The sequence below is a fragment of the Trichosurus vulpecula genome, chromosome 6 (assembly GCF_011100635.1).
Source record: "Trichosurus vulpecula isolate mTriVul1 chromosome 6, mTriVul1.pri, whole genome shotgun sequence".
Classification (NCBI taxonomy): Eukaryota; Metazoa; Chordata; class Mammalia; order Diprotodontia; family Phalangeridae; genus Trichosurus; species Trichosurus vulpecula.
The window spans coordinates 262,998,048-263,070,136 of NC_050578.1; the positions used below are offsets into that span (position 1 = coordinate 262,998,048).

Here is a 72,089-nt window from a genome sequence, read left to right on the forward strand (position 1 = left end):
TGTCTCAGTGCTGAAAAGTACAAAAATATCCCACTTTATCTGCCCCATTCAAACAAAGGCCAGAATCATTAAAGGTCAACAGTGAAAAGTCATACCTTAATTACTATTACATGGACACATGGTAGACCATTAATAAATATTTATTGACTCACCAATTGTCCAGTGGTAACCTTCAATGTCTGAACTAAGCTAAGTTGGCCTTTAGGCATCACACAAGCACCTAGTCCATTCCCAGGAACTACTTTAAGCCTTTATAGCTTAGAAGGACCTGACACAGTTTTGAATCACTCACTTAGTCTTAGAGTACTTCATTTCACCTCTCCCTCCATGAGTTATGAGAAGTTTTCATAGAAGTTATAAATAGGTTGCCACATGCTATCTATAACAATTTGTATATATGCATGAATATATATATATACTATATATGTATATATGTGCATATATTTACTTAATATTATATAAATATATACATATATACATATATATATATATATATATATATACACTATTTTATAAGTATAGTAAATAGAAGCAGGGAATTTTAAGTCAATGTGTTTCCTCTCAGAGGTCATTGACTTCAACTCACATGTGATCAGGAGTCACCTCTATCAAAGCCTACGAAAGGGCATGAAAAGTGGAAAAGGAGGAGAGGTGGTTAAGGAGAAAAATGAGAGATAAGATAGATAGATAGATAGATAGATAGATAGATAAATAGAGATAGATAGATTGATCTAGAAGCACATCGGGGTCCCCAAGGAATTATGCCTCACATTCAACATGAATTAGAATTTCTAATACATGAAAACAAATCTGGCTGCCAAAGTACCAATTAGACTTTAAGGATGGAACTCATAGCTAGTATCTGGTTCTCAAAAGGTTTTTTTTTCCCTTATTTGAATGAAATAGGATAGCTTACAGCAGGCTATTATAATATTTTTTAACTAAAAAAATAGTCATAAAAGGAAATCCAAGAATCACAGAGGGAAAAAAGTGGTAGAGTGCATTTATATTGTTATCAATATATTACTAATGAGAGTCTTCATTTATGTAGGCATCTGCCAGAATGGTCTCTATTATTTTGTCTCTCTGTCAATGCTCTTCTCTGTCACTCTCTCTCTCTGTCTCTATCTCTGCATCTTTGTATTTAGGGTTAGAGCACATTTAGGGTTAGGGTTAGTCCTAACCCTAAATGTGTCTCTGTCTCTCCATGTCTGTTTTCCTTCTTTTCTTTGTCTGCCTGTTTCTCCCTGTCTGGGTTTATCTGCACCGCCCCTCCTCGACATGGGAGTTGAGTAGGATTCAACCTCGAATACATCAGTGAAAAGAGTTGTCACTGGGATGTCTATATGTATTTGATTCAATAGTATCAATTACAAAAATGTCACACTGCCATGTATCCAACCAACATGACAATAATTCTTGACTCTGAGTGGGTTGTGTGTGTGTTCTATTTCATATTTTTTCCTTTTACAATAAAGAAAATCTTTGTAGTTAGTTGAAAAATAATTTTTTTCCACTTCTTTAAAAGGCTATGTGATAAAGTTTTATTCATTTACTCTTTCCTTTCCTGTCAGTCTCACATTAACCACATTGGAATAAAAGTTCTTTCACATGTGTATTATGAAGACAAATGGATATCTTTGAAATTAATTCAGGTTAAAAGTGTCATATGATCATCTATTCAGAGATGGAAAAGACCACAGAAACCATCTACTTCAACATCTTTTCTTTATCAGTGAGCAAACTGAGGTCCATGAAATCCTAGGAATAAAAGATCCTAAGGGATTTGTGAATGATCACACACAAAGTAGCTGTAGTATTAATTTAAATAATAGTAAGTAACTCTTTTATTAAGCTTTAAGATTTTCAAAGCATTTGACAGAATTATTTGCTTCTGTACACAGAATACTCAATGATGTAAGTGCCATTACTTTTATCATTTCCTAACTTAGGTGCCAACTAAGGTTTGAAAGTGAGCTAAGAATGAGAAAATCGAGGAGTCAAATTTTTCCATAAAATAAGAAATAGCCTTTTCTGTCTCTATCTGTACTCCTCTCATGTGTGGGTGTGGGTGTATGGATACACACACATGTACAAACATATGCATATTCATACACACAAGCATACACACATGGATAAGCAGGTGCTCTCAGAAACACAAAGACATAGAGAAACAAGGATAGAGGTGCTACTATACCACAGAGCGCTAAAGTGGCAATGTGGTATAGTAGAAAGAGCTTTGATCTTTGAGTCAAGAAGATAGGGATTTAAATCTCACCTCAGACCATTATAAATTTATACATGTGGATAAATCATGTAAGCCAATCAGCCTCAGAATACTTATCTGTAAAAGGAGGAGGGATATAACAATAATGGTATTTATCTCAAAAAGTTGTTGGGAGATTCTAATGAGAAATCCCATATAAAGCTCTTTCTACACGTTATATGAATGTGAGCTATTACATTCTGGGGAAGGATTCCATCTCAGCTAAATTTTCTTATCCAACCCCTCCCTAAAGTTTTTACTGCAGTGCCTTGCACAGAGTATGCCCTTAATTAACATTATTAACTTAAGTGTTCCTTTGGACTACAGAGTCACTCATCGCTCAAATGGCTCCTTCAGATCCTGAAGGAGGGTGAGGTTGAAAAGATGCAAGTAGTAGATATTAACAGATGTTTATAGAGCTACTGGATATTTACACACAGTTTCCATCCATAATCTCATTTGAGCCCTATGAAATAAGTATCACAAGTATAATTATGCACAGTTTATGGATAAGGAAATGGAAGTCAAGTGACTTACCCATGGGGAAAGTGAGTCACTGTCTGAGATACACGGGGTTTAAAAGTCTTCCTGCCTCCATGTCCAGAAATGTTTCTGCTATTTTTGGTGTCTACATAAGAACTGCAGTCTTGAGACTGGAGATCCTAGAACCCAGCTGGCTTGATGTGGAGAAAGGTGGCCAAGACTACATAAAGGAAAGTTAGGCAAGAACTTTCTATTCAAGGGTTGACCTTGAAGCCCCAAGCCTGAGAAACATAGAGTCATTTTGGAGAAACTCTTCAGTAGTCACTGGGGCAAAGAATTCAAAGGTAGGAACCATGGCAGAGAGGTCACACCTGGCCATTAGTAATGCCAACCACTACCCTCCATTTAGTTCCTTGTCAAGAAGCACAAAAGAAACTAGAGGAGTATGTGAATGACTCTGAAAATTTCATCCACCAGCTCATTCCTCACACTGAGCCCTATAGTGGAATGTTTTGATGCTGATAGTTGAAATCATCTAAAAGGCAGGGACTTTATGCAAACTTAGAAGCCTTGCAGCTCTTGGGAGATGGTGACACCTTGGAGATATCTGCCAGCACTACTGCCAACTCATTAACAAAACAAACCATTAAATTCTGCTCAGACCATGGGGAAAAACATTTTTCTCATGGGTTTTTTATCATTCTTAGCTTTTTGTTAGCAAAGTGAGATAGAAAGGGACCTAGATAAGGCCATTGGCAAAAGCTGGCTTCCAGTCCTACTTCTACAATTTCTTAGCTAAGTGACATTGGACATGTCATTGAACATCTCCAAGTCTCAATTCATTCTTCTTTGAAATGGGTGTATTAATCTCAGACCTGAAAACAATCAAAAGGTTTTGGTGAAGATCAAATGTGGTACTGAACATGAAAGAGATTTGGATTATTGAAAAGTTCTCCACAAAATGAGGCAGTGAAAAAACGTCACTGAACTTGGTGCTAGAAGATCTAGGATGGAATCTGAGGTCACTGTGAGATATTAGGTAACTCTCTTTTCCCAGATGAACCTTGATTTCCTCAATTGTAACATGCAAATAAACATATTTGCATGCTCTAATTCTCAAGACCATTGTCAGGATAGTAATTTATAAATCATAAATGATGTTCTTATTTTGCTGAGTATTATTGCCTTTGTTTCTTGAAAATCTACTCAGAGCTCCTAATTTACCTAATATCCCAAACTCCATCTCATCCTAGGTTCTAGTTCAATGGTAACTAGGGGAATCCTGTAGTACTCATTTGTTGAAATTTAAGTACAGCCTTTGATAAGCTACCTCCTGCTCTTCTTGAGGACATGATGAAGAGAAAGACAGTAAAGTACACAGTGTGGCAGATGCAGAAATTTTGAATACTTAAATTCAAGAAATATTCAGTAATGGCTCATCATTAACTTGGCAGCTAGTCTGTCCTAAGCCCCAGCTGCTGTGTCTCCCCTGAAATAGAAAACCAGCTCTTATTTTCTGTCTATATATTTTATGTTCACTTAGGTGTGTATATTCATTTTTACCCAACAAAATTTGTTTCCTCATGGACAGACACTACAATCTTTTTGTCTTGGTAACTCAAGAACTTACACAAAGCCTTAATAAAAATAGTGGCAAAACAAATTGTTGTGGAATTCAGTTGATCAATCACTTAGTTGGATGAACCAACACTGGCATCCTTATCAAATTCCCAGATGGCAAAAATCCAGGAGGGACAACTATCACACAGTCCATATTCCAAAGAGTGATCTATTCACGATTCAAAAATATATCAGCCTGACAGAACTTCTAATTAAATCTAAGATGAAATTCTTCAAGGAAATGTGCAAAATTTTGCACTTGTGTGACTTGCTGTCCAATGTGTTCCCTCCCAGAAATTGCACCTCATGTTATAACTCACACAACCAGGTTCAGGATCTATTTGTAAATGTGTGTGCTTGTGCATGTGTGTGTACATCTTTGCATCACTGTAATAGCTATTAATGGTAAGTTTTGCTCAAAAAAAATCTCACGTAAATGTGTATTATTCAATTATGATGATAAAATTGATAATTTTATTCTACTTTTAATTCTGAATAAAACCCTAGTTAACATTTACAAAAGTTCAATTAATTATTGCAGATATTTTATGAGGCACATTCTGGAAGCATTAAAAGAAGTAATCCAAGAAGAACTCAAATACTTACTCTTATCTGTCCAATTTCATTAGGAATTTATTTTTTTCTATTCATTTTGTTGAATTGGAATAGCATTTTAATAAATTAATTGTCAATTAAGAATTTGTTATCATGATACAGCATATATACAAATACATGTGTGTATATATATATATATATATATATACATGCATCTTTATCTCTATCTAATCTATCTATCTATCTAATTTGTGGGTGTGTTGTTAAGGGCGCGTTAGGAATACAGTCTCCCACCCCTCAAATTTCCCATTCAGTATCTAAAGGACAATGAATTTGAATAACTACAAATAGAGAATAACTGGTGTTTACAGAGCACTTTCATATATGCAAAGCACTTTATATAAATTATCTCAATTAGTCCTGAGGACAAGCCTGTGAGATAAGTCCATAGGTGTTATTACACACATATTCTGGGGCTCAGAGAGATGAGGTGACTTACCTATGGGAAAACAGCTAGTAAGTTTGAGAGGTAAAGATGTTAGTCAATAAGCATTTATTAATCACTACTGGGTGACAGGCACTATGCTCAGTGTTGGGGATAAAAAGAGGCAAAAAGCAAGGTCCTTGCCCTCCAGAACTTCACATTCTAAATAGGAGATAAGCAAATAACCATGTACTCAAAAGCTGAATAGAGTATTAATGGAGGGAAATCCCAGAAGCAAGGGTTTCTTTTAATTTTTAACTTATGGAATAAACAAACATTTACATAACATAGTATAACAAAAAATGTTGATAGCTCATGCAACTGCAAATGCATTATGTATAACTTGTTATTCCTTTTAAATATACAATAAACTTATGCTGTAACTTTTTTCTTTTTTTCCTTCCCCCCACCCCGAGATAGGAACCATAAGATATATACACACACACACACACACACACACACACACACACATATATATGTTTCTTTAATCAGTTCTTTCTCTGAATGCACATAGCATCTTTTTTCATATGTCCTTTTTAGTCAATTTGGATATTTATAACAGTCAATGTAACTTAGTTGCTCAGTCATTCTTAAAACAATATTGCTATTACTGTACACAGTGTTCTTCTGGTTCTGTTCATTTCACTCTTTATTTTTTTGTGCCTTTCCATGTTTTTGTAAGATCATGGAGCTCATCATTTCTTATAGCACGGTAGTATTACATCATAATCATATACTAGAACATGTTTGGGCAGGGTTTTTATCCAGATCTTTCTGGTTCCATGTTCATTACTTTTATGACTTTGCAATGCTTTTCTCTACATGAGTCCCTTAGCCTTCCATTACACAGCAAAGTGGAGAGCTGGCCAAGCACCTTCACATGAGCATCTTGGATTTGAAGTCCCAACCTTACTATGTACTTGATGCTTTCCAAGAACCTCTTCCCTAGTCCTAGCTATTCCAAATATTTTAAATCAGGAGAGGCCATCCCTGGTCACTGCTGCAGCAAGGTTGGAGACAGAGTTAATGACCTTCCTTCCTTCTCAGTCTCAGGATGAACAAGGAAAAGCAGATGAATGAGTGAGTGACTGTAGGGATTCATGTCAATGAACCCTAGCAATGAACTACTTGGAAGTCAATAGATGAAGTCCTAAATTAAGCAGGATCTTTATACAAACCTTGGAGCACAGCTGCTCTTAAGAGACTGTTTTCCTAAAGGACAACTGGCTGCTCTACAGTCACCATAAACAGAACATGCCATTAAACTTTGCTCTGACCACAGTGACCAAACTCTAAGTCCCCCAGGAGACCATTTTCTTGGCTTTGTTCTTCTGTTAATCTGCCTCATTGTTAGGAGAAATAGTAAGGGCCCTTGATTGAAAGGAAAGGCCTAGTTTGTAGTCAGGGCATTTCCTCCATTGTGAGGCCTGAGGAAAGAAATTGAACTTTCCAAAGTTTTAGTCTATTCACTTGTAAAATAAGGATAAAAATCCCAGCTCTATATATATTGCAGGAATGTTGTGAGGATCAATGTATCATTGGACATAAAAGATGTAGTGTGGGGTACAGAAAGATTCTTGGATTTCGATACAAATGCAGGTTTGGAATCTATGCTGTGACCCTTTTTAGTAGAGACCAAATGCATATGGATAAAATTGAATTGAAGCAAACCATCAATAATATGGACAAAGGTGTCAGGATTAATACATTTTAAGATTACTCATGTCTAAGAAAATTGGCTGACATTAGAGTGTTGAATTTTTTCACTCTTTGCAATCTATGTTCATGATGACATGTGAAGATTTAGACAGACAAAGTGTAGGGTACATGTTTGATATATCCCAATGGGGTTACAGCAGTGACATTATGTGAACACAAAGCCAGGGACAAAAATGATTGTTCTCTCCCTCTATTGTGAGCTTATTACCCCTGAATAGAGTTGTTCCTGAAAAATAAACCTACAAGCTGGGATTATAGAATGTTCCTAAGTTTTTTTTTGTTTTTTTGTTTTTTGTTTTTTTTTTTGTTTTTTCCCAATGTGATCAATATGGTTCTCCAGGTCTTACAAAATCATTCAAGTTACTAAATCCTGGCCAGCCTTTATTTCATCCCATGGAAAAATCAAAAGAGGTAAAAAAAAAAAAAAAAAAAACCTCACAAGAACCCATATTCAGAAACAGAAATAGATAAAGAACCAAAAGAATCAATTAGATAGAATGGAATTGATATTGAAGTTGATGTCAGTCTATTGCCCTGACATTACAATGAAATATGCCTTTCCCACAGGATTAAAGGTCTTTCTAGGTTTTTAGGACCATCCTGTGGTTTATATTCCCTACAAAACATAGCCATACTATAGTGGCTCCAAGTTATTCACAAAGAGATAATTATAGTTTGAATGTGAGCACCTGGACTGTAGAAATCAGGAAATGCTACTAATCAGGACTTAGTTTATTGCTTAGTTGGTGATCCAGATTTCAGAAAGTGATACAGAAGATCATAATGCGAATTAAATTTCAAAGCATGTCACAAATACAGTTTTTTGTTTTTCTTTTTTTTTAGGAGAGCACTTTCTCAAGCATTTCCCAGCTCATCTCTGCTTTCGGGGATACTGAATAAGCAATGCTATTAACATCAAAGCTACACCTTCCAAGCAACTCAAGGATTTTCCTCCTGAAGCTATTCAAAAATTATATAGCTGATCTTCCCATTTCTAGGGATATAGCAACAATTGCTATACTGCACTTAAATATGTATGGGAGGGGGGCAGAGCCAAGATGGCGGCTGGAAAGCAAGGACTTGTGTGAGCTCCCTGCCAAGTCCCTCCAAAAACCTATAAAAAATGTCTCCGAACAAATTCTAGAACTGCAGAACCCATGAAATAACAGAGAGAAGCAAGGCTCCAGCCCAGGACAGCCTGGATGGTCACTAGGTGAGGTCTATCACACAAACAGAGCTGGGAGCAGAGGGGAGCAGAGCCCAGCGTGTGTGGTGGCAAGATCAACCAGACCAGGAGCCAGGCAGAACAGGCTCTAGCACCCTGAATCAGTGAGCTGTGGCAGTTACTAGACTTCTCAACCCATAAACACCAAAGACAACAGAGAAAGTTGGTGGGAAAAGCTGCGGGGAGTGAGAGGACTTCTCAGTTCGGCCACCGCCCCAGGGGAAGCAGAGGTGGTGCAGCTACAGAACTACAGCGGCAGTTGCTTCCAGCCCCAGGCCCACCTGGTGGGAGGAATTAAGTGGTGGATCAGAGCGGGAGTGCAGAGCCTCCTTAAGATTTGAGTCAGGTGCGGGTTGGCGGTTTTTGGGGAAGGAGGAGTGCTGGTGCGACAGAGCTGGCTGTATAGAAATAGCTCTGAAAACAACAGCGCATCCCCTCGAGCTTGGAACAAAGTACTCATTACTCTACAAGCAGTCAAACCCTGAAGAAAAGCTCAAGGGTCAAGTAAGTTGGCTGGGAACATGGCCAGGCAGCAAAACACAGATTCAGTCTCATACTTTGGAATATTTCTTTGGTGACAAAGAAGGCAAAAACATACAGCCAGAAGAAGTCAACAAAGTCAAAAAGCATACATCAAAAGCCTCCAAGAAAAACATGAACTGGTCTCAGGCCATGGAAGAGCGCAAAAAGGATTTGGAAAAGCAAGTTAGAGAAGTAGAGGAAAAAATGGGAAGAGAAATGAGAGGGATGCGAGAAAACCATGAAAAACAAGTCAATGACTTGCTAAAGGAGACCCAAAAAAATATGGAAAAAATACTGAAGAAAACACCACCTTAAAAAATAGACTAACTCAAATGGCAAAAGAGCTCCAGAAAGCCAATGAGGAGAAGAATGCCTTGAAAGGCAGAATTAGGCAAATGGAAAAGGAGGTCCAAAAGACCACTGAAGAAAATACTTCCTTAAAAATTAGATTGGAGCAAGTGTAAGCTAGTGACTTCATGAGAAATCATGATATTATAAAACAGAACGTAAGGAATGAAAAAGTGGAAGACAATGTGAAATATCTGATTGGAAAAACCACTGACCTGGAAAATACATCCAGGAGAGATAATTTAAAAATTATTGGACTACCTGAAAGATCAAAAAAAGAGCCTAGACATCATCTTTCAAGAAATGAACAAGGAGAACTACCCTGATATTCTAGAGCAAGAGTGTAAAATAGAAATTGAAAGAATCCACAGGCCACCTCCTTGAAAAGATCCCAAAAAGAAAAGTCCTAGGAATATTGTCACCAAATTCCAGAGCTCCCGTTCCAGGAGAAAATACTGTAAGCAGCCAGAAAGAAACAATGTGAGTATTGTGGAAACATAATCAGAATAATCCAAGATCTGGCAGCTTCTATATTAAGAGATCGAAAGACTTGGAATACCATATTCCAGAGGTCAATGGAGATAGGATTAAAACCAAGAATCACCTACCCAGCAAAACTGAGTATCATGCTCCAAGGGAAAATATGGATTTTCAATAAATAGAGGACTTTCAAGCTTTCTCAGTGAAAAGACCAGAGCTGAATAGAAAATTTGACTTTTAAACACAAGAATCAAGAGAAGTATGAAAAGGTAAACAAGAAAAAGAAATCACAAGGGACTTACCAAAGTTGAACTGTTTTGTTTATATTCCTACATGGAAAGACGATGTATATGATTCATGAGACCTCAGTATTAGGGTAGCTGAAGGGAATATGCATATATATATATATATGTGTGTGTGTATATATATATATATATATATATATATATATATATGTGTGTGTTTGTGTGTGTGTGTGTTTCTGTGTGTGTGTATATGTGTGTATATATATATGTATGCATGTATATATATGGGTGTGTATGTATGTATATATACATATATATATATACACATATACATATATGGAGAGAGAGAGAGAGAGAGAGAGAGAGAGAGAGAGAGAAAGAGAGAGAAGGCACAGGGTGAGTTGAATATGAAGGGATGATATCTAAAAAAAATAAAATCAAATTAGGGGATGAGAGAGGAATATATTGAGAGAGGGAGAAAGTGAGAGATATAATGGGATAAATTATCTTGCATAAAAGTGGCAAGATACAGTAGTTCTGTAGGAAGGGAAGAGAGGGTAGGTGAAGGGGAATGAGTGAATCTTGCTCTCATCCGATCCGACCTGAGGAGGGAATACCATACACATTCAGTGGGGTATCTTACCCCACAGGAAAGAAGGAGGAAGAAGTCAAAAAGGGGGGATGATAGAAGGGAGGGCAGATTGGGGGAGGAGGTAATCAAAAACAAACGCTTTCAAAAAGGGACAGGGTAAAGGGAGAAAATTCGATAAAGGGGAATAGGTTAGGAAGGAACAAAATATAATTAGTCTTTCACAACATAAGTATTGTGGAAGGGTTTTACATAACGATACGTATGTGGCCTATGTTGAATTGCTTGCCTTCTTAGGGAGGGTGGGTGCGGAGGGAAGAGGGGAGAGAATTTGGAACTCAAAATTTTAAAAAAACAAATGTTCTAAAACAACAAAAAAAAGTTTTTTGCATGCAACTAGGAAATAAGATACACAGGCAGTGGGGCGTAGAAATTTATCTTGCCCTACAAGAAAGTAAGGGAAAAGGGAATGGGATGGGAGTGGGGTGGCAGAAGGGAGGGCTGACTGGGGAATGGGGCAACCAGAATATATGCCATCTTGGAGTGGGCGGGAGGGTAGAAATGGGGATAAAATTCATAATTCAAACTTTTGTGAAAATCAATGCTGAAAACTAAATATATTAAATAAATTTATAAAAAAGAGATATGTATGGGAGAAGGCATTAAGGTGGCATGCTGGATAGAGCATTGGGCTTGGAATCAAGAGAAGTCATCTTCATGACTCAAATAGAGCCTCAGTCACTCACTAGCTATGTGACTCTGGACCAGTCTCTTCACCATCTTTGTTCACTTTTCTCAATGGTGAAATGAGCTAGAGAAGGAAACAGGAAACATTTCCAGTATCTTTGTCAAGAAAACCCCAAAATGAGGTCACAAAGAATCAGACAAAACTGAACAACCACAAGAAGACAACACACACATGTTATTCATTCCCCATAACAATCTTATAAGATAGAGGACATTATTAAGGCCTCTTAATCATAAGGAAATTGAGATTGTTACTTGCCTCCATTTATACAACATGAAAGTATCTAAGACAATATAAATTCAGTTCTCTCCTAACCCCCAGTCTATGACACTTACAACATGACGTTGTCTTTGTAATGGTTTGGATTACACTTCTGTATGCATAAGAAAAAAATAGCCTGATTGAGGGGCTGGAGCCCAGAGTGGGGAAGGTACAGATTGTGTTTTCTCTCTAGGGAAAAAAATGATCTAATTGAAGTCGTTGTCCCTTTACAGCTTTTCTAAAAGCATTCTTGACCTCTTTGTTCCTAAGACTATAAACCAGAGGGTTCAACATAGGGATGACTATGGTGTAGAACACTGAAGCTATTTTGGCTGTGTCCATGGAATGGCTTGAGCTGGGTTGTAAGTACATGAAGATGATTGTCCCATAGAATATGGACACTGCTATGAGGTGTGAAGCACAAGTGGAAAAGGCTTTCTGGCGGCCTTCTGCAGAATGGATCTTCAAGATGGTGATGAAGATTAACAAGTAAGAGGTAAAGATGACAAGAAATGGGCAAAATGTATTGAGTGACCCTAAGATAAATACTAGTGACTCAGTGATGTGAATATCAGAGCAGGAGAGAACAAGAAGAGGGAGAATATCACAGAAAAAGTGATGGACCACATTGGACTTACAAAAGGAAAGGCTTAACATGCTTCCTATGACTATGCAGGAGGTCAGAAAGCCACAGATGTAAGCACCACTGGCCAGATGTGCACATACAGTTGGTGTCATGGTGGTGGTGTAATGTAGGGGCTTACAAATAGCTGCATGGCGATCATAGGCCATGGAAGCTAAAAGGAAACTTTCAGTAGTAACAAAAGCCACAAAGAAGAAAAATTGTGCAGTACATGAATTATATGTCATGACCTTGTCACCTGTGAGGAGCCCTGCCATCACCTTGGGAGTCACAGCTGAAGAGTAGCCAAAATCCACCAGAGAGAGGTTACTGAGGAAAAAGTACATGGGGGTGTGGAGGCGAGAATCCCAGGAGCTCAGAACTACTATCCCCAGGTTCCCTATCAGGGTGATGAGGTAGATGAAGGTGAACATTATGAAGAGAGGAAGCTGAAGCTCTGGGACATCTGTTAATCCTGTTAGGATGAACTCATTCGCTTCAGATCTGTTCTCCATAGATGTCATCTGAGAGTGATGTCAGGATGAACTCATTCACTTCAGATCTGTTCTCCATAGATGTCATTTGAAAGTGTTGTCATTCACCTGCAACAAAAGGGTAATCATCAGAAAAAATCCCCTTTGTGTGATGAAAGACCCCATTTCATAAAACATGGTCAGTGGCCTGTGAAGGTTTGAAATAAGCATTTAAGGTACCAAGAACATCTAGATAGTTGTTATAGCAATTGCTCTATGTCCCCAACTTATCACAAGAATAATACACAATGAAAAGGTAGGATTTATTCCAGGAATGCAAGACTCGTTCAATATTTGGAAAACTATCAGAATAATTGATCATATCAACAATAAAGCTAGCCGAAACCATATAATCATCACAATAGATGCAGAAAAAGCCTTTGACAAAATACAAAACCCATTCCTATTAAAAACACTGGAAAGCATAGGAATAAATGGAGCCTTCCTCAAAATTATAAATAGCGTCTACCTAAAGCTGTCATCAACCACAACTTGTAATGGGGATAAGCTAGATGTATTCCCAATGAGATCAGGGGTGAAACAAGGATGTCCATTATTACCCCTACTATTCAATTTGGTACTAGAAATGTTAGCTGTAGCAATAAGAGAAGAAAAAGAAATTGAAGGAATTAGAATAAGCAAAGAAGAAACTAAATTATCACTTTTTGCAGATGATATGATGATTTACTTAGAGAATAAAGTAAACAACAACTTGAAATGATAAACAACTTTAGCAAAGTTGCAGGATATAAAATAAACCCACATAAATCCTTGGCATTCCTATACATTACTAACAAAGCCCGACAGTAAGAGATAGAAAGGGAAATTCCAGTCAAAGTTACTGTAGATACTATAAAATGTTTTATAAAATAAAAAAAAAAATGTCTGCCACACAAACCCAGGGACTACATGAACATAATTATGAAACACTTTTCCCATGGGTAAAGTCATATCTAAATGAATGGAAAAATATCATTTGCTCATGTTTAGGCTGAGCTAGTATAATAAAAATGACAATTTCACCTAAATTAATCTATCTCTTCAGTGCCATACCAATTGAACTACCAAAAAATTATTTTACAAAGTTGAACAAAATACTAACAAAAAACATCTAGAAGAAGAAGAGGTCTAGAATATCTAGGGAATTAATGAAAAGAAATGCTAGGGAAGTTGCCTATCCATACCAGGTCTTAAACTGTACTATAAAGCAGCAGTCATCAAAAGTACATGATACTGGCTAAGAAAGAGAGTAGTGGATCAGTGGAACAGTAGTCAACAACCATAGCAATCTACTCTTTGATAAACCCAAAGAATCCAGCTTCTGGGCTAAGAATTCACTATATCACAAAACTGCTGAGAAAACTAGAAAATGCTAGGGCAGAAGCTAGGCATAGACCAATGTCTTGCACCATATACCAAAATAAAGTCAAAATGAGTTCATGATTTAGGAATAAAGGCTGATACTATAAGCAATTTGGGAGAGCAAGGAATAATTTACCTAACAGATTTATGAGAAAGGAAAGAATTCATGACACAACAAGAGATAGAGAGCACTACAAAATGCAAAATGGATAATTTTGATTATGTTAAATTGAAATGTTTTTGTATAAAAACAGCCATTGCAACAAATATTAGGAGGGAAGCAGAAAATTGGGAGAAAATGTTTACAACTAATTTATAGGAATTTATAGGAAAACAAGTCATCCCCCAATTGAGAAATGGTCAAAGGATATGAACAGGCAGTTTTTAGAGGAAGAAATTAAAGACATCTATAGGCATATGAAAAAATGCTCAAAATCACTACTGGTTAGAGAAATGCAAATTAAAACAACTCTTAGGTACCACATCTCTCGTCACATTGGCTAAAGTGACAAAACAGGAAATGACAAATGTTGGAGAGGATGTAAGAACATTTCCCTCCAAATTCTAACAATCTTTATTCTTATTCTGACTCATTCTTTTAATTATGTTGTACATCCTAATAAAAAATTATGAATTGAATTTAAGGTTGAAGTACTTTTAAAAATCATATGATCAGTGACATTGGAAGACACAACAATAAATAAAGAAGCTTTCCCAATAGTATAATATTCTGATCATCAGTCTCACACTTTTTAATGATTATCATGAAATTGAAATACCATAATTCTAACATGCAATTAGTGTAATCTTTGAATTTTCCCCCCTAAACAATACTTCAAAAGATTATCAATGTTAAATATACTGGCAAGTGTTTTCTTCACCAATTTTTTATTCTATTTTTTCCCACTCTCTGTTCCTTTTCTTATCTCTTTCTCTTTCTTCTCCTTTCCCTCTCACTTTCTCTCCCTTCCTGTCTTCCACCCTCCCTTTCTTTCTTGATTCCTTCTCCCATTACAGTTTTCCACTCTTTTTGGGTGTGCACATCCGAAATAAAAGTGCATTTTTGAGATAACTTCCATCAAGCCCTGTCTGAGCTTCTTATTGGTCTAAGAGGATACAGGACACAGATCACAAAGAATGGGAAGTGGGTATTGATTAGTTATTTACAAAGAATTTTATACAGAAGGGAAAAAAAAATATCACCCAGCTTTAGATTTTGCAGGGCCATTCTAGAAATTGGCTGAAAACTAAAGATTAGTGTAAAGATTAGTGTGTTGTTTAGCCATCTATGAGTTAGATTGGCAGTATCACTAAAACAACCTGTGAAAAAAAATTTGGGCTCTTTTTCTACTTTGATAGGATACTATACAAGAGAAGAAGAAATTCTGCCTTTATTTCTATGGTAGATTATTTCTTCATTTTTTTAAAATTGTATACCTTTCCCATCCTTCTAAACAAGACAAGAATAATTTAAATATTTTTGCATTTTAGATGCTTCTCATTACTTATGACTTTCTTTAAAAAATAATCTCTTACAATGACTAAATGCAATTTAAGATAATCTGAACATTAACACAATGGCAATTTGTATTACTAAATAGTGTATATTTTTTATCCAAACATATTCATCTCATTTATATTTGATTTCAGTATGATGCAATTTTAAAAGGTATACATTATAGTGTAGTAAAGATTTTCTTTCTTTCTTCCTACCTTCCTTCCTTCCTTCCTTTCTTCCTTCCTTCCTTCCTTATTTTTCTCTCTTCCTTCCTTGTCCCATTTCCTTCTTTCCCTTTCTCTCTTTTGCTTAGTTTAGGCAATTTCTATCAAAAGTTCATGCTTCTGTTTACTTTCCTATATCTTCATCCCTAAGGATTTAGTTACTAAACTTCATAAATGTGTAATAATATTTACAGATTACCTAGATATAGATATATTCCTCAAGACAAAGAACCTGGAGTTTTGACAAAGAAAGAACTCAAACATACCTTTCGTGATTGGCATAAAACAATAATCTTCCACTTCTTTTGTTGAAGACCACAGAGGATCTAGAATATACTAACTTAAAGATATGCAATTAACTAAATGCATACAACATTTGATCATTAAATCTTTTATCCTGCATGTGAAACAATAAATGGGGACTTACGTTCTTCTAAAAATGCAACTTTATTTAAAGCCCTGAGACCAGTTAAGTGGAAATGATTCCTCCTCTTCTGTTATCTAATGGGAAAAGGCCTTTCATACACTACTTTTCACTTTTTAATGAGAAGCCCAATCTTTTACTTTTAAAACCAAGTCCAGCATTCTGAATATCATTGAAAAGATGATACACTGGAGAGAACCCTGGGATTAGAGTTAAGAGACCATGGTTCCAGACTTGTTTGTGCTGATTACTGACTATAAAACTGGTGAGAAGTAGTTTCACATAATTAGTCCCTAGGTTCTTCCCCTGCAACATAGTGGTGGATGAGATGACTCCTGAAGTCCTTTAAAATTGTTGATCTTTGATCATAAATCATAGGATTACTTATGATACTAAAACTCACTGATTAATGGGGTCCTGGTAAGGAAATAGTTCTGTTAGCAGGAATTTTCCTAAAAAAGTGAGATATGTCCTTGAATAATAGAAGTGCAAATTGTCATCACATTTGATCATTTAGAAGAAAAAATATCAGGGATATCTTTAACCAAAGCTTTTGTCCTCATATGTGGCAGCTCATTGTGTAGTACATAAATAGGCATGATGTTTGCTTTTGACCTTCATAGGATGCACAAGTGAATCTATATTCTAGTAGAGAAGAGGAGAGTTGTGATAAAAGAACTGTAATTAAATTGAGTTATTCAAATATATTTTTAAACAAAAAATCTTCTTCTCTTTCCCATCCATCCACAAATGAAAAAGGAAAGGAACAAAAAAGACAAGAAAAAAAAGAACTTTTAATAAAAATGTAAGAGTCAAATAAAACAAATTCCTGTATCTGCTCTGTCATTGATGTATGTGTATGTGTGTGAAGCTTAATATAAAAACAAATAGAAAAGAAAAAAAATAAAAATAAAAAACCCTAAGTCCTGAGCACCTGGTCCCATCACTTCTTGGAAAATAGAGGGATAATAAATGGAAGCAGTGTCAGATTTTATATTCTTGGGTTCAAAGATCATTGCAAATTGCAACTGTGTCCATGAAATTAAAAGAAACTTTCTCCTTGGAAGGAAAGCTATGAAAAATATGGACTATATGCTAAGAAGCAGAGACATTATCTTGGCAACAAAGGTTCTTAGAGTCCAAGCTCTGCTTTTGATTTGGTTTTTGTATTTTTCTGGCAGCAATGCATGTCTCTGAGACATGGATTAAAAGGAAAGCTGCACGGAGAAATTTTCAGTTCTGAATTTTGTCTATGAGGCTTCAGAGAGTTTTTATGTCTGAATTTCTTTACCCCCCTGCTTTTCCTTTAGATGACTGCACATATTTAATTTGTAATTTCATGGAATATTTTGTCCAGTTGATGTTTTTTGCAATACTTTTTACATTTAAATAATACCTGTAATACCTAACCTTGACTTCTTTTCAGATGGTTATTAAAATATTATATTTCTGTTTTTCCAGTTATTTGACTTTGTTTCCGTATTACTTTTTTATGGATTTCATTTCTAATTAGCACATTCTAATTTTCAGAGTATTTGCTTCTTAGATAAGGTTTTGCAGCTCCTAAGATCACTGGACACAAGCACTCCTGAGCTCATAATGCTGTTCCCACTCTTAGATATACTTTCTACATGGAATGTATTGGATATTTATTTCATTTCCTAGAACTTTAAAACTGATAATGACCCCAATGCCAAACCACTTTTAGGATTAGAGAAATCTCCTCCCCATTTCACATTCCCCCAGTAATACAATAAGCAAGTTGTAGGAGACATTTCTAGTCCCTTTACTAGGCAGTAAACATTTAATAACCATTTGCAGTGTTCTAAGCACTTCACTTAATATTAGGGATAGACAGAGGACTTCGGATTTTAATAGAGGAGACAATAAGCAGACAATAATATATGTATACTATATATCCATAATAAACAGATTTCCAGATGTGATGTAACCTCTTTCTTATTTTTAATATTTTTTTCAATATTACATGTTAAAACAATTACATGTTAAAACAATTTTAACATTTTTAAAATTTTTTTGCGTTCCAAATTCTATCCATCCCTCCCTTCATCATCATGCAATTATTTGCATAGAAGTAACTTTGTATGAGAAGGCTCAAATGCAGGAGGGAGAGGGAGAGGGAGAGGAGAGGGAGAGTGAGAGAGAGAGAGAGAGAGAGAGAGAGAGAGAGAGAGAGAGAGAGAAAGAGAAAGAAAGAAAGAAAGAAAGAAAGAAAGAAAGAAAGAAAGAAACAAAGAAACAAAGAAACAAAGAAGGAAGGAAGGAAAAGAAAGAAAGGGAGGAAGGAAAAGAAAGAAAGAAAGAAAGGAAGGAAGGAAGAAGGAAAGGAAGAAAGAAAGCAGGAAGAAAGAAAGAAGGAAAGGAAGGGAGGGAGGTTGGAAGGAGGAAAGGATTGAAAGAGGAAAGGAAGGAAGAAAGGAAGTAAAGAAAGAATAGAATAAAAAAGAAAGAAAAAGAAAAGAGAGAAAAAAAGCATGTTTCAGTCTGTATTCAGACTGTTCAATGATATCAGTTTTCTCTGGAGGCATATAACATGGTTCATCATGTGTCCTTTGGGATTGGCTTAGATCATTGTATTGCTGGGCATAGCTAAGGTTGTTGTTACTGTGTCCAGTGTTCTCTTAGTTCTTGACACTTCCCTTTGCATTGGTTCATGCAAGTTTTTACAGGTTTGTTCTGGTATCATTCTGCTTGTCAGTTCTTATAGTACATTAGTGTTCCATCACACCCATATACTACAGCTTGTTCAGCCATTCCCCAACCGATGGGCATCCCCTCAATTTCCAATTCTTAGGCACCACAAAAAGAGCTGCTTCAAATATTTTTTGTATGACTAGGTCCTTTCTCTCCTTTTTAAAAAAAGCTCTGAGCTAGAGATCTAGCTGTGGTATTGCTGGATCAAAAGTTATGTACAGTTTTAAAGCCCTTTGAGTATTGTAACAAATTGCTCTCCAGAATGATTGGATCATGGAGGATTAATGTTGCAATTTTCCCACATCCCTGCCAACAGGGATTTTCTTTTCCTAATCTGATAAGTACGAGATGGTACCTCAAAAGTGCTTTAATTTGCATTTCTGTAATCAGTAGTCATTTAGAACATTTTATATGACTTTGATCTTATATTAACTTTGATTTCTTCACCAAAAACTGCTGCTCATATCCTTTGACAACTTATGAATTGGGGAATCATATGTATCCTTATTGATTTGACTCAGTTCTCTATATCTTTGAGAAATGAGGCCTTTATCAGATACTTGTTCCAAAAATTTCCTCCAGGTTTCTGCTTTCCTTTAAAATTTGTTTGCCTTTGTTTTTTTTTTGTGACAACTAAAAAAATATACATATATGTATATATATATGTATATATATGTAAACAAAATGATCTCTTATGTTTTGTAAAGCTCTCTCTATATCTTGTTTGATCCTAAATTTTTCCTTATCCAAAGATCTGACAGATAAACTCTCCCATGCTCCCCTAATTTGCTTATGGTACCACATTTCATGTTTAAATAAGGTATACCTCAACCAAATCTTGGGTCTCCCCCAAATTCAGGATAGACTGCTCTTATAATATGGACAGCTATGTAGAAAGGGAGAGATGCAGTAGTGAAAAGCTCATCACAGTATTTTCTAGAAAAGAAATCAGGGAAAGGACTCTGAAGGGAAGAATTGGTGGAATATGATATAGAAACCCTACACCCAATCAACAGCACCAGGCAACTAACATGACACTAAATAAGCAATCATATTCATAATCTTATAATCACACATATGTGGGGGATTTCCAGAAAGAAGGAATAATGAACCACCAAGGCTAAACCCAGCCTCTTTGCATAATCATAATTCAGCAAGAGAAGCAATAATTAGTTTAAAGGAATAAAAGCAAATCATGAAAATGTGTAACTGATCAAACTTTCTATAATTATGCCAAAATAAACAGTAAATTTCTGAATTAAATAAAACAGCCATTAAATTTACTGAAATTTTCAGATAAGTCAATTAGAATGTTAGTAGCCTACTTTCTTGGGTTTCTCACCAAGGAGGACCTCCACAAGAAAGCATTTACTAAATATGTGAAACTTACCCAATTTTTTATAGGAAATGTTCCAAAATGTAGGACGCATGATAGAAAAAGGTTATCCCTGTGGTGAGGGATATGTCCATGTATCCAAAGCCCTGAATCCAAGGTTCAAGTTGAAGTGCAAAAACAAGAGAAAGTCTTTTATTCTACAAATATTACACAAAGTTGCAGGAATTCTATATACCTTCAACACTGAAAAGGAATGAAAAAAAAGACCATCTTAATCTGTTCAGTTGAGTGTACGTGTGTGTGTGGGCGTGTTTCCCATGCTCTTCTGCTCATGCCATTGCTGTTATTTTGCTTTTATATGATTGATTGCCTAAGACAAAGCCTTGAATAGTTCAGGTAGTTAATATACATTTTCTTAATTAAATTGCTTTCCCCCTTGTCTCCTTCTTGTGTGTTCTTTCATTGTCTGGAGCAAAAAAATATGATCTGAATTGTTATGCACGTGTTGTTCTATATCATTGATATTCTGTTAATATTACTATTGTTTATAATTGTTTATTGAGGAGGTAGATATCTCAGTGGATAGAGTTGAGACTTCAAGTCAGGAAAACTTAAGTTTAAATCTGGCCTCAGATAATCCCTAGCTGTGAGACCCTGGTGTAATGATAATACAGTTTGAAGATCTTCTCATCAATTGATAGGTGCTTGTGACCTGCTTGAGTCACATGGAAGCCTGAGTCACATGAGCCTGTTGTGTGAGGAGGTTGCTGAAAGGGTGGAGCAGGAAGGGGTGGAGCAGGAAGGGTGGAGCAGAACTGAGAGACAGTGAGACAGACCAGTCAGAGCTGGGAGATAGAGACACACAGAGTAGCACCTGGTGTGAGTAAGAGCCAGGGACTGATTTTGCTTGAGGTGTTCATTTGTGGGAAGGCCACAACAGAGGGAAGCCTTGGGGTGCCCCCTGCATTGATAATGTTTATATATTTCTTTGTTGCTATAATGGATTTGGCTTTCTGGCATTTGATTAAATGTTTTAGTTCTGCCTTCCATGGAGAGAGTCTGTTCTATTTTTCAATTCAGAACTATCCCAGGATTTTCATAGCATTCACTGTGGGTATTGCATGAGAGCTATACCTGGGTAGGTCATTTAACTATGTTTGCCTCATCCATAAGATTGTCTGGAGGAGGAAATGTAAAAGCACTCCAGCATCTTCCAAGGAAACTTCAAATAGGGCTACAAAGAGTCAGACACAACTGAAAACACCAAACTACAGCAACAATTGTTTAATCTAAAAGGACAGACTACAAATTGCAGCAAGTTCTTTTTTCAGACATGGACTATCAGCCTGTCCTACAGGAGCTGAAACACTGAAATAGATGCAGATAATCCTAATGTCAAAGGGAGATACATGTGATGCTTTAGTTCAGAAAAAAAAGTGATAAAGTGGAATTTATCAGTGAAGAAGCACAAATAAAGGGGAAATGAAGAATGCCACATAGGGGATTCACTGACCTTCCTTTTCACTCCCATCAACAAACCTGAGAGCAAGGTAGTATACCCAGGGTCTGAAATGTTGAACCTGGGGCAACATAAGAATATCTTTATTTGTTCATTAGGTTTTGTAGGCATATGGAAATTCATTTCTCATTAAATATTAGATATTGTTGTTCTTCTTTAGTTGTTGCTGTTGCAGTTTTTGTTGATAGTGGGAGTGGGGTGAGGGTGATGGTGATGAGGAGGAGGAGAAGAGCAAGAGGAGAAGCAGGAGGAGGAGGAGAATCAGGATGATAGTAATAATTTAATGAGAAATTATTTTGTCCATTAACATCCTGAGTGTTTCCTTCACGTCATTGTTCCTCAGGCTGTGTTCAGCATAGGGTTTCTGGGACATGATAACCATATATTAAAAGGGATTGCAAATGGCCACAAAGTGGTTCTATGTCTTCACTGCTGACATGAATGTGTCAGTCAATGTACAGTGAGCAGTAAAGAAACATTGTGTGATGCAAGTAGGGACGGACGTTGTCCCTTCTTCTAAAACTAAGTTTTCCAACAGGTTTGGTTTAACAGTGGAAGAGTAACAGAAATCCAGAAAGGACAAGTGTTTAGGGGAAAAATAATATATTGTAGTGTGTAATTTGGGGTTCACAATAATGATTGTGACCATTCCAAGAAATCCCATCACAGTGATCATATAGATGTCCATGAAAACCAGAAAGAAAAGAATCTGAAATTCTAGGTATTCAGAGAATCCCAAGAGAATGAATATGATTGCAGCTCTTGACTTCTGTCATAGATCATCATGACTAAAGTTAAAAAAAAAACTTTAAAAGTAAATCTTGAAAAATAGAATAGTAAACTGAGAAAGGCATAGGTAATGCTATGGAAGTAGGTTTAAAGAAAGGATGACAATTAAAGGTCATTTAAAGGAACTGAACATTCCCTTGATGATGGGAAATGTTTCTTACCAGATAAAAGTTTGGCCTTGAAGTCAGAAATTATATCTTGTCTCTAACACATACACATTGTGTCCATGAATTAACCACTGAACTTCTTGGTGGCTTAGGAAACTCCCTAATACTTTGAGTTACAGGTCAGAGAACATGGCATCAAGGTCAGCTACTGAACTGATGGTCAGTTCTTCAACATGAAAAGACTACAAGCCAAGACCAAAGTAGAGGGAATGTTAGTGCATGATTTTTTTTTTGTTTTGAAATGATTGTCCACTCATTGCAAACTCTGAAGCTGAGATGCAACAAAGTATGGATCAATTCTCTGCTGCTTGTGCTAATTTTGGCCTAATGAATAAAACCAAAGAAACTCAAGTGTGCTCCATGACCCACCCCCACATCATCCATACACAGAACCATCTGTTACCGGAAATAAAGAAGTTTTAAATGCTGTGGATAAGTTCACTTACCTTGGTAGTATACTTTCCAGGAATGCACACATTGATAATGAGTTTGATGCATGCATTGCCAGAACTAGCTCAGTGCTTGGGAGGCTCCAAAAGAAAGTATGGGAGAGAAGATGTGTTATACTGACTACCAAACTGAAAGTATACAGAGCCATGGTGCTGTCCTCATTGTTGTATTGTCTGTGAAACATTTAGAGCTGCGGTGAAAAACCAACACAAGCCCAACAACAAGAATGCTGCCAGCACAGCATCTTTGATCTGCTTTACTAAGGAAAGTCGTGTTAGTGGGTTAACAATCCTCTTTCAAACCAACATACAAATGTCATTCATTTAGTTCAAGAGAAAAAGTCAGCACAATGAACTTCAGAGCAAATACAAACAAATTGTAAATATACATTATAAACAGACGAAACACCATTCATAGTTACCAAGAAACCATCAACATCTGGGTGAGGAAGGAAGCTCATAACAATGACTGGCCCAAAGTCACATCCCACTCTTCCTGTGGCTCAGACACCCAAGCAAATAGTTCTGTTCTCTCTTTATATACAGTCTCTGGACATCATCAGATGTCATCAGAGCTAACAGAACTCAGGTGCATACTATGGGCTCTAATCTTAGCAACTCCCCTTAGGGCCCTGGGGGCTTCATTTCCACATAGGCTTAGTACCTAGTAGATAGAGGTTTGGGCCTGGGGTTTTGCACCTGGTAAGGCTCAATCAAAGACACTTAATTAATTTATCATTCTAAAACAGCAAAAAAGTGCCAACTTAATTAGTATTACAACAGTCTACGAGTGCCATGCCAGGAAACTGAATCACTTCCATTTGAATTGTCTTAGGAAGATTGTGAATATAACCTGGCAGGATAAGGCACTAGACAGTGAGGTCCTTACTAGAACTAAACTGTCAAGCATTCAAACTCTGCTCCAGAGAGTGCAACTCAAATGGGTTATAGAAGAATTGATTTCTCAGTGAAAGTCATTTATAGGGAAGAAGTTAGAGATCTAGATAAAATAATAATAATAATAATTTGTATGTGAAATTAGTATTTATTTAAACTACAAATCAAGGTTTGTGAAAAATTAATAAAGAATGAATGAGGAAGAAAGGGAAATAAGAGGGACTTATTCTGGGGAGGAGAGAATAGGAGAGAGGAAAGGAGAAGAGAGGAGAGGAGAGAAGAGGAGAGGAGAGGAGAGGAGAGGAGAGGAGAGGAGAGGAGAGGAGAGGAGAGGAGATGAGAGGGGAGGGGAGGAGAGGAGAGGAGAGGAGAGGAGGGGAGAAGAAGGGAGATGAGGGGAGTGGAGGGGAGGGTGGAAGGGGAGTGCATGGGAAGGGAGGGGAGCAGAGGGAAGGGGAGGTCAGGGGTGGAGAGGGGAGTTAAGTTATTGTCCATCCACAAGTATTTATTAAACTCTTACAATGAAAGGTTCTGAGATTGATGTTACATCATGGAATATACTGTAATGATTCTCTGGCACTGATTTTTCTCATTAAAAATATTCTTGTATCATTTGCATAAGACTTATCTGAATACCTTTCAGATGTTTGTAGACACTGAAAGTGTGACCACAAGAGAAGGGAGTAACTGAATAGGGCTCACAGAATTAATTAAAAATCACCATAATTTCCATCAGAACAGTTTAGACAGAAGTCATAGAATCCATGTAAATGATATTATTGAGAAATGATTTTGAGATCTCTTATTTTCTTGAAAGTTTCCTTCACGTCATTGTTCCTTAGACTATATATGAAGGGATTTAGAACAGGAATCACTACAATATAAAAAACAGATCCTACTTTGACTACAAGCCCTGGGTTTTTAGAATTGGGAATAAAATAAAGGAAGATAATGGTCCCATAGAAGATGGTAACAGCTGTCAAGTGGGAGGCACAAGTGGAGAAAGCTTTATATCTCCCAGTGGCTGAATGCATTTTGAGGATAGTGACAAAAATAAAAAGATAGGATGTAAGGATAATGATGAGGGTGCAAAATGCACTGAAATTTGCAAAGATAAAAAGCATTATCTCACTGAAGTATTTATCAGAACAGGAAGCAGATAGGAAGACAGAATATTCACATACAAAGTTATTAATGATTTTGGTCTCACAAAATGACAATACAAGAAGTGAGTAGGTGAGTACAATAGAAGAAATTATGCCCCAAGAATATGCCACAGTCACAAGCAGGGCACAGCATCTCGGGGACATGGAAATTGTATATAGCAAGGGGTAACATATAGCGACAAAGCGGTCATAGGCCATCACTGCCAACATGCCCATCTCTGTTATCACACAGATGATTCCAATGGAAAACTGTGTGATGCAGCCTTTGATAGAGATGCTTTTGTCTTCTACAACTAAGTTTTCTAGTAGTTTTGGTGTTGCTATAGTGGAGTAACAGAAATCCACAAAGGACAAGTGCTTCAGGAAAAAGTACATTGGGGTGTGGAGTTTGGGATTGATGTTGATGACCACAATCATGCCCACATTCCCCACCACAGCAACTGCATAGACAATGAAGAACAATAGAAAGAGGGGCACCTGGAGCTCTGGATAATCAGAGAATCCTAAGAGGATGAACAGGACCACACTACTCTGATTTTTGTCAGGGGTCACCATGATTCCTGTTGGAGAAAATTAGAGATGGATTATGAAAAACAAAAAATAAATGAAATAGAGGAACAGAAGATAGTGACAGAGTATGAATTAGAAATTATTATTGTTATGTTTTTATAATAGGGGTAGATTCAAAGTTTACACTTTTTTCAAGTCCTATACACTTAGATTAAGAAAAAATCAAGGAGAATGAAAGAAGCTGAAGAGTGAAATAGAGAATGGTCTGAACATATGAATGTGTATTGATTCACCCCATCTCAACCTGTCCTATAACAAATGTTCCTTTTAGCAAATAGAGCTCATTAAAAACCCTTATATGAAGGAGAACCCACCAACTCCTGTGGCTGCCTGTTTCATTTGCTCAAACAAAATATTAGGACAAAGGTGGTTCATGTCCCCTCCACTTTGTGTATTTATTTTGTCATCTTGAATATGTCATTTCTACCCTTCTGATGTAGTCCAGTTCATTTTTCTGGAACCCAGTAGAAGAAGTGTCACCTATCTTTCCCATAGCAAATACATACAATCACATATGTATGTGTCTCTGTGTATACATATACATACATACATATATACATACACTCACATATACATATATGTATATGTGTGTATACACACATATATGTGTATACATACATGTAATATGTATATATATGTAAAACAATTTGAGGTCATGTGCCTATTGTCATAAAAATTCACATTTAGCATTAGTATTCTATAGAGACAGCCAAGTGACAGAGTGCTAACTGCGGACTCAGGAAAATCTGTGTTCAAAACTATCTTTGTGACCCTAAAGAAAAAAAAAAACCTCTGTTTGCTTATTCAAAAATATCACTTAATTTCATCATAACTGAAGGTGCACTATTAGCAATTACATTTGGATTAATTTTCCTTCTTTTTGCCCCATAGAGTATTTAAGTGAGAGTGTTTGTCATTTGGGAAAGCCCAAATTGGGCTGCCAAATCTAACTGGGAGAATGGGACACTAAGTGGGTAGGTTCTGATAAGCAGTAATTTGGATGGTGAGGGTAATAGCTGGAATATTTTTCTGTGAAGGAAATCATTTATATATGCTGTCAGTGAAATGACCCAAGAAGTTCGAGTGGCAGGAGGGACTCCTAAGTACCTGAATGCATGACAAAGCAACAAAGGAAAGAAAATGAGGCAAAAAATCATATATAAATTTTTTGTTTTCATAAAGAATTGTTTTCTTGTCTTCAACCTAATATTTCCATACCATCTTTTCCCCCTTCTTTCTTTTAGTCCATTAAAAGGAAAATTCTATGTTCAGGACTTCACCCTCATTTAAGAGGCAAAACTCAGGGAAAGTTATTCAAAGAAGTTATTTTTAAAATGCCAATGTAAAAACACATTGTTCGGATGATTACTGATGATCAGCACAGGATTCAAAATGCAGAAAGTTTCATTGGCATTTTTGTAATAACAGAAAGACCATCCCAACAGGTATTTGCAAAGGGAGAGCAACATTGTTGACTCCCCTCCTCCCTAAGTATTGTGATTGGTTCACAGTTCAGATAAGGCAACAGGTAAGTGAGCATGCCTGGTAGCTATTATCAGGCACTCCATGTACCCATCATGAAGACATGGAATTAGTGCTAAGGAGATATGATGAAAGCACATGCAGATTCCTGCAGGATGCCTTTCCTTGAGTACTTCCCTGAAAGCTAGCTGCTCAAAGCAAAAGTCAAGCAAGGTCAAAACGTAGATTCTTTTAAGCATGATTTTGCACTAATGACTGATTTTACAGAAGTGTTTTTCTTATGCTCACCATCATCTATCCCCAACCACCTCTATGTATACAAAGTTCCCTGTACTGTGGATGGAACACTGAACTGCTGACCCAGGAAACAGTAGACCTGAGTTCTAATACTATCACTGTAACAATCTATGAAATGTAGACTTTATTTCATAACTTCTCTGTGCCACAGTTTCCTCATTCATGAAATTGGGGGGAGGGAGTCCCCTGTCCTAATTTTCTCAGATCAAGTTAAGAGCATGTCAATATATTTTTAAAAAGTATTAAGAGTAAACTTTTATACTCATTTTTATCCAAAATATATTTGTTTTTAAGTCTCAGCTTTTCCAACCTCTGAAATCTGTGTCTGTTTCTACTTTCAAAAAAATTAAGTCATTGGAGCTAATAATCTCTAAATTCCCATCTAGTTTTAATATTCTATGTTCTATGGTCCCCTGTAGATCGGATATAGCATCTATCTATCTATCTATCTATCTATCTATCTATCTATCTATCTATCTATCTATCTATCTATCAATTGATCTGTCTGTCTGACTATTGCCTTATCTACTTGGATAGATAGATGGATGGATAGATAGATAGATAGATAGATAGATAGATAGACAGACAGACAGACAGACAGACAGACAGATAGACAGACAGATGGAGATATTGCATGTTGGCAAGAGATTCATAATCAAAAGGAACTGGGCTGTGGAATTGAATCAATAAGAACTCTTTGGTCTTATTGCTTTGAAGTTTTTGAGGGTTAATGTAGAGCAGTCTAATTCCATAGGAATAGGCTCTTAGGACACAAATTTATATGTGAGACTTAAACAGCCAATCTCTTAGAATTTAATTATATTAGAAAAAAAACATTAAAACCAAAATGGAAAATAATTAGCAATGTGATCTTCTCTACCAGAAAGCTATAAATGTAAAGAAAGTGTGTTTCTAAGTTTCCATAGCAAACAGTGATTTCATTTCCTTCATTAATTTTGCATTTAAACATTTTCCTATGGACTCAGTAAGATAAGAATGGTTAAAATAAAGTCCCAATTATTAACTGTGAACTTTAATCAATAGGCATATCAATATAATAATCCCAGACAAGCGTAAAGGACTTTCCACTTTTCAGAGAGTTTTGTAAATATGTTAATATATGTATGACAAGGATTCAACTTTGCAATCTACAAGAGCGACTTAAGAAAGGTATTTTTTTTTTCATATAAAGGAGATTGAAGTCATGGTGCGTGATTGCTTGTCTTCTCTTTTATGAATTTTCAACTCTTGAGAGAATCATAGTTTTGAGAAATGCTGAAAATCTGAGAGATCAATTGGATCTCCAACAAACATTCTCTATGTCAGAGAATTTCAGATTGTAACAGTAAAATATTTCATGCTTACCTTTCTCAGGTGGGAGGAAATAAATTAGTCACATTTCTTTGTGAAGATTGTTGAAACAACAAATCAAAATGAATATGTATATGCACTTATAAAAGTAACCTCTGCACAATAACCTGACCCTGGTAATAATGTCAGCTTCTGTCTACAATGCTGACTCTTTTCAAATCCACTAGAACTCTTTAGGTACAAATGATTCCTGATCTGTTCTGATCTGAAAGAACAGCTGTCCTCCAGGCCACTTTTCATTTTTAATGAGAAAATAGTTCATCTGTTTCCAAGAATGAGTTCAAGAGTCAAAGATCATTACATTATGTAGTCATTTAGAGTCCTGGGACTCACTGATGATGTTATTAGAACTCCAGGAATAAAATCAAGGGACTTCTTTCCCAGATGCATCTCTACTGAATAGCACCTTGGGGAGTACTCGAAAATTTTATTGTAAGTCTAAGAGACTGGATGATTCAGCAAATCGAAGTTAACGGTGCTTACATTTCCTGTATCATGTGACCATTATAGAAAAGTTACATAACAGATAAAGGTTTTGGCTAAGTGGGATATTATCCAGAGTGCCAATGACCATAACATACAAAGAGGATTTGAAGTAGAAGTCCCAGGAATCTAAACAAGCAAGAAGGATAACACAGACTGAAAGTAATTGATAAGCATGTAGAGCCAAACATAAGAATAAACACATTTTAATGATAATACCCATGCTTTTTTGTGCAAATGTTCATCCTGACTTTTAAATTTTCAGTGCATAATCCGTTACTGAGATAACTTTCTCAAGGTATATCAACAATCGAAACTTTGTTGCATTAATTCAAAATGTTTCACAGAAGGGATGAAAAATTTCACAGCTAAATCAATGCATTTTCCTTCCTGCAATGCCTCCAGCTTTAAATTTCCACATCCTATGAAATCTTTAATGTTTTGGTAAGCATAAAGAGATTCTATATATTTCATTTCCTTTTTACTTATTTCCTTTTTTCTATTCTTAAAAACACTTCACACACCTTTGCTTCTTGTCTATTTAGGGATTTCTCAATTGTTGGTTTGTTTTTGGATATCATACTTTTATGATAGATTATTAAAGAAAATATTATATTTTCCAGTAATAAAATTTCTTTTTCTTTGAGCAAGCTTTGTTCAAAGTGACAATCTTTCTACTTTGCCTATCTGCTGAATTTTTCCTTGTAGCATGTAAAAATATTGAAAAAAATCCAAAAAACACAGTCACATTATCTTTTTGTATTCTGCAATCATATCACAAATGTCTTAAGTGAGGAATTTGTTTGATCCTAAGAATAATAGAGAGTGGCTAATGCCACAATGATGTCCTTATCCTTCAGAAATTATATCAGATGGTTAAATATTGGGGTTACAGCACAATAAACAAGGGACAGAATTTTGCCTACACCATGATTTTTTGGGGGAGAGATTAGCAGCAAATATGAAATACAGGACCCAAAAAATAAGCCAACCACCACAAGGTGCGAAGAACAAGTGGAGAAAGTTTTTCGTCTCCCCATGGCCGGTGGAAGCTTCTGGATTGGTCACAATTATCATTAGAAAAAACTATCATAGCAAATAATATAGTGCCAGCATAGGAATACAATTTATTTACAAAAAAATGTCCCCACAGGCCAGTTTTAGTAATGGAAGGATGTGACAAAAACATGATTGCCATTGTTAGAATGATAGAAATACAGGAAAAAAATGGTATGTTTCTGCTATCTCAAGTGGCATAACAGTGATCCAGGAGCCAACTACCAACTTGATACAAGCCTTGTGATTCATGATAAGAGGATAGTTCCAAGGATTTCAAATGGCTATATTACAGTCATAAAACATCATGGCTAGAAGCAAACATTCAATGTTTCCCAGAATAAGAAAGAAGCAAAGTTGTACAGCAAAAGCCAGAAAATAACTTTCTTTTCTGGGTTAGAAGGTTTCTCAGCTTTCTGGGGAGAGTCACTGATGTGCAACAGATGTCTAGGAAGGAAAGGTGAATGAGGAAAAAAAATACATGGGGATTTTGAGAGATTGATTTATTTTGATAATTACAGTGATGGAGCCATTTCCTGTAAAATATTTCTGTATGACCAAGAAAACACCAAATAGAAATCCATGATGGTCAGAAAAGTCAGCAAATCCCAAAATAATGAATTCAACCAAAACACTGACATTTCTTTTTACCATGTTTTACTTTCATCTGTTGGAACAATAAATTCAGAATGGTCATCATTTCTTCAATTCATGTAACTCAGTTTACTTTCATTTAAAAGAAAGAGATCTTAGAGATCTAACTGATCTCTGAGTTCCCTTCTAGCTACAACATTCTCTCATTTATGTTCTAGTTTTCTTAATTAAATGATTTCACCAACATTTATTAAGTGGCTACTATTTAATTCAAAGATAGGGAAAAAAGTACCATTATATCGTTGATATTTAGAAGTTCTACATGAAGGCTTTCTCTGTTCCAATGTAAGTTGGAAATTTTAAAAATATTATAATCTTAGAAAATTTTTGGAGACTTGAAAGGTTATCAGTCTACACACATATAAACATATACAGGTAGATATATATATATATATATATATATATATATATATATATATATATATATGTACACATATCTACATATATCCATACACACATATATACATATACATATGCTTACACATATACCCATTTTCTACATATTTGTATCTATTTATCTATCTAGATATACATACACATATATATCACCTGTTATTCATCCTTCATTTTTGAAGAGGGCCAGTGGCATCATTGCCTGATATCTTGATTTGTGTGTGAATTGGACTTAATTGAGGTAGAGTTGCACAAAGTCATCTGCCTCACTCTCTCTCTTCCAGAGTCATTGAAGTCACTGAATACAAGAACCAGGCCTATACTTTCATCTATCTTGATTGAAGTCAGTGTTCAATATTTGTTTCTCGATTATTAACAATTTTACTTCATGCCTTTGATAGTACAATTTCAGCTGCAGTCAAAGCACATCAAATTTAGAGTAAAGGCAAGTGGATCTGAACCAGGTCTGTGTCACTTACTATCTATTAGACCAAAGCAAGTCACTTATCCACTCTGAGTTTGTTTCCTCATTTGAAAGATAAGCTAGCTGTATGAGATGTCTTTAGTGTATGTTCCCTTTATTGTCATTCCAGCTCTCAGACTCTGATCTTATAATTGAAAGCCCTTCCTTCCTAAAGTCTTTCCCTATTTCATCTTGACTAAAATTCCATGATTAGTGATCACATCTACTTTAACGTTTTTTCATTTTTGTCACTAAGTGCACCAAGAAGAGATATGTTCAGGAGAGAATGAGGCATTTTGTAGTTCTGACAGGCTTTGAAGTAAAAGGAGAGAGCTTGCTTTGCCAGGAATGTGCAAAACACTTTACAATTATTATCTATTTGATCCTTATCAAAACCCTGGGAGATAAGTGCTATTATTGTCTCCATCTTTCAGCAGAGGAAACTGAGGTAAATGGAGACAAAGTGACTTGCCCAAGGTCACACAGTTAGTAAGTGTCTGAGGGCACATTTGAATACAGGTCTTCCTGAATCTAGCCCTGGTGCTCTACCTGCTGTGCCACCAGACTGATTCAGGAAGAATTCCTTTTTTTTTTTTTTTTTTTTACCATCGGTTAAGAGATCATACAGTTGGGGTGATATTTTTAACCTAAACTGAAAGGAAAAAATCATCTTCTTGTTGTGGAATTTGTATAAATGGAGAAAAATTAATGACAGAAATTTTTGCATGTTTTTTTTTCATATAAAAGAAAATAAATAAATGGACCGCATCATGCATAAACATGTTTCAGCACCAAAGAGAATTTCAAAGCAATTTGCAACTGCATTAGAACATGCTGTGAATATCATTAATTATATGAAATTAAGACCAATTATCTTTTCATTGTTTCCCTTTTTATGCAGAGGGTCAGTAAGTGTGTCATCTTGCTAACCCACATAGATGTTAGGAGGTTTTCTTAAAGCACAATTATTACAAGTAATACTTAAATCTTCTTTAATTAGACTTTTCCTTCTTTTATTCTTTCACCCTGAGTGAATGTATAAGGGTTATGATATGGTTAGAAAGATTGGTCTACTTAGCAGATATTCACATAAATTAATGAATTGACTACATCATTGAGGGATATATATTCCTTTAATACAAATACATTCCAAGTTTACAAAGTAAAGAGTGACTAAGATGCTAAAATTGTAAATTACACAATTGAGAAAAAACTATTAAGTGCTTCATGACATTGCATATTTTATTAGAAAATAAATTATCATTGGATCATGCCATCAAAAAAGACATGAATAAATAACTAAAATTGTAGAAGTGATTTCCAATAAATATTTTCTGGAAATTTTCAAGAAAAAAATGGATTCTCATCCAATTTATATCAGATATTTGGTGTCTTTTTTATCACTTGCAAATAACTAGACAATGAAGCAAAAAGGAAATGCAATCTATGTGAATAAATTTTGGACTGCAAACATGACTCAGATGAAAATTTCATAAATGTTAGACTAAAAGTTTTATTCATTCATTCACTTGCTCATTTGCTGATTGAATATTCTTTCATTTAGCTATTTCCTTCTTTAACAAAGATAGCTCATAATATTTTTCTACAATTTTCCATCACATATTTGCATAAGCAACCATTTTCATTTTATACATACTTTAAATCAAAATTCAAAAATAAACTTGATATGGAAGCACATTGAAGACTATGTTTGTCAGATGCCAAATGACATATGGCAAACTTTTTTATATTCAAAATACAGTTTATATGTAGTTATTACATGAAACATTTTTTTATTCGAAAAATATTTTCAAATTCCAGGTTACACTTGAGGATCTAGAGGACCACATGTGGTCTCAAGGCTGCAGGTTCCTCACCTCTGCCCTAGACCAACAGGAGGGGGCAAAGGTCACAGGCAAAAATTATACAGTTACAATGTGAGATGGATTTTTATGATGCATGACTGCAGCAAGTGCAGGGGTGCTAAAAACTGGATATTGATGTAAATCAAATACTACATGTGAAAACATCACTTGGTACTATATGGTCCCATCTTGGAGAAACAGGTGTTAAAGCTTATGATAGGACACTGTTTAAATGGTCAAATTTGAATATTGACCCTTAAGGACTTAATGATTCTAGTGACTTTCTTTATGAGATTTCTTCACTTCTACCCTTTGTATGTTCCTAGTGTGAAAAATGATTTTTCTAAGTAATTGGTACCTTGGATATTCATAGCTCCTCCCCTCCTTCAGCCCCCTTCTCTAAATTTCTTCAGAAGGACATTACTGAAAATGAGATTTTGTTGAGTCTTATCCTGATCAAACTCCAACCCAAGCCTGACATGATTTAATTAAAGGTATGGGAGCTCCATTGTGTACTGCTCAAGCTTAGGTGGAGACAGATTCTTCTGCCTAGATACCCCAAGCCCTGGAGTGGTCTTGTAGGGTGGTGACCTGTTAGAACAGGTATTTCCTCTGTCCTGGAGAAGAATGATGAGGAACTGATATCAACCCCTGTTGAAAAGGATTTATAAACTGGTCATTCCAGCCCCCAAATTGAGCCAGTTGTGAACTAGCCAACTTCTGGATGTGACTCCCATGCAGTGCATATATGTTACCATCTTGAGAGAAATTAAAACATGGACACAACCTAATTTCATTTGTCTCTTTTCTTAGAACAAACTCTGTGGAGGCTGGCACTTGTTATCTATATTGGTGTCTTATCTTGCCATCATCCTAAAATGATGTAGTATTGATGTGATCAAATATCTTCCCCACCCATTCAATAGGCATCAGGTGGGCCTAGGTTAAAGTTTTATTTATCTTTGTTTGTAAGTAGGTCTAAAGCCCCTACTTACTAGGTGCTAAACCTATGTGGGCATGAAGCCCTCAAAACCCTAAGGTGAGTTTCCAAGATCAGAGCCAATAGCACATGTACTCAGTTCTAGTCAATCATGAATTCAGCCAATCAGAGACCTGAGTTCTAGCCAATCAGATGCCAGCTAGCACTGTATAAAAGGAGAGCTCAGAGTTGAAGAGGAGCAGAAATGAGAGGAAGACATTGAGGCATCAGACATCCAAAGGCTGCTGAAGAGCAGACATTGAGAGAACCAGCATTGGCAGAGCTGCAGAAGAGAGTGCTGATCTGAGAGTTAGGATTTCTGAGTGATTGTTTACAGGAAAGCTCTAGCAGGGTCAGGGGGAGGTTACAGGATGACTTGGTTCCTTGCTATAATACTGTGTTATAATTTCCTTGTTAGTACCTTGAGGTGGGCTTACTGGGTTTGGAATATAGCTGCTACTCTATTGAATTGGGGGTATTGGTTCTTGGATTTGATCTTCTGGAGTCTAAATAAATGTTATTTTTCTTGTGCCTCCTACATAAAGAGTTTTTCATACTTTGGGATTCTGAACCATTCAGGCATATTCATGGTCATCCTTGAGGTCATGAATCTTGCCTTATTGATATAATCCCACCATTCTGTGTTCCACAAGAATTTTTTTTGAGTTATTTGCTTAGTGACCTTATATGTGAAAGAGATGGCCTTTCTTCCCCCATTAGTCAGGAATGGGAACTCAGCAATCTAGGAACCAATTACCAGCTGGCCATACATCTTATAGTTCATGATGAAAATACAGTGTAAAGGCTTAAATAGCCACATATTTGTAATAAGCCATCAGAGGTGAGAAGAAGCTTTTAGTGACTTCCAAAATACAGAGGCAACAAAAGCTGCATAAAAAATAGTGATGAGGAAATTATTCTCTTTAAGCTCCAAACATCTCTCAGAAGTTTGAGAAGACTGATTGACACACAACAGATGTCCAAGAATGAAAAGTTCCCATTGAGGGAAAACACATAGTGCTATGAAGAGCTAGATTTTTTTTTGCATTGATTTTGTTTATTTCAGATATTGAAAAAATAGGCATCGGAAATGTAATTTGTGGCAAAGAGATTAAAGAATACAGCAAAATGATAATCAGATTGCAATTTTAAAATTTAAGATACTTTTTAAAAAGTGAAAGTGTAAGTCATCCTCTTTTCATTCACAGATATGAAGTAGGATTGCTCAAGTCACAATTCTGAATATGTAAATGTGATGTTACTCCAGGATAAACTTCCTGCATGGGCAGCAGAACTCCTAGTTTTTGTCCCTTCTTGACTGGACCTTTATATTTCAAAGGCTTCACATAGAATATTTTGATACAATAACCTTCCCCAGTTACCTCAACACCATCACTGATAGCATTATCTTTTTTATAAGGTTTTGCCTGCCTCACAATCATTGCATAGAAAGGGACATACACAACTGATCCATCTGCACACTTCACGTCCATCCCAGTGTGTTTCCTTTCACCTCTTTTCATGCTTCTCTTGATTCTTGTGTTTGAAAGTCAAATTTTATATTCAGTTCTGGTCTTTTAACTGAGAAAGCTTGAAAGTCCTCTATTTTATTGAAAATCCATATTTTGCCTTGGAGCATGATACTCAGTTTTGCTGGGTAGGTGATTCTTGGTTTTAATCCTAGCTCCATTGACCTCCGGAATATCGTATTCCAAGCCCTTCAATCTCTGAATGTAGAAGCTGCCAGATCTTAGGTTATTCTGATTGGGTTTCCACAATACTCAAATTGTTTCTTTCTGGCTGCTTGCAGTATTTTCTCCTTGATCTGGGAGCTCTGGAATTTGGCAACAATATTCCTAGGAGATTTCTTTTTGGGATCTATTTGAGGAGGCAATGGATGGATTCTTTCAATTTCTATTTTGCCCTGTGGCTCTAGAATATCAGGGCAGTTCTCCTTGATAATTTCTTGAAAGATGATTTCTAGGCTCTTTTTTTGATCATGGCTTTCAGGTAGTCCAATAATTTTTAAATTATCTCTCCTGGATCTATTTTCTAGGTCAGTGGTTTTTCCAATGAGATACTTCACATTGTCTTCCATTTTTTCATTCCTTTGGTTCTGTTTTATAATATCTTGATTTCTCATAAAGTCACTAGCTTCCACTTGCTCCAATCTAATTTTTAAAGTAGTATTTTCTTCACTGGTCATTTGGACCTCCTTTTCGATTTGGTTAATTCTGCCTTTCAAGGCATTCTTCTCCTCATTGGCTTTTTGGAGCTCTTTTGCCATTTGAGTTAATCTATTTTTTAAGGTGTTGTTTTCTTCCGTGTATTTTTCAGTATTTTTTTGGGTCTCCTTTAGTAAGTCATTGACTTGTTTTTCATGGTTTTCTCGCATCCTTCTCATTTCTCTTCCCAATTTTTCCTCTACTTCTCTAACTTGCTTTTCCAAATCCTTTTTGAGCTCTTCCATGGCCTGGGACCAGTTCATGTTTCTCTTGGAAGTTTCTATTGTAGGCACTTTGACTTTGTTAATTTCTGTCTGTATGTTTTGGTCTTCTTTGTCACCAAAGAAAGAATGCAAAGTCTGAGACTGAATCTGGGTGTGTTTTCGCTGCCTGGCCATATTCCCAACCAACTAACTTGACCCTTGAGTTTTTCAGCAGGATATGACTGCTTGTAGACTACAGAGTTCTATGTTCCACGTTTGATGGGGAGGTGCCAGCTCTGTCACACCAGCACTACTCCTTCCCCAAGAACCCCCAACCCGGACTGGGCTTAGATCTTCAGCAGGCTGTGCACTCCTGCTCTGATCCACCACTTAATTCATCCCACCAGGTGGGCCTGGGACCAGAAGCAACAGCAGCTGTAGCTGCCCCACCTCCACTGCCCCCGGTGCTGGAAGCCAAACCGCGAACTCCTTCCACTCCCGCAGCTTTTCCCACTAACCTTCTCTGCTGTCTTTGGTGTTTGTGGGTTAAGGAGTCTGGTAACTGCCACAGCTCACTGATTCAGGGTGCTAGGACCCCCTCCACCCAGCTCCTGGTCTGGTTGGTCCACAATGCTCAGGCTGGGCTCTGCGCCACTCCGTTCCCAGCTCCCAGCTCCCAGCTCCGTGTGGAATAGACCTCACCCAGAGACCATCCAGGCTGTCCTGGGCTGGAGCCCTGCTTCCCTCTGCTGTTTTGTGGGTTCTGCCATTCTAGAATTGGTTCAGAGCCATTTTTTATGGGTTTTTGGAGGGACGTGGCAGGGAGCTCACACTGGTCCCTGCTTGCCAGCTGCCATCTTGGCTCTGGATCCAAAGAGCTAGATTTTATTTAATGAGGACAGTGATGAAAAATTTCCTAAAAGAATAATCATGTGGGAGACTAAGAAAATCCCAAACAGATACTCTTGGAGGTTAAAAAGGTCAGGAAATCCCAGGATAATAAACTTTCCTTCCTCTGTGTGGTTTACTTCTAATATTGTTTACAATTATTATAGAAATGTAAACTTCAGAATAGGAAGTCTTTTCAAATATCTGGACCAGTTTCCTCTCCTCTAAACTGTGGTATTTGTATAAGACAATCAGTAATGTCCCTTCTATATCCAACATTTGTGTTTTAATTTCCCTCACCTAAAATAGTGGTCTATAGATGTTTTTGATCATACATATCTATCAGTTTAAAACAAAAGTGAATCTCAAATATATGTGTGTATTTGAGAATGTACTAACAGAAGTTATAAAACAAAGCAAAAACTTTCAAAGGCAAGATTAAGGTGAAATAATATTTTATTGTTGAGTTAGGTTATGGCATTGCCCATACAGAACTTAAAAACAAGAACAAAACCCTTCATGGAGCAAGGATTTTAACAAAATATTTAAAACCTTGAAGCAGGGTTAGTAATCAAGATATCACTATGATAATATAAAAAAGAGGCAATGAGAGCCTAAATTACATTTGTGACTCTGAGTAGAGGACATTACCTTCCAGTTGCTTTGAATAGGAAACAAAAGGGAAGTTATTACCTTTTTTCAAAAGTGCAGCTTTACATTCTATCTATCTATCTATCTATCTATCTATCTATCTATCTACCTATCTATCTATAATTTGTGTATATGTATGTATTTATATATAATGTGTGTATACTTATATATGTATATATGCATGTGTATGTGTATATGTATGTGTGTATATGTGTATGTACATGTAGGTGTATATATAATGTGTATATATATATACACATATATGTATATATTTCAGAATATGAAAATTATATGAGTTAATTTGCTTCATATTACTTTCCCCACTCTTTCTTGTTACTAGCTTTCTGACATTCTTTCAAGACCTTATTTCAATTTATCAATTTTCTGTGAAGGCTTCTCTGACAAACCCAGTACATATTTGTAACCTAGATAAGACATGTACAATATATTATCTCATAATCTTAGATTTATTTAATAACTTCTTACTAATATTTTCTATTTATTTTCTCCCTTTAATTATATTAAGTATCCAACACTCCTGCAAGAGAGTTATCCCATTTGACAAATAATGTTTTTTATAGAAGAAAATATCAGCACAACTGATTGATGCAATGGAAATGTCCAAAAATGTGCAGTGTGTAACAACTTTATACTTCTCACCACCACATTGGGATATATTGGTAGTATCTTCTCATATCTCCTCATTTCAGTTCTGCTTCATTTTTATAAATTCATAACATTTGCTTTATTTTTATTTGGTATTGTTTTATTTATTTTTGAATTATGTTTATCTCGTCTTTTTCCATTTATATTGTTATAGTCACTGTGTGCAGTATTTCCTTGGTTCTGCTTACCTCATTGTGTTTCAGTTCTTACAGATCTTTCCATGCTTTTCTGTATTCATCACACATACATCATTTCATACAGCACAGTATTAATTCAATTTTTTATTAAAAGGGTAGGAACAAAAAATAAAGTAAGGCATTCCATATAATTGTATAATGAATTACATTCATGTACCACAATTTGTTCAGCCATTCCTCAATCCATTGACATCTATGTTATTTTCAATTCTTAATTCTCAAAAAAAAATAGTGCTCCTTTGAATATTTAACTTCTTTATTATCAATGGTGTTCTTGAAGTATAAGTCTGGAGAGAGAGCTTCTAGTTCAAAGGATATATATAGTCACTTTATTTACAAAATTTTTAAATGGTTTCATAATTCCACAAAAATGTTTTAGTGTGCCTATGCTGCCACAATTGCTTCAACATTGATTGCTGCCACTTTTGTAGCTTGTCAGTTTGTAGTTTTGCCAGTTTGTGGTGTGTAATATGAAGCTTGTTTAATTTTGATTTGCATTTCTATTATTATTAATGTATTTTGGGCATTCTATCATGTGCTTATGAATACTATGACATTTTTCTTTTAAGAACTGTTTTTTTTTTTTTCTGATTTTGTATTAACCAGCGTATGCCTATCATTCCAATGAGGTAATGATAATAAAAATGATGAACATGTAGGAAACAATAATAAATAAAATCATAAAATTTGCATGTATTTTGAAGATTCAGTTCTCATCTAATAGCTTATGTTCTGCCTTCTTTTATGCCTTACACCTACTGGGCATTCAATGTTTATTAGAAGATTTAATAAATAAGGAAAGTTGCATTTAATAGATGATTTCAGGGTCTGACAGCTCACCTCCTACTACAAAATAATCCTCCCACTGACCAATTCATGAGACTCCATCATTAGAGTTTCATTCTGTTGCTTAATTATTTTTGTTCCTTTAAATTCCCTTTGGGAAAGGTAAAACAATGAACACTTCTTCAGTTGTAACTTTAATGGGAATCTGTTATCAAGTCCTCTGCGTCATGACAAATATTGAAGGGTTTCATACTGAGAAACTGGACAATTATATGGATTGCCTTACTTTATTTTTTGTTCCTACCCTTTAAAAAAAAAAGAACACTAACCAGGTAAAATTGACCCTAGAACTCTAGAGTGGCATTACAAAGTAAGGAAGTAACAGCATTCTACATGATTCTTATAAAATGGAAGAATCACCAAGAAAAGTGCAGAATGAATGAATGGGAAAAATAAATAAATGAAAGGAATGGAGTAACACAGTTTAAGTTTCCATTTAATGAAAGACTATGCCTCGTAAAAAGAAATGTTTCCACCCTAGACAGTAGAATTTTTAGAAACTCTAGCATATGGCACCTTCTCTACTGATCCGAGTTTGTCTACCTACCTACAAAGGAGGAAATATAGTATTGTCTCTTAGAAAGAATACTGGACTAGATCTGAGTTCTTCCTACTTGCCTCCCACAATTATCTGTGTGATTTGGATCAATATATATGCTTTTTTATGTTTGTCTATTTGTTGATGAAATTGAAATGATATACTGATTATTTGAGAGGATGATGCTGTAACAACAATGTTGCTGGCAGCTACTGTGGCTGTGAAAGACCAACAACAAGCGCACACAGAAGGACTGCCAACACAGGTTCTTCAATCTGCTTTTCTAAGGAAAGCAATTTTAAGGGGTTAATGATCACACTTTAATTAAAGATACATATATCATTCACTTAGTTCAGGGGGAAAAGATCATCCCCCTGAACTTCAGGGCAAACGCAAACAGAAATTATAAACAGAAAATGTCAACAGATCACATAACACAAACCAGTAGACAGGCTTCTAGCTTTCTGTCCAACATCTCACTACATAGTTACCAGAGAAGCACTAACAGCTGGGTTTTTTCAAAACTGGGGTGGGGGGCTTATTTCAATGGCTTTCTCAGAGTCTCATCACCCTTTTCATGAGTGTACCCACCAAAAGTCAAAAGCTAACTTTCCAGTACATATACTTTGTTCAGGACCCTGGGGGTTGGAGAATGTGGGAAACTTCCAACCACCAGCACCACATCATATACAAATCAAGCACTCTCAATTGTCTCATGCTGAAAAACATTCTAAGACAAAAGATTTCACATTACCTGCCCCATTCAAAAAAAGGCCAAACTCATTAAAGGCACTTAAGAGAAGAATAGCAAAAACTCCTCCCCTGATTACCATTAGAGATGCCAAGCTCAATAGAGAGAACTCTTGTCAAATATATTTCATAAATGCAAGGTGACAGATAAATACAGTGTTATATTATTTTTGCCTAATATCTAAACTGCACACATGTGTGTGTATGCATGTGTATGTGGTTGTAATAGAAATTTCTAGCTCTATAATTCACAGATATATGTTTGTATGTACGTATATTTATATATCTATAAACATATCCACATATATCTCGAGTGCTTTAAAAATTTACTGTTATTTCTGAATGTTGATACCCTTATGACAATTAGTATTAAAAATTTTCCATGGCATCATTACCTTTCTAAGGTAAGTGGAACTCTTGACAGAGAAAAGATTCTTATAGGAAGCCTGAGTTAAAAGGACAGAAATCATGTCTCTCCAGTTCTGCTATTTGCAGGATGAGTCAAGCCACTTAGGTAACAATTTCCTCATTGCCACAATGACATCCTTGTTCCTCAGACTATATATTAGGGGATTAAACAATGGTGTCACAGTGGTATAGAAAAGAGAGAGCACTTTATCTGTTCCTCCTGATGTTTTGGACTTGGGGAGCAAATATGTAATGATAGCAGACCCAAAGAATAAGCCCACAACAATGAGGTGGGAGGAACATGTAGAGAAGGCTTTGGATCTCCCTGTAGCTGAAGGGAGTTTAAGGATAGTGGTGATTATCTTAATGTAGGAAACAACTATCAACAGAAAAGGAAACATACCAAACAGCACAGCATTAGCATAGACTGGGAATTCATTAAATGAATTGTCCCCACATGTTAGTTTCACTAAGGGAGGAGCATCACAGAAAATGTGATTGAGCTTGTTAGAACCACAGAGGGGAAGAGAGAAAATCTCATATGTCAACCCTGCTTGGACTGCAATTGCACTGATCCAAGAGCCAAACACCGACTGGACACACATTTTGTAGTTCACGATTAAAGGGTAGTATAGTGGCCTACAGATAGCCACATAACGGTCATAAGCCATCACTGCTAGGAGGAAGCACTCAGTACCCCCAAGAATAAGAAAGAAGCCAAGTTGTATGGCACAGGTTGAAAGAGAAATGATTCTCCTTTGTGTCCAAAGGTCTGCCAGCATTCTGGGAAGAATCACTGATGTGTAACAGATTTCCAAAAAGGAAAAGTTTCCAAGGAAAAAATACATGGGAGTCTGGAGAGCAGGGTCACACTTGGTTATCACAATGATGAGTCCATTTCCTGTCAGGATACTCACATAGATGATAACAAAAATCCCAAATAAGAGTACTTGGAGATTTGGAACATCAGAAAATCCAAGGAGAATGAATTCCTTTATGCCAGTGAGATTTTCTCCTGCCATTTATTCTGTAGCTTCCAAATGAAGAAATAGTGAACTGAGGATGTGCCAGCACTTCCTTGCTCTGGACCTTAATTTGTCCTCAGTAATTAATGAGTTTAGACTAAATGATAGTTTCTTTTCAGCTTTTTAATATTTTGTTTTAAATATCTAAAAACCCTTTAATTAAACAATTAAAAAATATTGTTCTCACTATTCCATTCAACATTTATAATAAACATAATAATGATGATAATGAACATAATAATAAACCACAAAACCAAGAATTATATTTACCTTTGCAAGAGTCCAGCGAAAATTAGGTTTCTATATTATCATGGCATAGTGACCTTTTCTCAGTTTGAGTTGCACCTAGGATAAGAAGATGGGATTCACACAAGAGCAACAGGAACAATAGAAATCATAACAAATTAACATATCAGTGTAGCAAATTGTTCCTGGAATCTTTACATTTTAACTCCATTAAATAAATGAGAATAAGAATATCATCATGAACTTCATCATTATCGCCCTCCTCATTGTTATCTTTCTCACAATTATCAATATCATCATCATCTTTAACACTACTAGAATTAAAGTGCATTCCACAATTCTATAGAATATTAACTTGAATCTTTGTATTTTATTTAGTGCAAAAAGTTAGTTTATGCAACTCTACAATAGATTGCCAAATATTAAGGGCATTACAGTTACTTAATTCAGACCATTGCTCTCTACAATTAACCAAAAAGTTAGAATAATATAATGAACATGGACTACAATTTCAATAGTGCGACTCTTCTTATCTCAATGTTTATATTCTTCTGATTTCAGAGAACCAATTAAGAAGCATGCTGTCTATATTCTGACAGATAAGATGAACACAAAATGCAAAATAAAATATATATGTATCTGTGTGTATGTTTGTCTATGCACAGATACACACAGCATGCACATATTGTGTATATGTATGTGTATATACATACATGTGCATATTTTCAGATAGTGACACAGAATAAGAGAAATAAAACATATGTATGTTATATACACATATATACATACAAAGGCAGACACATATAAACTTATATATACACACATATATATAGATCTCCTACTTACTATACCACCTATTATAGTCTAAGCTATTTGAAAGCTCTATCTATCTACACATACATACATATACACAAAAATAAAAAGTTATACTCTTTGACTATATACTTATTACAAAGTGCTTCCCCTAATGGAACTCAGGAAAGAGTAAAATTCATTTTAATCTCCTAAAAATAAATTAACTTGTAAAAAGTCCTGTAGTGGAGATATCTTCTTGCTTTCACATTATATTTACCAAGATGCCTTATTCATTAAAAAGCTACATTCTTTTTAAGTCATTTACATATCTGACATTCAAGTCCCTTCTCATTCAATGTTTCTCGGGTCACATAGTTTTCGGATATTTAGATTACATTAACCTTCTGTGAAAACAAACCAGGAGCGGCAGAGCCAAGATGCTGGCTTGAAAACAGGGACTCACTTGAGCTCTCCTCCAAATCCATCCAAATGCCCATAAAAAGTGACTCTAAACAAATTATAGAGCTAGAGAACCCATGATATGACAGAGTGAAACAAGACTCTAGCCCAAGATGACCTGGATGGTGACTGGGAAAGGTTTATCACACATTTGCTGGGAGCAGAGCGCAGTCCAGCTTTGACTGTGCCAGGACAGATCAGGCTGAAGCAGACTGGGCAGGGCAGGCCTCAGGGCCCTGAATCACTGACCTGTGGCAGTTACTAGACTTCTCAACTGCCAAATGCCAAAGACAATATAACAGGTCAGTGGGTAAACTGTTGGACCTGGGTGAGAGAAGGGCACAGTCCAGCCCCAGCTCCTGCATGGTGGAGGTGGCTGCAGCACCAAGAGTGGCTGCTTCTGGAGCTCCAGGACCAGAGACAATAGGGAGAATAAAGGGGCTGATCAGAGTGGGAATGCAGGGATCTCTTTGCTACCTCTGAGGCAGGATTCTCTTACTTTTCCTTACTTGGATCTGGGTTGTGGTCCTAGTTGTCAGTCCTTGGGAGAGGAGGACCCCTGGGGTGTCAGAGCTTGTGATGGTTGTGGAAAAGGAGTCGTCCTTGTAGTTACATGGTAGAAAGGAGTGCTTATCCTCACAGAAGAGAGCACAAGACAGAAGAGGAGTATCATACTGCTTAAGAATAGAAATAGCTCAGAAAACAGCAGAACAAAAACCCTGAAACTTGGGACAGAACATTCTCTACTCTGGGAGAAGTCATACCCTGACAAAGAGTTCAAAAGTCAAGTAATTGAATGGGAAAATGAGCAAACAGCATAAAAGACTCAGACTATAGAATCTTACTTTGGAGACAAAGAAGATCAAAATGTATAGCCAGAAGAAGTCAACAAGGTCAAAGATCCTACATCAAAAGCCTCCAAGAAAAATATGAATTGGTCTCAGGCCATGGAGGCAGGGAAAAAGAATTTGGAAAGTCAATTAAGAAAAGTAGAAGAAAAATTAGGAAGAGAAATGAGAGTGATGCAAGAAAATCATGAAAAATGAGTCAACAGCTTGCTAAAGGAAACCCAAAAAATACTGAAGAGAGTAACACCTTAAAAATAGACTAACCCAAATGGCAAAAGATCTCCAAAAAGCCAGAGGAGAAGAATGTCTTAAAAGGGAGAATTAGTCAAATGGAAAAAGAGTTTCAAAAGATCACAGAAAAAATAATGCCTTAAAAAATTAGAATGGAGCAAGTGGAAGACAGTGAGTTTATGAGAAATCAAGAAATTATAAAACAGAACCAAAAAAATGATAAAAATGGAAGACAATGTGAAATATCTCATTGGAAAAGCCACTGATATGGAAAATAGATCCAGGAGAGATAATTTAAAAATTATTGGACTACCTGAAAGCCATGACCAAAAAGTGAGCCTAGACATCATCTTTCAAAAAACTCTCAAGGAAAACTGCTCTGATATTCTAGAGCCAGAGGATAAAATAGAAACTGAAAGAATCCACTAATCACCTCTTGGAAAAAGATCTCAAAAAGAAAACTCCTATGAGTATCATAGCCAAATTTCAAAGTTTACAGGTCAAGGAGAAAATATTGCAAGCAACCAGAAAGAAATAATTCTAGTAGTGTGGAAACACAATCAGGATAATACAAGATCTAGAAACTTCTATGTTAAGGGATCGAGAGGCTTGGAATACTATATTCCAGAGGTCAAAGGAGCTAGGATTAAAACCAAGCATCACCTACCCAGCAAAACTGAGTATAATGCTTCACTGTGAAACATGGATTTCCAATGAAACAGAGGAATTTAAGGTATTCTCAATGAAAAGACATGAGCTCTATAGAAAATTCACCTATCAAATCAAGCATGGAAAGGTAAACAGGAAAGAGAAATCATAAAAGACTTACAAAAGTTGAAGTGTTTACATTTCTACATGGAAAGATATTTGTAACTCATGAGATGTTTCTCAGTTTTTAGGGTAGTTGAAAGGAATTTACATACATATATGCATATATACATACACATGTATATACATATGTATACATAGATACACACATATACATACATATACATATATACGTATAAACATATGCATATGTGTATATGCATTTGTGTGTATGTGTATATATTTCTATGTATATGTATATATGTGTGTGTATATACACACATACACATACACATACACAGAGAGCACAGGGTAAGTTCAACATGAAGGAACGATAACTAAAAAAATAAAATTAAGTGATGAGAAAGGAATATATTGGGAGAAGGAGAGAGAGATAGAAAGTGGTAAATTATCACATGTAAAAGTCCCAAGAAATTGCTATTATAATGGAAGGGAATAGGGGGTAGGTGAAAGGGACTGAGTGAACCTTGCTCTCATCAGATTTGGTTTAAGGACAGAAAACATACACACTTGATTGGGTATCTTACCCTACATGAAAGTGGGGGGAAAGGGATAAGAGGGGAGATGATAGATGCAACGGCAAATTGCAGAAAGAGGTAGTCAAAAGCAAACACTTTTGAAAAGGGACAGGGTCAAAGGAGAAAAATGAATAAAGGGGGACAGGATAAGATGGAGCGAAATATAGTTAGTTTTTCACAACATGACTATTAGGGAAGTGTTTTGCATAATGCTACATATTTATCCTGTATTGAGTTGCTTGCCTTCTCAAGAGGGTGCATAGGGAGGAAAGAAGGGAGAGAATTGGGAACTCAAAGTTCTAAAAACAAGTGTTCAAAAAATTGTTTTTTCATGCAACTGGGAAATAAGATATACAGGCAATGGGGTATAGAAATCTATATTGCCCTACAATAAAGTAAGGGGAAAGGGACTAAGAGGGGGGAGTGGGATAATAGAAGTGAGGGCAGACTAAGGAAAGGGGCAACCAAGATACATGCCATTTTGCGATGGGAGGGAGGGTAGAGATGGGGAGGAAATTTGTAACTCAAAATCTTGTGGAAATCAATATTGAAAACTAAAAATAAATTTTAAAAAATAAATAAAAAATAAAAATTACAATAGCAAATAAAAAAAGAAATACCAGGGGGAAAAAGAAAACAAATCATGAATTCTAATATGGAAAACAGTACATGAAATTTATTCACTCTATGACACTTGTATCTTCATTACAGGTTATGAGGATGACTGCTAATGCAGTAACATATAATAACAAGGAACATATTTTCCAGACCACTTAGCTGAACCCCTGATGTCTTCAAGAGAGGAATCTGAGGCTCAGAGAGGTAAAAATCCACCACATTCTACTGGTCTATAAGCATTCTTTCTATTGTGCAAGAGTAATTCTCTTTCATTATAAGAGAAGTTTCCATTCCATGGTTTATTTCATACAGGCCATTTTAAAATTTATGACCAATTCTTCACACATTGAATGATGTAGGGGATACTTAATAGATGCTTATTGTTTTATTGATAGGGTGGAGAGATTTAAAATGCATACAAATAAACAGCTGCAAAAACTTTATTTCCCAAAGCATAACTGACTGTTTGTCATTCCTTTTTCTTTAATCATATTTCAGATTCTACTATTCTGCCTTCATAATGTTTTCAAACTTGATGTCCTCTTATCTGAATTCTGTCACTCCAGACAAGCCCCTTTCAGTGTTCCCTGTTCTCTGTGAAGCTTTCTCTGACCAAACAAAGCCAGTTGAACTTATCTTCTAAGAATTCTTACAACACTTAATTTGCACCACAATCTGCTGTTTTGCATGTGATGCCTTCCATTCTTTACACACACACACACACACACACACACACACACACACACACACATACACACACACACACACGCACAGAGAGAGAGACACACACACATACACCCCTATATCTCTATCTCTGTCTCTATCTCTATCTATCTGTCTATCTATCTATCTATCTATCTATCTATCTATCTATATCCTAGACCACCTATTAGATTCTCACCTCTTTGAAAGTAGTATCTTTGTCTTGCATATTAGTCATCAATAATCAATCATTATTTTTCAATAATAAAGTAAAATAGATTCAGTTTGTTTTATAATGACATTCTGATCCAAAATAGCTCTTGAGGACTGAACTTCTGCTTGCGTCATTTTATATTATTGGTTACTAGGTTCATAGGGTCATATAATAGATTTGGAAGAGATCTTACAGGTTACTAGTCAAATCTATTCATATTACAAATAAAGTAACAAAAGTCGATAGAGGTTAAGACTTACCCAAGGTCTCAAAGGCAATAAGATGAAATACTGAGTTTCAAGGCAATAACTTATTCTACCATATTTGACATTTTCTAACCACTTCACAAGCACCTGGCATCTTGATATTCTTGCAATTTGAGTTAATTAATTTTTGTTATCTTACCCCATCAAAAGTTAAGAATGGACCTTTGAAAGAAACAGACATTTCCTAAGTAGGTTGTAAGGGGCAGTAAAAAAAAAAAAAAAAAAAAAAAAAAAAGCTTAGGCAAAACCCATTGGAAAAAGGTACAGCTGAATTTCCCTTAAGAGATGTATTGGCAAGTCAGGGAGTCTCAAGGGAGCTTAAGAGACCTTAGAACATAGCAAGAATACATGATACAAGCAGATAATGAAGAATCAATAAAAATATTACATACATTTTATAATTTCAATTAAGAATAACATTTCATTTTAGGTATATTGCCCCTTATGTGTTTCTTCCCTAGTCAGCTTATTCTGCATAATGATCTAAGACAAACTTGTTTCTTTCTGCATTCCAAACAATGGCTCATAATTTAGACTCCTCTTCTGCTCTCATACTCTCAACTTTCCTGTAAAATTAGACAAGAGTAGGGGCAGTGTCTTGGGGTGGAAAGATCACTGGCCTCAGTGATCAGTATTGAATTTTAGTCCTTTGTCAAAAAATAAATATACTGCATAACATGAAATGTGCCTTTTTACAGCCTTCTTAATTTGCATCTTTGAAACCTGAGCAATAATATCCACCCTGATGCTCTTATATCAAATGATAATACATAGATGAAAATTATTTGAAAAGTGAAAAGCATAAAATTGTTATTATCCTAAAATATCCCTTGTTTTCAAGGCTTGTATTTAGCCACAGCTCTGTGTGCCATGAAATTTGGACTCATTTTCTCCAACTACAGAAAAGAAAAGTTAAAGTGATTCAGTGGTTTACAACGTCCATTCTTATCCTTCATCCTACATATCAGATTTCTTATATCACAAACAGTCTATGTTATATGACACCATTTCCCTCCAACTTCTAACAATCTTTATTCTTATTCTGACTCATTCTTTTAATTAAATTCTACATTCTAATAAAAAATTATGAAATAAATTTAAGGTTGACGTACTTTAAAAATCATATGATCAGTGACATTGGCAGACACAACAATAAGTAAAGCAGCTTTCCAATAGTATACTATTCTGCTCATCAGTCTCACACTTTTTAATGAGTATCAGAAAATGAAATACCATAATTCTAACATGCAATCTGTGTAACCTTTTAATTTTTCCCTCTAAACAATACCTCAAAAGATTATCAATGTTAAATATACTGGCAAGTGTTTTCTTCACCAATTTTTTCTTCTATTTTTCTACATCTCTCTGTTTCTTTTCTTGTCTCTTTCTCTTTCTTCTTCTTTCCCTCTCAATTTCTATTACTTCCTGTCTTCTCCCCACCCTTTCTTTATTGATTCCTTCTCCCATTACAGTTTTCCACTCTTTTTGGGGGTGCACATATGGAATAAAGGTACATTTTTGAGATAGCTTCCATCAAGTCTTGTCTGAGGTTCTCATTGGTCTGAGAGGATACAGGACACAGGTCACAAAGAACAGAAAGTGGATATTGTTTAGTTGTTTACAAAGAATTTTATACAGAAGGAAACAAATATCACCCTGCTTTAGATTTTGCAGGGCCAATCTAGAAATTGGCTGAAAACTAAAGATTAGTGTGTTGTTTAGCCATCTATGAGTTAGAATGGCAGTATCACTAAAACAAGACCATGAAAAAAACTTGGGCTCTTTTTCTACTTTCATAGGATATTATACAACAGAAGAAGAAATTCTGCCTTTATTTCTATGGTAGAGTATTTCTTCATTTTTTTAGATTGGATACATTTTCCATCCTTCTAAGCAAGACAAGAATAATTTAAATGTTTTTGCATTTTAGATGCTTCTCATTACTTATGGCTTTCTTTAAAAAAAAAAATTTACTATGACTAAATGCAATTTAAGGTAATGCAAACATTAATATAATGGCTATTTGTATTACTAAATAGTTTATATTTTTTTCCAAACATATTCTTGTCATTTATATTTGATTATGATGTAATTTAAAAATATATACATTCTACGATAGCAAGGATTTTCTTTGTTTCTTCCTTTCTTCCTTCCTTCCTTCTTTCTTTCTTTCCTTCCTTCCTTATTTTTCTCTCTTCCTTCCTTGCACCACTTCTTTCTTTCCCTTTCTCTCTTTTGCTTAGTTTAGGCAACTTCTATCAAATGTTCATGCTTCTGTTTCCTTTGCTAAATCTAAATCTTCATCCCTAAGGATTCTTTCTAGTTACTAAACTTCATGAGTGTGTAATCATATTTACAGATTACCTAGATATAGATATATTCCTCAAGACAAAGAACCTGGAGTTTTGACAAAGAAAAAGCCCAAACATACCTTTCTTGATTGGAATAAAAAAATGATCCTCCACTTCTTTTTTTGAAGACCACAAAGGATCTAGTATATACTGATTTAAAGATACACAATTAACTAAATGCATGTGACATTTGATCATTAAATCTTTTCTTCTGTATGTGAAACAATAAACAGTGACTTATGTTCTTCTAAAAATGCTATTTTATTTAAAGCCCTGGGACCAGTTAAGTGGAAATGATTCCTCCTCTTCTGTGATCTTAAGGGAAAAGGCCTCTCATACACTACTTGTCACTTTTTAATGAGATGCCCAATCTTTTATTTTTGACACCAAGTCCAGCATTCTGAGTATCATTAAAAAGATGATACCCTGGAGAGAGCCCTGGGATTAGAGTTAGGAGACCATGGTTCCAGACTTGTTTGTGCTGATTACTGACTGTAAAATTGGTGGGAAGTAGTTTCACATAACTAATCCCTAGTTTCTTACCCTGCAACATAATGGTGGATGAGATGACTCCTGAAGTCCTTTAAAATTGTTGATCTATGATCATAAATCATAGGATTAGTTATGATACTAAAACTCACCGATTAATGAGGTCCTGGCAAGGAAATAGTTCTGTTAGCAGGAATTTTCCTAAAAAAGTGAGATATGTCCTTGAATAATAGAAGTGCAAAGTCTCATCACATTTGATCATTTAGAAGGAAAAATATCAGGGATATCTTTAACCAAAGCTTTTGTCCTCATATGTGGCAGCTCATTGTGTAGTGCATAAACAGGCATGATGTTTCCCTTTGACCTTTATAGGATGCACAAGTGAATCTATTGTCTAGTAGAGAAGAGGAGAGTAGTGACAAAAAAAACTGTAATTAAAGTGAGTTAATTCAAATATATTTTTAAATATAAAATCTTCTTCTCTTTCCCATCCATCCACAAATGGAAAAGGAAAGGAACAAAAAAGAAAAAAGAAAAAAAAGAACTTTTAATAAAAATGTAAGACTAAAGAGTTCCATGTTCCAAGCTCGTGGGGATGCGCCAGCTCTGCAACACCAGCACTCCTCCTTCCCCAAGAACCCCCAACCCAGACTGGACTTAGATCTTTAGCAGGCTCTGCACTCCTGCTCTGATGCGCCATTTAATTCTTCCCACCAGGTGGGACAGGGGCCGGAAGCAACTGCAGCTGTAGTTCTGTAGATGCCTCACCTCCGCTCCACCGGGGGCAGTAGCCGAACTGCAAACTCCTTCCACTACCACCACTTTTCTCACTAATCATCTTTGTTGTCTTTGGTGTTTGTGGGTTGAGAAGTCTTGTAACTGCCGCAGCTCACTGATTCAGGGTGCTACAGCCTGTTCCGCCTGGCTCCCTGTCTGGTTGGTCTGGGCGCAGCTCCACTCCCAGCTCCTTGCCATAGACCTTACCCCTCAACCATCCAGGCTGTCCTGGGCTGGAGCCCTGCTTCCCTCTGCTCTTTTGTGGGTTCTGCAGTTCTAGAATTGGTTCAGAGCCATTTTTTATAGGTTTTTGGAGGGACTCGGCGGGGAGTTCAAGCTAGTCCTTGCTTTTCAGCCGCTATCTTGGCTCCACCCCCATGAAAAACAAGTCAATGACTTGCTAAAGGAGACCCCCCAAAAAAAACCACTGAAAAATACACTGAAGAAAACAACACCTTAAAAAATAGACTAACTCAAATGGCAAAAGAGTTCCAAAAAGCCAATAAGTAGAAGAATACCTTGAAAGGCAGAATTAGCCAAATGGAAAAGGAGGTCCAAAAGACCACTAAAGAAAATGCTACTTAAAAATTAGATTGGAGCAAGTGGAAGCTAGTGACTTTATGAGAAATCAAGATATTATAAAACAGAACCAAAGGAATGAAAAAATAGAAGACAATGTGAAATATCTCATTGGAAAAACCACTGACCTGGAAAATAGATCTAGGAGAGATGGCAAATAACTGAATGTACATCCGTCTCAATTTCCTCATTAACAAAATGAAGACAGTTCTTGCTGAAGTTGTGCCATAGGTTTCTAGTATGATAAGCACTCTGTGAATAGAAAAGTTTGTTCATTTTAGTGCAGATTTATGAGAATACTGATGTTCAATATTCAACATGAATTCTTTGGAATGAAAACTCAAATTGTCTTGGACCAATCTTTTTCTTTTCTCTTTTTTCTGCTCTGTGTAGGATCTCCATTTTGAAAAGAATCTGAATACAATATTACAAGAAATTATTAAGGAAATGTTGCCCCAAATTTCTAGAACAGGAAGGTTAAGTAGAAATAGAAAGAATTCACTGATCGTCATCTCAAAGAGATACTAGGAAGAAAATGTATAGGAATGTTACAGCTGTTTCAAAATTCCCAGATTAAAGAGAAAGTATTGCAATCCAAAAAACATGCAGAAAACAGCCAGGATTACACAAGATCTAGCAGCTTCTACACTAAAAGACCATAAGTTTCTGAACATTAAATTTCAAAGTGCACAACAGCTGAGACTGTGTCCAAAAATAACTTGCCAAGCAGAGTACAAATCCTCAAAAAAATGGGCGTGTGACAAACTGAAAGATGTTCAGATATTTGTAACAAAAAGGCCAGAATTCAATAGAAAATTTCATATAAAAGATATGATGTGGTTTGGGGTTGCTGGGCACCTCAAAATATAAGGGTTCAGAGTGACTCTAACTGGAAAGCATTCATTCAAGCACTCAAGCCTTCATTTAGTCTAGGAAGGAAGGTTTATTTTAATGTCTATAGGATCTGGTAAAATTCCTAGTCAATTCTGTGAATTTGAAAGGATCAGTGAAAACATCTTAATGGGATTAAGGAATGATTAGTTACCTGAGGTGTGCTAGGTGTAGACAATGAAAGGAGTTAAATGGCTGGAGGGCCACAGAGAAAGGGCTGTTAAAAGGACTATTGAATATCTAGGTGGGCTGGGCTGGGCCAGTGATCTGTGCTGTGTGGGAAAGTGCTTTTAGATGCTTTTAGAAACATGGTCTTTTCCTTTGAGGGGTCCAAGTCCCACCATCCATCATATCTGGAAGAAATATAAAGAAAACATTAAGACTAATTATAAAGCACTCATTAAAGTCAAACTATTAACTTAAGGTAGCTTGAAAGAAGGGTTGGGGCTGAGTTGTGTATAATGGGGTGATTCCTAAAAAAAAAAAAAAAACAGAATTGAAAAGCAAAATGTAAAAAGGAGCAATTATCTCATGAAAACAGGGGGTGAAAGGAAGAACTAATATAGAGTAAGTAGAGTAGAGGCCTGTTAATACTGGAAACTTACTCTCATCTGGGTTGAAGAAGAAACACATCTGAAGAGTGTTATAAGTCTTGTGAACTTCTAGAGAGGCAAGAAAACTGGGGAATAGAGTGGGGGACAGATTTTTTGAAGGATGTAGTGGGTAAGATAAGGAAAAAGAGGGCAAGAGGAGATATAAGCTACCTGGGATAGGGTGAAAAGGGAGGCTGAAAAGGAAAATAGTGAGTAAAAATAACAGGCTGTAGGTGAGTGTCTTGCCCCACTAACCAAGGTGGTGATGAGGATTTGGGGTAAGAGGTGCTCGACACCCCAAAGTACCGACACACCAGGTCCTGCTGAAAGAATTCGACTCAAGCTTTCTCAGCCAAGGGAAAAGATAAAGTTTATTAAGAGTTAGCCAAATAGGCTTGCCCCAAGACATCCCACCCCTTGCGACGCCTGTAAAGTAAACGGGCCAGACCAATCTGAGCTAGATTGGATCTGACCACCTTCATGGAGGCAAGATGGAGATTATATACACAAAGGTTGTGGGAGGGATTGAGGGGTGGTCTGGGGTGACCAGAGGAGGGGTCTAGGGAGGGACTTAAGGAGGAGTCTAAGGAGGAGCTTGAAGCAACTGGGATGAGGTCAGACTCTAGGGTGGGGGAAATAGCTGAAGGCTATATGGAAATGACAGACCATAAAGGGCTAGGGTACCAGAGCTAGGGTATAGATATTTTCATCAGGATTAAGGATGGGAAACAGGATTAAGGGTGGGAAACAGCTGGACAATAGAGGACTGGGCAAGGTAGGCATTTGGGCTTAATGGTTATAGCCTCAGGCCAAGGCCAGGTCTAGTGGGAAGATTCAAGGAGAGTTCAAGGGTTCAAGGGGTTCCCAGAGACTGTGCCCTCATCAGTGGAGTCAAAGTGGGTGCATGACTCAGATATAAAGAAAAAAAAATACAAGAGGGTTGGAACAGCATATTCCTTATCAGACTTACCAGCAGCAAACCGTTTGTGGATGAACAAGAGAGAGAGGACAGAGTTGGATATAGAATGGATCATTTTGATCACATGAAAATAGAAAGTTTTCTGAAAATGCAACAGATATGGGATTGGAGTGATGACTGAGGATTCCTAGGAAATTTTTGTGGATGGTTTATCAGGTAACAGTCTAGTTTCTAAAACGTATGAAGAAGTCTGTCATACCTGTAAGAGTGTGGGTTAGTGGATGGTTAGGGGCTAAACACGGGCAGTTTTCCAATGGAGAAACTGAGATGATCTGTGTTCATGTGGGGAAATGCTTTGGATCATTTTGGTCAGAGGGGTGCACATTGAGGCAGTTTTGGGATGTCATTTTTTAACTGCTGGATTGCCTAGAATGATAGAAGGGAAAAGTGAAAAATATCAGAGGACACTAATTGAGAGTGGAATTGTGAAATGATCCTACCATTTTGGGGAATAGTCTGAAATTATACCCAGAATTATTGAACTATCTATGCCCTTTGACTCAGCAATATGACTTCTTGGTCTGTTTCTGAAGATAATTAGGAAAAAGAGAAAAGAGTTTATATGAGCTAGAATATTTATAGCAGTTCTCTTTGTGGTGGTGATGAGGGCACAGTCTCTGGGAACCCCCTTGAATCTGGAATACAGTCTCTGGGAGCCCCCTTGAACTGTCCTTGAATCTTCCAACTAGATCCGGCCTTCCCCTAAGGACACAAGCCTCACATTATCATTAGGCCCAAATCTCTACCTAAACCTTGCCCTCTATTGCTACTATAGATATGCATGCCTTCAGCTACTTCCAACCCTTAATTCCATTCTCTTGGTTCCTGTATTCTGACCTCACCTGGTCCTCCTTAGACTCCTCCTCAAGACCCTCCCTAAACCCCTCCTCTAGTCAACCCAGACCACCCCTCAATCCCTCCTACAACCTTTGTGTATATAATCTCCATCTTGCCTCCATGAAGGGGCTCAGGTTCAATCTAGCTCAGCTCAGATTCAATCTAGCTCAGCTTAGATTGAGTCTGACCCGCTTGTGAAAACAGTCATCACAAAGATTGGGATTTCTTAAGACAGCCCACTATAGTGAATCTGTAATAAACTTTGTCTTTTCCCTTGGCTGAGAAGGCTTGAGTCGAATTCTTTCGGCAGGACCCAGTGTGTTGGTATTCTGGGGTCTCAAGCACCCCTAGAAACCTATGGTTTCCCTACCATCATCATTTTTTCTTAAACCTCTTCAATGGCAAACACCTAGAAATTTCAAGGATGCCCATAGACTGGAGAGTGTCTGAACAAGTTATGGTGTGTGATTGTGGTGGAATACTGCTATGCTGTGGAAGATGAGCTCAGAGATTTTGGAGACATGGAAGGACTGTCTTGAAATAATAAAGAGTGTAATGAGCAGAGCCAACAGAATATTGTATACAGCAACAATATTGTTTGAAAGAATGACTTTAAGTGAATAATTTATTTTGATGACTAGAAATACCCAAATTAACTATAAAGGATGCATGAAGAAAGATGGCAATCATCTTTTTTTTAATTGTACCATATTATAGAAATGCTTGTTTTCTTTCACAAATTAAAAATAAAATTAAAAAAAAGAACACATAGCATCATCCTTGCCCTAAATAAAGGAGTTTCTTAAATTCTTTAGAATGACTACTCCAAATGGATTTGTTACAATCATATTCTTATTAGATCAATGTCAGAGAAATGTATTTATCATCATATGACATGGAATTGAATTTCATTTATATTATTTTTCACTTGTGTAAACTTTGGCAAGCTACCTTTGTTATTTCGATTTTAGATAGTCTGAATGCAAAGGGAAGAAGTTGGATTAAATCATGACCATGGTCTATTCTGCCTCTAAATTCAAGTACTCAATGACCTAGAAAATTGTCCAGAAGAGATATGGTTTGCATAGTAACTAACAGCATTAGGATGCTGTACTCCTCATTGCATCCATTAAGGAGAGGTCTAGGTTACTGCTTCATTATCCCATGACTATTCAAAGAATCTAGTTATCATAATTTTATTTAATTAAATCATATCAATTTCTCTATATACTTCATATTATTTTAGCATTATTCACTGTAAATGATACTAATAAATGAACAGAAGCTAAGGGGACAGAATTTCAGAGATTTAAAAAAGCCTTACTACCTGTATTTGCAAGTGATGATATCTCTTTGATATTCTTTGTATTTTAAGCAAACCTCAAATTGTTTGTGTAACTCACAAGAGGACTGCATGAGATATTGTAGGAAAGCAATTTGGAAAAAATAAAAACATGTAATGTGTTATGTAAATGTGAAAGATGGTCATTTTTGTTCCAAAAGTTTTATGTTTCATTGGCCAGCTTAGAAAATTTGAGTTATTTAAGACATAAAACATTTCATGGGAGATGGAGGTTCTTGGTGTAGAGTTGAAAGACTGAAGATGACTTATTCCAAAGAGGGATCTTAGCACATCAAGAAGGAGGGATGGACAAAAGTTTCAAATAATTGAAATTAAGAAATGTCCAGGATTGGAGAGATCTGATATAATGGGAAACGTGGATCATTTCTCTCTCTGTCTCTGTCTCTTTCTCTGTCTCTGCCTCTCTCTCTGTCTCTCTATATGTATACATGTGTGTGTGTGTGTGTGTGTGTGTGTGTGTGTGTGTGTGTGCGCGCGTTTGGAGAGAGTGAGAGAGAGACAGAGAGAGAGACAGGGAGAGAATTTTCCTTGGCATGGAGAACACTGAGAAGATGAATCCTGTAGATATTTAGAGCTAGAAAGTAATGATAAAAAAAAAAAATGTTCCTTCCAGACAACTGTAACCAGAATGGTCTTTGTTTTCTTTGAGTGACTCAGCTTACCTCATTGAGCCTCACTGGGCCATACCTGGGAGCAGAGAACTTCCTGTGTGACCTCTTCTGGGGCAGGAAGTCCAGAGACTCATGGTATTCAAGCAGAGAACTTCCTGTGTGATGAGTCATGGGGCTGGCTGAAAGGGGAGGTGTTAACTCCAGAGCCATGCCCTGTTGGGTGTAAACCTAGTCTACGCTAGGGGGAGGGGCCAACTCAAGAACCAATCGGCCCTGGTCATTTAGGCAACACTTGATGATGTCAAAAACTCTATAAGAGGGGAGAGGACAGCTTGAAGAGCCCTCTCTCCTTTTCCGGTTGGCGCGGCAGCGGTGGGGAGCATGACTCTGGGCCAGCCCTTGCTCTTGGGCCGAGCCCAGATGTTGATAACTATGAATTGTATTGGGTCTGTCTGTTGATATTTGTAATTTGTTTGTATTTTGGTTTTGAGGTTCGGGATGCTGGTTCTTTTCCCCCGAACTAAATGAATGTTCTAAACCTCAGGGTGCTGGTTTTTTCCCCTGAAGTATGTCTCTTGATGCTTGTGTGTATGCTCCCCTGAACTAACTGAATGCTAACTGAATCTGGCATTTTTCCCCTGAACTAAATGAATGTTGTCCGTATGCTAACTGAATGCTGGATTAAAGTAAGCTGGTCAACCCCTTCACCGTGCTTTCCTTGTTTAAGCAGATAAAAAGAACCTGTGCTTTCCCGGAATCCTGGCAGTCTCCTGCGTGCCGGCAGCCTCCTGGGTGCTGGCTGTGGGGGAGATCTTATGCCCCCACAGAAGCTGCTAGCTGGGTTGTTAAAACAACAACAACTATTAGAGTAGCACCAGAATTGGTTCCATCATCTACTTTAGAGATAAGGAAAAAATAAAAAATACTACTCATGGTGCCCAAATCTTGAAGATCACACTTTTTGATACAAATGAATGAAAGATGGATTTCTATAGTGACCCCCAAATATTAGAATACTATGCTTTCATCTAAGTTATTACTAGTATTAGCATGGGCTAATTTAATTATTTTTTCTGTGACTCAGTGCATTCACACATAAAATGAGGAGCTCCAAGGTTTCTTTGAGACTGAAGTATATGAATTTATGTGGCATTCTGTCCTTTCCACTCTATCCTTGCTCTCCGAAACTGACAGTTATTCTTGAGACTTCCCTATTTCTTTCCCCCAAAACATAAGCTGATTTCATCTCTGCATTATATCTCATATATGCAACTTTCTCTCATCTTACAGTGTTGTTACTCTAGCATAGGCCATCCTCACCTCACACTTGGACTACTGGAATACAGAGCTTCTGTACCTACTTGTCTCTGGGCTCCACCCACTGTAATCCTTCTTCTATTCACCCACCATAGTGACTTCCTAGAAGCAGAGATCCTGAACCTCAATGCAGTGGAGCAGGAACATACCAAGACCAGGACCCCCAATATACCTCACCATAGCCAAGGGAACAGGCATCAGAGAAGTTCCCTGTGCTCCAGAGCCCCATACAAACAGAAAGCCACCAGGGACCAGACCACCAGAGGCTTTCGTGTATCCACAGGGAAATACAGAAACACCCCCACAGGTCTCAACACTCACCAGACACCAGCACTAGGACCCTGGCTTAGCACCAAGAAAGCTGTTAGACACCTATGACCTCCGGCAGTGCCAGCCACCCCTATAAAGTACCTATTAGCATAGCAAGTAACACCATACTTTCAGTCTCTCAGGCTCACAAGCTAGGATTTATCCTCTTCTCCTCAACATCTTTCATTCCAAGCTGTTGCTAATGCCTGTTGATTTCACCCCCACATTTTTTCATAAGTACGTTCTTTTTTCTCTTCTAACATTGGAACCACTCTAATTCATGCCTACAGAATCTCATCCTTGTGTTATGGCAGTAAACTCCTGGTGAGTTATCCTGCTTTTAGTCTTTTTCCCACCCCAATCTATCCTCCATTCAGCACTAAAGTGATATTTTGAAGTGAAGGTCAGACCATTTTATTCCTGTACTTATTAAACTTCAACATTTCTCCATCATCTTCACAATGTGCAATGTTCTCTTTAGCATTCAAAGCCCTTCTTATAAATTTACTTCTTATTTTCTTTTCTTCTTACACCTTATTTCCTGTCATATACCAGGGATATTGAACTGGCTGTTTCAACAACAAGACACTCAAACTCTGGACTCCAAGCATTCTCTCTGACTGTCTCCATGCCTAAAAATTATAGATCTCCTCCCTGAAGACTGCTTTGCCTTGCTTCCTTAAATCCCAGCTCCACGTGTGTGTGTGTACACACACATGCTTACATACACAGACACATGCGTGTACATATAATACATGTATGCATTATGTATGTATATCTGCATTTATATTTATATACACATATAAGTGTATGTTTGCATGCATTATATGGCATGTATTGCATGCCTATATGTAAGTATATGTATATACGCATGTATAGGTGTCTGTAAGTATATGTGTATACATATATATGTACACATACCTCTCTCATCTGTTTGCATGTAATCTCATTAATTAAATTATAAAATCCATGAGTACAGGGACTGTCTTTTGTACCTTTTTTGTATCCACAGTGCTTTGCACAGTGCTTGTCATATGGTAGCTGAATAAATGTATATTGATTGATTAATGGCAAAGAATGGAATGGAAAATGTTGTCATGATGGATATGAATAAGCATTTAAAAAATAAGTCTAGGCATGTGAAAATAGATAAATGTTAACAATAAGGATAAGAGGATCATGTATGTAAATGGATGTGATAGACCTTAAAAGAAAACAAAAGTCATTTCAGTCAATGATAAAGAAATCCTGAAGATGTGACTGGAAAACTGATAATTTACTGATTTCTCTCTCCATTCCAATAAGATATAGTCAGCAAAAGTGTGGCCCCAAATAGAAGGTGGGTTAAGGCAGGGAATATGCTAAAAGGCAAATTGAGTCTCAGGTAAAATGAGGTAGGTACAAAATGTTATTTCATGACACAGTTTAGAAGGCAGTGCAGAGGGTTAGCAGAAGGATGATTTTGGTAGGAAATGATAGTAAAAATTGTAAGGACGATAAGAATAATGATGGAATGTAGACAGAAATATTAACAAATATTCATCATGTTATTCCTTCAACAAACATTTATGTACTTACTTTGCCAGGCACTTAATTAAGCACTGGGGATTCAGTGAAAAGGAAAACTGACCTCTGTCCTCAGATTACACTTTAATGAGTCAACAACATACACACATATGTGTTTGTGTGTGCATGTGCATGTGTGTTTATATTCAGGACATATGAGAGAATTGCAGAGCAGAAGAAAATATCATTAGAAAAGATTTCACTGTGAATGACCAGGAAAAGATTTCAGGAGGAGATGGTGCTTGATCTGAGTGTTAAGCTAAGTCAGAGAGTCTCATACTCAAAGATGGGTAGAGCAAACAGTCTAAGATGGTAAATAATTAAAAGGCAAATATGTGGAAGGGAGGATTAAGCATTGAAAAAAGTATGTAAGTTGGTAAAGTATTGTACTGGCATTGAAGGGAGTATAAGCATAAGATGATTGTCTACAGTGAGGGACAGCATTAATTGAAGATCCAGTCAATACAGTTCTGTGGTTTCCTACAGCTTCATTTGGCATTTGTGAAGACACTCAATGATATAACATGAATTTATTAACCACTTACTATATGCTAGTCAATGGGCTAATCCCTGGAGACTAAAAGAAAGACAAAAATAAACCTAGCCCTAATGGAGCTTATATTCTAATGAGGAGAGAATATGGAAATGATTATATATATATACAAGATATATACAGAATAAATGGAAAGTAACCTCTGGAGAAATACAACTCCAAAACAGAAAAGAAATATACAGATGGTGGTAGGATATCAGGATTGGAGTTTAGCAAAGCATGATTTATAAGAGTCTGAGGAGGCAAGGGAGAAAAGAGTGCCTAATGTTCTAGAACTGAAAAAATTTACTTAAGGTTTAAGATTGTGAAATAAGAAAAGAATACTAAGAAAAGGAGTATTGTCCTCACATAGTACTGAGACATAGATGGTCAGAGTGAGGACAAATATTTATTACATGAAATAAGATCTTCTTTATTTGGGGGTGATTTCTACATCCTCTACACCCTATTCAATCCTCTTCCTCCTTTTTCTCCTTCTCTCTTGTTATTGCTGCTGTTCTTCATCTTTCTTTTTCTCTCTGTGTATAACTACATATACACATATAATAGCATGTACATATGTGTATATATACATACATCACGTATGTTATTTCAGTCATTTTACAATCATATCTGGGGCTTAGTGACCAAGTTTGGAGTTTTCCCAGAAAAGATAATGAAGTGATTTGCCATTTCCTTCTCCATCTCATTTCACACATGAGGAAACTTAGACAAACAGGTTGAAATCACTTGTCCAGGGTTACACAGAGAGTGTCTGAAGCCAGATTTGAAATTAGGAAGATGGGTCTTCCTGACTCCAAGCTCTACACTCTATCAACTCTGCCATTTAGCTACCCACATATGTATGCACATGTATATGTGAATATGTGTGTATTTGTGAATGTGAATGTGTATGTAAAACCTCTCAACCACAGTTACTATACTTATAAAATTGGGATGCAGTAACATAATTGAACCACTCTCAAAGGGTTAATGTGAGGAACAAATATGTTGTTATATATAAAGAACTTATGGCAAAAACCTTAAATTACTCTGTATATCTAGTTATTGTAATTCTGTGGTAATATAGGAAATCATTCTCTAACCCACTTAAGCTAATAACTGAGGAATTTTATGTCTATGCCGAAAGAGGTAGGAATTTTACTTAGTACAAAGATACAAATTGATTTTTAGAATGCCTTTAACAATATACACCTCTAGCAAGAGTGTTTTAAAGCACCCACCTTTCTAAAATGTCTCAAGCATTGAGAAATCTCATTTTGCATCATATTCACTTTTTCCTTAGTTCCTATGATACTGTTTATGTCTATGAAGAAAGACTTGATCTGCTGTATTAGTGATAATATGACCTCATATAAGGAACATCTCTCTATTAATGGAGGGTCACAAATAAAAGTTTGAAAGTTAACTCTAGATGGGCAGAGCAATGATGGAGGCTGGAAAGCAGGGACTTGCATAAATTCCTCCCCCTCCCAGGTTCCTCTAAACACCTATAAAAATGGCTCTGAATAAATTCTAGAGGTGCAGAACCCACAAAAGAAGAAAGGGAAGCAGGGCTCTAGCCAGACAGCCTGGATGGTCGCAGGGAAGGGTCTATCACACAGAACTGGTAACAGAGCAGAGCAGAGTCCAGTGTGGCTGTGCCAGAACCAGCCAGACCTTGAGCCAGGTGGAACAGGCACAGCACCCTGAATCACCGAGCTGTGGCAGTAACCAGACTTCTCAAACCACAAACACCAAAGATGACAGAGAAGGTTAGTGGGTAGAACTGCTAGAACAGAGTGAAAGGAATTCATGGTGGCTACCGCCCCAGGCAGGGCAGAGGTGCTGCAGCTCTGGGGCGGCTTCCAGCTGCAGTTGCTTCCAGCCTCAGGCCCATCCTGTGGGAGGAATTGAGCAGAGGATCAGAGTGGCAGTGTAGCGCCTGCTTGGAACTGAGTCATGGTCCAGGTTGGCAGTCCTTGGGGGAGGAGGAGATCTGCTGTGGCAGAGCTTGCTGTGTAGCTGTAGCTCTGAAAACAGCAGCACAAGGCCCCTAAAGCTTGGGACAAAGTAATCTCTACTCTGGAAGCAGTCATACCTTTCCAAAAAGCTCAAGGGTCAAGTAGTTGTCTGGGACCATGAACAGGCAGTGAAAATGGACACAGATTCAGACTCAGACTTTGGAATCTTTCTTTAGTGACAAAGAAGAGCAAAATATACTGCCAGAAGAAGTCAACAAAGTCAAAGAGCCTACATCAAAAGCCTTCAAGAAAAATATGAATTGATCTCAGGCCATGGAAGATCTCAAAAAGGATTTGGAAAAGCAAGTAAAGGAAGTAGAGGAAAAATTGGGAAAAGAAATGAGAGTGATGTGAGAAAACCATGAAAAACAAGTCAATGACTTGCTAAAGGAGACCCAAAAAATGCTGAAGAAAATAATACCTTAAAGAATAGACTAACCCAAATGGTGAAAGAGCTCCAAAAAGTCAATGAGGAGAAGATTGCCTTGAAAGGCAGAATTGGCCAAATAGAAAAGGAGGTCCAAAAGACCACTGAAGAAAATACTACCTTAAAAATTAGGTCGAAGCATGTGGAAGCCAGTGACTTTATGAGAAATCAAGATATTATAAAACATAACCAAAGGACTGAAAAAATGGAAGACAATGTGAAATATCTCATTGGAAAAACCACCGACCTGGAAAATAGATCCAGGAGAGATAATTTAAAAATTATTGGACTACCTGACAGCCATGATCAAAAAAGAGCCTAGACATCATCTTTCAAGAAATTATCAAGGAGAACTGTCCTGATATTCTAGAACCAGAGGGTAAAATAGAAATTGAAAGAATCCACCAGTCACCTCTTGAAAAAGATCCCAAAAAGAAAACTCCTAGGAATATTGTTGCCAAATTCCAGAGCTTCCAGAGCAAGGAGAAAATACTGCAAGCAACCAGAAAGAAACAATTTGAGTATTGTGGAAACACAATCAGGATAATACAAGATCTAGTAGCTTCTACATTAAGGGATCAAAGGGCTTAGAATACAATATTCTGGAGGTCAATGGAGCTAGGATTAAAACCAAGAATCACTTACCCAGCAAAACTGAGTATCATGCTCCAAGGCAAAATATGGATTTTCAATAAAATAGAGAACTTTCAAGCTTTCTCAGTGAAAAGACCAGAGCTGAACAGAAAATTTGACTTTCAAACACAAGAATCAACAGAAGCATGGAAAGGTAAACAAGAAAGAGAAATCATAAGGGACTTACTAAAGTTGACCTGTTTTGCTTACATTCTTACATGAAAAGATGATGTGTGTAATTCATGAGACCTTTCTCAATATTAGGGTAGTTGAAAGGAATATGCACATCCATAGACAGAGGGCACAGGATAAGTTGAATATTAAGAGATGATATCTAAAGAAATAAAATAAAATTAAGGGATGAGAGAGGAATATATTGAGAGAGGGAGAAAAGGAGAGATAGAATGGGGTAAATTATCTCACATAAAAGTGGCAAGAAAAAGTAGTTCATTGGAATGGAAGAGAGGGCAGGTGAGGGGGAATGAGTGAATCTTGCTCTCATTGGATTTGACTTGAGGAGGGAATAGCATATATACTCAATTGGGTATCTTACCCCACATGAAAGTAGGGGGAAGGGGATAAAAAAGGGGTCAATAAAAGGGAAGGCAGATAGGAGGAGGAAGTAATCAAAAGCAAACACTTATGAAACCAGACAGCATCAAGGGAGAATACTGAATAAATGGGGAAAGGATAGGAGGGAGGTAAATATAGTTAGTCTTTCACAACATGACTATTTATGGGAGTGTTTTGCATAATGATACATATGTGGCCTATGTTGAATTGCTTGCCTTCTTAGGGAGAGTGGGTGGGAAGGGAAGAGGGGAGAGAATTTGGAACTCAAGGTTTTAAAAAACAGATGCTCACAAAAAAGGTTGTTTTGCATGCAACTGGCAAATAAGACATACAGGTAATGGGGCACAGAAATCTATCTTACCCTACAAGAAAGTAAGGGGAAAAGGGATGGGAGGAATGGAAGGGGGTGATAGAAGGGAGAGCTGACTGAAAATAGGGCAATCAGAATAAATGCCGTCTTGGAGTGGTGGGAAGGGTAGAAATGGGGAGAAAATTTGTAACTCAAAATCTTGTGAAATCAATGATGAAAACTAAAAAAAAAATCAAATAAAAAAAGCATTTCAAAAAAGAGAAAGTTAACTCTATTACTGACAGGTTAACTGGTTTGCCTCATGTCAAAAAACATTTCACATGATAATTATGACTTGAAACTAGGCCTTCTTCACTCCAAAGCCTTATCTCTCTCCCCTAGAATGTTAAAGTTTTCAAAATGTTTTGCACATTAAGCTATTTTTTCCTCACAAAACATTCTGAAGTATATGCTATTAGAATCCTCATTTTACAGATAAGAATCAGAGGCTGAAAGAGGTTAAGTGACTTGCCCAGTTTTACACACTAGTATATACTTGAGACAGGAATTGAATCCAATTTTTCCTCATTCTAATCCTAGCATTTTATCCTCTATGACATACAGATGTTGACATGCATACACACATATAAGTGTGAGTATTTCAAATTTGTACCTATATCATTTATGTTCCAAGTAAAATTTTATAGGTATTAAAAGGAATTGCAATGTACTTCTTTAATATAGGATTTTTGAGTTGTTCCCATTTTGTTTACACTGACTACAGAGCATTTGTTTATTATGCATGATTCTGATGATTGAATTACTTTTCTTACTCAGTTCAAGATGGAAGACATTTCCAAAAATATTGTGGTAATGATTAATTGTGGATTATTTCTTTTCTTGTCTTATAAGTACCATTGAAAACAGGTTGAGAATTTGAAATATGTGTATGTTTTTTTTTTTTTAATTTGTGTGTATATGGAATGAATAATAAAGTTTTCAAATACAAACCATTGTAGTAATTGGGAAGAGAACAATGTAAGAATTTTGAAAAGAATGAATAAAAGAAGAAAGAAGAATCTGTACATTTAAGTACAGGATTCCTGATACAAGCCACTTAGGTAATGAATTCTTTAGGGCAGCAATGACATCCTTGTTCCTTAAACCATATATCATGGGATTAAACACTGGTGTCACAATGGTGTAGAAGCGAGAGAGTGCTTTGTCCATACTTGACAAACTGTTGGATTTGGGTATTGAATATATAATGATAGCAGAACCACAGAATAATCTCACAACTATGAGGTCAGAAGAACAAGTGGAAAAGGCTTTATATCTCCCAGTGGCAGAGGGCATCTCCAGAATGGTAGAGATGATTTTGATATAGGACCCAAGGATCAAAAGAAATGGAACCACAGCAAACACCACAGCATCATCATAGATAAAGAACTCATTGATAAGTTTGTTACCACATACTAGCTTCAGTAATGGGGGCATATCACAGAAAAGGTGATTGAGTTTATCAGACCCACAGAAGGGCTGAGAGAAAATCTGGTATGTCTGCTCTATCACAATTGTCATTGCACTGATGGGCCAACAACCAATTGGATGCAGACTTTGTAATTCATGATGAGAGAATAATAGAGAGGCTTACAAATGGCCACATAAAGGTCACTTGCCATCACAGCCAGAAGCAAACACTCAATGCCTCCTATCATAAGCAGGAAGCAAAGTTGTAGAGGACAGTCCAAGAAAGAAATATGTCTTTTCTTGGTCCAAATATTCATCACCATTCTTGGGAGAGTAAGTGATGTGTAGCATATTTCCAGGAAGGAAAAATTTCTAAGGAAAAAAAATACATGGGTGTTTGAAGACTTGGATCAATCTTGGCTATTAGGAAGATGAGACCATTCCTTAACAGGATACTCAGATACATAATTAAGGAAATTCCAAACAGAACCTCTTGGAGTTTGGGTAGGTCATAAAATCCCAGAAGAATAAATTCCCCCACAATTGTCAGATTCCTTCCTATCATTTTTAAACTGTTCTATGGAAATATTGACTATAAGGTGAATAAATTACTTCTCTCATGGTCTTCTGTTTCCTTTCCATGTAAAATAAAGATGGGAGATCAAATGTATATAGAACATGCACCATAAATATTTATTCGAAAGTGAAATAAAATTTAGAATATAATTTCAAACTCAATAGGAAAGATTTACTATTCAAATTATATCCTTCAAGATCTAAAATAAAATTCTATCTTTTCAAATCCAATGTAAATTTTATTTTTGATCTATATTTTTATCCATGTATAATGAGGGGGCTGATGCAAATATTTCGAAGATGTTTTGTGCTGCTAAAATCTGAAGTCTTTCACTGTCCACTGTCTCTAAAAGAGATCTTCAAAATTTTTATCATGAACACAATCAGCTGATGCTATGCAATGCATATTTCATTGATGTCATATACATGTTCTAGTATACTAATTACTATATACATTGTAAACTTTTCCCCAAAATTAGAAGTTTAAAATGAATGAAAAATTAGTGGATGATAATTTGTTAATGGTAAAAATCATTTTTTCTCTCAACAAAGTTTTATTCTTAAAATAACATTTTATTGGTAACAATAAGAATGATTGTGCATTATAATTTTCCCAAATGCTTATGTAATACCTTCTAATATCATGGATTGTGGGTCTGATTCTAATATGACTGTGTTTAGATATTCATTTTAATGGTTTTCATGATTGAATGAAGATATCTGAGATCCAAATGGAAGAGATGCATCATTAGCTTCACCTTAAGCCATGTTGTTAATTTTCTGTCCCATTGGCTAATAAATTTGTATCTTCCCTAATATCAATCAATTGTTCTTACAAATTTGATGAAATTCTTGGATTTATATAGTTTTACTGAATGGATTATATACCTGCTAAAAAAAAAGTAAGACTTTTTAAATGTGTGGAGAAATTATGTTGTCAAGTGGGTTTCTGATTCACTTATGTCAACAATCTTACAATCCCAAAGAAAACAGATTAAATCTCTTTTAAGAGACAGTGGTTGATAGTGTCAAATATTATGGCAACTAAATAACTTTAAGAATTCTGTTGAGTAACAAATTTATGCTCATTTGGTCATAATTCTTACATTCAAATCTCTTTCCTTTGTTTTAAAAAGATGAAGGGCAGTTGTGCTTAATCTGATCCTGTGATATACATGGTAGCCTTCAAAATCTTCCAAATATTGCTTAAAGTAACCTAACCATTGTATAAATCTCTAGTCTTAGTATCCTAGGTTAATAGAGAAATGGACCTGGTGATATCAACACATTCAAGTTAACTAACTCTTATCTTATGATCTCCTTAATTATCTATGTTATCTCTTCTCTATTAGTTAACAGTTTTCTGCCCTTCCTTAAAAGATCATTTTCCAGAGCAAAGATGGCAGCTAGATAACAGGGACTTGCATAAGCTACCCCTGCCCAGGTCCTTCCAAACACCTAGAAAAATGGCTCTGAACAAATTCTAGAACTGCACAACCCATCCGATAGCAAAGGGAATAAGGGCTCCAGCCCAAGACTGCCTGGATGGTTGAGGGGTAAGGTCTATGGCAAGGAGCTGGGAGTGGAGCTGCACCCAGACCAATGAGACAGGGAGCCAGGTGGACCAGGCCATTACACCATGAATCACTGAGCTGTGACAGTTGCCACACTTCTCAATCCACAAACACCAAGGACAACAGAGAAGGTTAGTTGGAAAAACTGAAGTGGACAGAGTGAAAGGAGTTCAAGGTTTGGCCACCGGCCCAGGGGCGTCAAAGAAGATGTAGCTACAGAACTACAGCTACATTTGCTTCCAGCTCCAGGTTCACCTGGTAGGAGGAATTAAGTGGCAGATCTGAGCAGGAGTGCAGAGCCAGCTTGGATCTGAGTCAAGGAAAACTGCCCTGATATTCTAGAACCAGAGGGTAAAATAAAAATTGAAAGAATCCTCCAGTCTCCTCTTGAAAAAGATCCCAAAAAGAAAACTCCTAGGAATATTGTTGCCAAATTCCAGAGCTCCCAGAGCAAGGAGAAAATACTGCAAGCAGCCAGAAAGAAACAATTTGAGTATTGTGGAAACACAATCAGGATAATACAAGATCTAGCAGCTTCTACATTAAGGGATCAAAGGGCTTGGAATACAATATTCCGGAGGTCAATGGAGCTAGGATTAAAACCAAGAATCACCTACTCAGCAAAACTGAGTATCATGCTCCAAAGCAAAATATGGATTTTCAATAAAATAGAGGACTTTCAAGCTTTCTCAGTGAAAAGACCAGAGCTGAACAGAAAATTTGACTTTCAAACACAAGAATCAACAGAAGCATGAAAAGGTAAACAAGAAAGAGAAATCATAAGGGACTTACTACTTTACATTCCTACATGGAAAGATGATGTGTGTAATTCATGATACCTTTCTCAATATTAGGGTAGCTGAAGGGAATATACATATATAGAGAGACAGAGGGCATAGCGTTAGTTGAATATGAAGGGATGATATCTAAAAAATAAAATAAAATTAAGGGATGACAGAAGAATATATTGAGAGAGGGAGAAAGGGAGAGATAGAATGGGGTAAATTATCTCACATAAAGGTGGCAAGAAAAAGCAGTTCATTGGATTGGAAGAGGGGTCAGGTGAGGGGGAATGAGTGAATCTTGCTCTCATTGGATTTGACCTGAGGAGGGAATAACATACATACTCAATTGGGTGTCTTACCCCACAGGAAAGAAGGAGGAAGGAGATAAAAAGAGGGCATGTTAGAAGGGAGGGCAGATAGGGCAAGGAGGTATTCAAAAGCAAACACTTTCAAAAAGGGACAGGGTAAAGGGAGAAAATTAAATAAAGGATGATAGGATACGAAGGAGCAAAATATAGTTAGTCTTTCACAACATGAGTATTGTGGAAGGGCTTTACATAATGATATGTATATGGCCTATGTTGAATGGCTTGCCTTCTTAGGGAGGGTGAGTGGGGAGGGAAGAGGGGAGAAAATTTGGAACTCAAAGTTTTAAAAAACAGATGTTCAAAAAAAAAAAAGGTTTTGCATGCAACTGGGAAATAAAATATACAGGCAATGGGGCATAGAAATCTATCTTGCCCTACAAGAAAGTAAGGGAAAAGGGGATGGGAGGAAGTGGGGTGACAGAAGGGAGGGCAGACTGGGGAACAGGGCAACCAGAATATATGCCATCTTGGAGTGGGGGGGGTGAGGATAGAAATGGGGAGAAAATTTGTAATTCAAACTCTTGTCTAAATCAATGCTGAAAACTAAAAATGTTAAATAAATAAATAAAAAAAGACAAAAGCAAAATGAGAGATGAACAGCCAGAACATTATGTTATCATAACTCAGTCTACTGATAGTGTTCTTCATTACTCTTATTCTTTAAAGCCTCTTCCAGCACTGGTCTAGTAAGCTTTTCTTAAAATATTTCTAATGAGTGTTTACTAAATTGAGATTAACTAAGGGAAGTCTTCCAAAGCAATTCATTGGTTAAATAATTTGAAGTCATGGGAGAGAGCAGATAAACAGAAAGGGGTAGAATTTAAACTAACCAACAAGATTAAAAATTATTTTACTTGTCCCACTCTATAATCAGTATTTTGTGATTCAATTTTCCATTCCTTGAAAACAACTGTGAATATAAACTATGGGAAAAAAATTAAAGCACTCTCAGATAAATATTAATTATTGTTATATTTCTCAGGAGAGGGTTTTTGTTTTTCTCTTCTTGACAAAGAAAAGCCAAAGGCCATACCTCAGTGGCCTCTCACTCAGTCTTGTACCAGAAATTTCACTGTCAATGAGATGCTGGTCATAGTTTCACAAGGAAAGGAAAAAAAGACCAACATTGACCTTATCTAGTTAATTCAAGTTACAAAGGGATCTTTTGCTATAGTGTGTAATGTCAATTGTTGTG

The 72,089-nt window shown here is 36.5% G+C and overlaps 3 protein-coding genes and 1 pseudogene across 3 annotated transcripts; all 4 read right to left on the minus strand.

Moving 5' to 3' along the window:
- Window positions 1-11,734: 11,734 nt before the first annotated feature.
- Window positions 11,735-12,691, minus strand: LOC118855047 (olfactory receptor 5B2-like). The gene has a single exon (XM_036765178.1). The coding sequence runs from the start codon at window positions 12,689-12,691 to the stop codon at window positions 11,735-11,737; it is 957 nt and encodes a 318-aa protein (XP_036621073.1).
- Window positions 12,692-24,856: 12,165 nt separating this feature from the next.
- LOC118854106 (olfactory receptor 5D13-like) lies at window positions 24,857-25,801 on the minus strand. The gene has a single exon (XM_036764437.1). The coding sequence runs from the start codon at window positions 25,799-25,801 to the stop codon at window positions 24,857-24,859; it is 945 nt and encodes a 314-aa protein (XP_036620332.1).
- Window positions 25,802-42,308: 16,507 nt separating this feature from the next.
- Window positions 42,309-43,265, minus strand: LOC118855048 (olfactory receptor 10AG1-like). The gene has a single exon (XM_036765179.1). The coding sequence runs from the start codon at window positions 43,251-43,253 to the stop codon at window positions 42,309-42,311; it is 945 nt and encodes a 314-aa protein (XP_036621074.1). The 5' UTR covers window positions 43,254-43,265.
- A 23,855-nt stretch (window positions 43,266-67,120) lies between these two features.
- Window positions 67,121-72,089, minus strand: part of LOC118855049 — a 9,061-nt pseudogene continuing 4,092 nt past the window's right edge.

Coding starts and splice junctions, on each gene's coding strand:
- LOC118854106 (XM_036764437.1), bottom strand. CDS start 25,801: ATGGTGACCCCTGACAAAAATCAGAGTAGTGTGGTCCTGTTCATCCTC.
- LOC118855047 (XM_036765178.1), bottom strand. CDS start 12,691: ATGACATCTATGGAGAACAGATCTGAAGCGAATGAGTTCATCCTAACA.
- LOC118855048 (XM_036765179.1), bottom strand. CDS start 43,253: ATGGCAGGAGAAAATCTCACTGGCATAAAGGAATTCATTCTCCTTGGA.